The sequence below is a fragment of the Malania oleifera genome, chromosome 4 (assembly GCF_029873635.1).
Source record: "Malania oleifera isolate guangnan ecotype guangnan chromosome 4, ASM2987363v1, whole genome shotgun sequence".
Classification (NCBI taxonomy): Eukaryota; Viridiplantae; Streptophyta; class Magnoliopsida; order Santalales; family Ximeniaceae; genus Malania; species Malania oleifera.
Window position 1 is genome coordinate 122866534 of NC_080420.1, and position 72089 is coordinate 122938622.

Genomic DNA, 72089 nt, shown 5'->3' on the forward strand with positions numbered 1-72089 from the left:
ATCATATCACATATCGCGTCTGTCGTACGACTGGCCGACCTAATACCCTGATTCGGACTCAGGAGGCCCAACAACCCTACACAATGGCACAGTCGACTGTCACGCCACACGCTCCAAGAGTCCATGTGATTGCACTAACACCACTCGCAACGGTACCGTGATGAATATCATAACCATCCAACAGGGTTTACCACCACATACCTGCAATCATTATGCGGTATTAGCATTTCATCAATTATATTCCAGTATATCACAATTCAGTTCAATATAAATATTCTCATCATTTTCTGTGCACATTTCATCATCTCATAATATCATATATCATATTTCATGTATTTTTCACATTTTCCCAAAATACTCATTTCTCATGCAAATAATTTCCATTCACAAATAAATACCACATTTCATTATTTTCCAATATCAATAATTCACAAAATCCCATTTTCCAGGCAAAACATTTCTAGTCATATAATAATACCATATTACATTATTTTTCACTAATCACATAAGTAATTCTCATCTCAATATTTTCTTATAATTTACTTATCGTTATATTTTACACTCCAAAATACCACAATTTAACATCACTCAAATGCCACACAGTTTATCTGATATTTATATCATAATAATTTTCAGACAAAATATCATATGCTCATTTTCATATATTAATTCAAAAATAATTCTAAAAACACTACTATAATTTATTCCCCTTACCTGGCTTATTGAGAGTCTCGCTAGAATCCAAAATTTCACCCCCTTGGCGCCCAAAATTTAACTCCTGTAATTTACATTTTCTCCAAATTAATTAATCTATTTCTCCAAAATAATACCCATCTAGCCTTCCTTAGACTCCATATACCTCAAATTAATATTTAAACTACTATTTAAAACACCCACTTAATTTTCTAAATTTTTCTTTCGAGTCCTAAAATTACACCCGCGGTACTCACCCGGGCCCTAAATTCTAGAAATTCTATGTCAACCCAAAATGCTCAATATTTTAGCATTTCTAAATTAATGCTAATTAATTAAAAATAAGCCCCTTAATAACCCCCGCACCCCAAATTTGGGGTTTTGGCCCGACACCCCCACGAGAATTTCGTCCTATTAGACTTGTAGAGAATCATCCCTAGATTCTCGTGGTGGTGTTCATTCGTCAATTGTGCTTATATTTTGCAAGAAATTAAAGAAAAAGGGGAAAATGGCTTACCCCAGGGAATATACTTACACCGCTCCTACCACCGATCCGCTCCAGTAGAAATGACGGCAGCGGCGAATGGAGTTCAGTGGTATCTTCGGATTTTCGATCAGGCGAAAATCCGCCACGAAATCGAGAAGAGAGGGAGAGAGAACGTGAGGAGAGAGAGAGAGTTTAGAGAGTTGCAGAGAAGAAAAGAAGAAGAAGAATAATAATAATAATAATATAAATATATATATATATATATATATATATATATATATATATATATATATAAGTTTTAATCTCTTGAAGCTTCAACAAGCTTCAGGAGATAATAATAATAATAATAATAATAATAATAATAATAATATTTAATTAATTTTAATTAATTAATTAATTTTTTGAAAATTTGTTTAATTAATATATATTTTTTCATTAAATTTTTTTTTAATTTTAATTTTAATTTTTTTAATATTTATTTTATTTTTATTTTTTATTTTTGGAATCATTCTATTAATCTTTTATATCTCTTTTTGGGGTTTTTACAAAATATGTGATGAAACTAAATTTTCCTAATTACCTTTCAAAAAATATAAGACAATTAAAATATTTATAAATTAAGAAAATTTTATTTTACATAATTATTATTGTTTTCTAATTTTTTACTCTATTAAATTACTCTCTTTTTTTTAATTCAATTTAACAAACATAATTTACAACAAACATAATTTAACAAACATAATTTTCATTAAATTTTTTTTTAATTTTAATTTTAATTTTTTAATATTTATTTTATTTTTATTTTTTATTTTTGGAATCATTCTATTAATCTTTTATATCTCTTTTTGGGGTTTTTACAAAATATGTGATGAAACTAAATTTTCCTAATTACCTTTCAAAAAATATAAGACAATTAAAATATTTATAAATTAAGAAAATTTTATTTTACATAATTATTATTGTTTTCTAATTTTTACTCTATTAAATTACTCTCTCTTTTTTAATTCAATTTAACAAACATAATTTACAACAAATTATAATTAAAAAAAAAACATAATAAAAAGTTTAAGATGTGGGAGATTTCTGATCTTTGAAAAAAAAAAACAAGAGCTGCATCTATGGGCAAGGCATAAGACTAGAAAAGAGTATTTTTTGTACTAATGTTGTATCTTGGAAGTCTGTAACCATAGTACTATTACTAACGGTGTCAGCTTTCAAAAAATGTTAATGCAATACCATATAAATGAAATTGATATTGTATATAAATATAATAATTTACAAGAAAAAAATGTTGTTAGGGGAAATAATTATGCAAAATGTTGTTTTACTCTTACAAATATAGAATAGCATAGAAATAGAACATGAGAAATTGTCCACTCCATATTTTTAGAATGCTATGTCATAGTCATTTATTTTAAAATAATATATATTTTATATGCAATGAAACCAAAAAGAAAGAAAGAATACGTATGCCAATTTGGAAGAATGAATAAAAGTATGTTAATCAAAATTGAATATGACATGCTAAGCTAAAATTGTTTAGGAACCAATTTGCATATTAAATGAATCTGAAATTTTAAAGCTTATCTCATATGCTGAGATTAATTTTTTACTCTATTAAATTACTATTTTTTTTTAATTCAATTTAACAAACATAATTTACAACAAATTTTAATTAAAAAAATACATAATAAAAAGTTTAAGATGTGGCCATGTGAGTGTTGAGTGTTACTGAAATTTTAAAGCTTATCTCATACGCTGAGATGAGCAGAGGTCAAAGAGTCTGAGACTCTAAGTGAGACCGAGAGAGGGGAGGCGACTCGGAGGACTGGAGGAGCCTCGAAGCCTTGAAGCTTTGTGCGACGACTGGCAGAGGGCTGGCTGGTGGTGGCGAGTGCGACGACTAGCGGAGGCTGCCGAAGGGCTATCGATGACTCTAAGCTCCGTGCGACGACTGGCAGAGGGCTGGCTGGTGGCGGTGAGTGCGACGACTAGCGGATGAAGCTGCCTTCGGCCACTCTCAAGCTTCGAAAAACTTAGTTAGGATCAGGATTCAGGAAGACTAGACAAAGGCTGCGAAGATGAGTATATCAACTCAGGCTTCGAAGGAGTGAAGGCGTGAAGCCTTCTTGTAGCTTCGGCGGCTCGGCCAACAAAACTTCAAGGTAAGTTTTGTTGCTCTTTGAATGTTAGATTTAGGTAGATTGAATGGCAGACGGGTGCTTGGGACTCGGGAAAGGGGGAAAGGAACGCTGCACAGCAGAAAGGAGATTCTGCAAGTTGTCAGCATGTAACAGTCTGTAACGGATCATTACGGAGTGTAACGTTGGGCTAACGGCCGTTACGGACCATTACGCAGATGTAGCGGCCGTTACGGCTGTGAATTTTTTCTAAACCGCATTATCGGCCCGTATCGGTTTCGGAGCCCTTGATTTACGTTACGTATCGGCCGTTACGCTACGTAACGGCCGTTATTTAAAACCATGAACTCCACCCTTGGCCAGCTGCCCGAACAGCTCATAACATGCCTTTGCGGCCTTCTCTCTCTCTCTCTCTCTCTCTCTCTCTCTCTCTCTCTCTCTCTCTCTCTCTCTCTTTTATTTTATTTTATTTTATTATTTTTTTTGTTGTTCCCGTTTCTTCCATTCTCTTTCAATGTTTAGTTTTTTTTTTTTTTTATTTCAAGTAAAGTTTAAGTTGAATTGTTATTGTTTAGAGAATTTAAATTCTTTTTTTTATTGAGTACTATGTTTCCATTAAAGTTGTTTTTTTTTGTTGGTTTTTTTTTTAATGTTTGAGTATGTTAAGTTTGCTTTCTTAAGAAAAAGAAAAGAATAAAATACAGAAAGGAAAAAAATTGTCTTTATTTTAGAAATTAATTTAGTTGCCTTCCTTCTTTAAAATTTGATTTTTGATTGAAGCTCGGTTTAGTTCGGGTCGGTTTTGTCAAAGTTCGTTTTTTTTCGTATTTCGTTATCGTTTGAATGTTCCTTTTTCATTGAAGTTCATGGTTGTGTTTAATTTGTGATTGTGGTTCAAGTTCGTGTTAAAGGTTCAGTTTTTAGTCTGTGTTTGAATCTGATTGAGTTTCCATCATTGCGTATTTTAATTCCATGTTCAAAGTTACCATTTTTTAATTAGCGTGCGTTTCGATGTTTCCTTGAGTAGATTAGGGTTTCCCATTTTTGTTCTTTAATTCATTGCATGTTAGTTTTAGGACTTTAAATTATGTGTCATTTAATTCGTAAAAAATGAAATTGAACAATCTTGAAATCCCAAATCTGAACTGAGTTCAGTACCATTTTGTTTCCGATTGGACAAACATAAATTTTGAGATTAAAACGCATTCCCTGAGGAGACGATTTAGCCCTTGGGCTGAATATTACATGACGTAACTCCTATACTTGGGATAACTTCCGAGCTGCTCATTTTTCGAGTGAGTCACATAGATGGTATGTTTTGTGAATAGGTATCTTAGGTACCACTTGAGGTTCGAGACGTTATATTGAAAATCATTATAGGTATCAGAGTAACAAATGTTGTTGCAAAAATAATATATAAATGTAAAAAAAAAAAATTTGGTAGTAATTTGGGGTCGTCACAGACATACTACATAAGGTAGATGAGATCTATCTAAATCCCACAGTTCAGCGTTTAGCGAGTGCTGCATTGGACATTGTCCATGAGGACGGCCGACAGATCCCTACACCTCGACCTGACTCACCTGCACGATGTCGACCAGCTCCAATATGAGGAGGTTGAGTAGCCCCAATAAAAGGACGACATTCTTCCTCTAGTTGTCCATTGAGTCCCACGTTCTCGCCACCGTTTGTACAAGCGGAGTACGTGTTCGGCTTGTCAGTACCATATGCACCTTCGCTAGGAGCTGATATTGCAGGACCATCTAGTAAATAGGTTGACGCCCTTTCTGACTCTGCTGCTCACAAGGAACCCTAAGCGCTACAAGTCACATGAACGTGTATTTTCACCCTCATGAGATACCATGTAAATACAAGAGTTTATATAGTCAGATTAATACGAATGTACTACTAGTCAACCTACATAGAGTTACAATTCCTACATTAGCCATATAAAGAGAAACTACACATAAATAACCCACTATACAGCTTAAATGTGTAACTCCTAGGTTATATGCAAGTATGTAAAGGGTATAAGTTAGTGATAATCATGGCCTAATCATTCATATTCAAATTTTTTTTTCAATGTATTTTCTCATCCCCCCCTCCCCCAACTAAAGTGGAACATTGTACTCCATGTGAAAGAATAGGGGAAATAGAAAAGATGTGCACAGGGAAGCATAGCGTACTTGGGTGGAGAAGGAAAAATAAAAACTGAAACTAAGGAAAAATGTACCTGAAAATTAACAAAAAAATAAAACAAGATAAAACAAAATGAAAAGAAAGGAAAGAGAAACATCACAGTCTATCTGGCGGAGGCTCTGGTGGAATTTCATCTGGTGGGTGCAGTTTTATAAATTGAACCGATGAGTCTCCAAATTTGAGTCGCCACAATGAATCAATCTTATTACCTAAACAAAAGTTAGCCTTAAATAAATCAATACGTTCTAAGGTACCAGACAAAACATGTGCAGACTGCCTTCTTTGTTTTAACAAGAAAAGATCTTTATTCAGTATATTTTACAGGAAATTCACTTCTTTAAGAACCGGTCTTTGAGGCAAAGTTGTTAGAGCAGTTACCTTTAATTCTTTAGAAGCATTAACATTAAAATTTTTACCTAATTCCTTGAAATTTAAACTCTTACCATTCTGCTCAACTTTCTTATCGGGTGTACCAATCACCTTACCACTGCTAGGATTTGCTTCAGCATTGCACTCTTTGACATTTACTCTAGTAGGGAGTGACGGTTCCACAGTTGCCAATCTCTGAGGATAAGGTACCACTGGTTGGTACTCCTTATTAGTCTCGACCTCCTCATTAACTGACTTCTTCACTTCTAGGCTCGCTTCCTCTGATTTTTCTTTGACTTCATCTATCTCAGTCGTAACTTCAAGTGTCGGGACAACTGTTTGTCTGTCGATGAGTATTTCAGGTTGGGAAACTTCTTTTCTACTTCTCGAAGTAATAATGGCCCCCACCATCTCAAGAGAAACATTATATATTTGTTGTTGTTGGTGCTAGTATTCTTGAGGATTGGGCTGAGGTTTTACTAGAAATTTCCTTTTTTCTAAGATATTCAACTACGTGCTCATCTCATTTATGGTGTCCCACAATTTATTCATGGTTTGAGTATTAATCTGCATAAATTTCTGAAGTGTATTAGCCATTTGTGTCATGCTATCCTCAAAAGACGTCTTCAGTGGAACAAGAGCTTCATTAGATTGAAATCCTGGAAGTGCGTAGCTCTGATAGATCTGCTGTGGCGAATACCAATGTGGAGGAGTGTCTGGATAATATGTTGGCTCATATTTACCTCTACCACTGATTGCGGTGAGAGGTTGTACTACCATTGGTGCTTGATCGTATCATGTATTCCATTGTTGGACACTTTCAGTTAAGTAATCAAAGAATGATAGTGCCTAATTTGGTTCCTTGTTGAAGAGTTCTCCATTACACATAGTATAGAAAAATTGTTTGCAATCAGGAGTAAGAGTTGTATAAAAACAATTGACTAACCTCCATTATTCAAACCTGTGATGTGGACAAATATTTATCAGATCTTTGAACCTCTCCCAGCAAGCTTGAAAAGTCTCGTCACCCTTCTACATAAATTGACTGACCTGTTCTAGTAAAAATTGAATTCTCTGTGAGGGACAAAACTTTTGCAGAAATTCACGTTTCATATCAGCCCAATTAGAGACAGAATAATGCATGAAAGAATTAAACCACATCTTTGCTCTATGCTTCAAAGAAGAAGTAAATAAATGAAGTCTAGTAAATTCATCAGTTCTAGCACTAGGAAAAAAGGTATTACAAGTCAACTCAAACTCAGTCAAATGCTGATAAGGACACTCGAATTCCGTCCCGTAGAACTGAGGTATCAATGACATCCTCCCACGCTGAATCATGAAATTAAGTGTGTCATTAGGTAAAACAATGTAAGATGGTGCAGTGGTGCATGTAGGCTACAAAAAATCCATAAGATTGTGTGGTGCAGGTGCAGCCATGTTTTTTTTTTTTTCTTTTTTTTTTTTCATGAAGAAAATAAAAATAAAAGGGAAAAACATTAGTTTGAAATTAAATCTAGCATTCCCCAGCAACAATGCCAAAAACTTGATTCATTCGAAAAATAAGCAGCGTAAAGGCTATCCCAAGTATAGGAGTTCTATTATGTATTAGTCCAAAAGCCAGATCGTCTTCTTAGAGAATGCAGTTTAATTCCAAACTTTGTGTAAATCCAAAATAAAATAAGAAAAGAAATTTTTACTGAACACAGTTTAGATTCGTAATTCTGGATTTTTGAGAGTTTGTGACTAAATTAAAATAACACATAACATAAACTAAGAACCTAACACGCATAAAATAAATGACAAGAAACGAGTAACAGTAAATAGACGATGGAAAAATCAACACAACTAATATTTCTACTCAATGATCCATCCACACAATAAAAAAAACGATAACAAAATTAAATGAGTAAAACAATCTTACGTTTAAACATTGAGACAAAGAAATAAATCCTACGTTTGAAATTTCGGACAAAAGACTAAAGATGAAAACTTTTTTACTCAGATTAAACATTCAACCATAAAATCATCAATTAAACATTAACTCAAAAAAAAAAAAAAAGTTAACCCAATCAATAACTTGAACAAAAATAGTACTTAATCCGAAAATAAATTCAAACGAAAATAAATTAAACTTAAAATTCAACGATGGCTCAAATAAAAATAAACTAAACTTAAACAATAGCCTAAACAAAAATTAAACTTGAACAAAAGCTTGAATAAAAATAAACTTAAACAATGTATTTAAAGAAAAATAAAGTAAATAAAAAAACAAAGAAACAAGAGAGAAAGAGATAGTCGAAAATCTGAGAGAGGCCAAGAGTCCTCTGCTATCTTGCGCACTGTCGCCTCACACTGCTCTCCTCCCCCCAATAAGCCCTCTTCTCCCATAAAATACCCTATTTCTACTCTAATATTTTGTACTAACGGTGTCTCCTCTTGAGATAGGCGCATGTGCCTATTTTTTAGTGGCCTAAGACTCCTTTTTTTTTTTTTCCTTAAGCACTGCACACGACCTAGTGCAGCAACTTCATACCCCATTTTGATCCCATAAATGTTCGGATTAGCAAAAGTCTATTTCATGATAAATTGTAGATATTTTGTAAGCTTTCCAATGCCACTTGAATCACACCAATCCGACATTATATGAGAGAGTTATGATTAAAATACTAAAATATGTCCAGACTGTCCCCTAGCGAATTTCAGACTTGGATTACGACCCACTTTTCATTGCATGACACTAGTTCATGTGCATGAAGCCCACATAGTCTTCTCACACACAAGCACACACGACTTCCAATTTTCATCAACTCCATGAGAAGTGCATGACCTCTTCACGAGCTCAAGTTCACGCATGCATGGCTCGGTTTCTCTCACGCACAACCCATGCACATTTTAATTTCGACTTTAATTTCCAAAAATTATCCTGCAATAATAAAACACAAATGCTCATAAATTTTCAAAAAAAGAAGAAGATAATTATCTAAAAATTATCAAATGAGCTTACTGATTAAAATATGAGACATAATTAAGTATTTAATTAAAATAGTGACATTTAATTAATTTATTTAAATACTTAATTATGCAACTTTGACGCTTAATCACACCCTCAAACTAACGTTTTGTTAGTCTCTAGAAAATAATGTAAATAAAATCCAGGGCGATACCCAAAGATACAAATTCTAACAAACATTAAATGAATGCACATGCGACACAAACATACCATTTCACATACAGGAATTTAACCAGATTACACACAAGCTCATTCATACACAATTCACACAACTCCAAACCAAATCATTCATGCATGTTTCATCATTATATAACCATTAAGAACATTATGCTCACATAAAGTTAACCAACAATTATGATTCAAAGTTAATGTAACCACATAAATTCGAGTATAAAAAGGTGAAATCTTAAGGCACGTGTAATGTGTATGACTCGTTATACTTAAGATATCCATGGACACCTACAAAATGGTCGTTTTGATTCGGTCTCACTGGTATACCCTAAAAAACACTTAAAAATGTTGGGTTCACTCGTCATATGTGAGGAGGAGTGTCATGATCAAACATCCCATATATTACAAGGAACAACGCTAAATGCATAGTGGACTAGTCTGAAAAGGATCCAACCTCTCTGTGAGGTGTCGGGTCCTTCACCTTATCATCTTCTCACCTACTCGCTATATTCAACCAAGGCCACCCTAGATAAACTTATTCACGAACCAAGCATGAATACATTTGAGGCATTAGGCAATTGAAGAATCTTCATATATGGAGAACATGTGTTATGTCTCTGACTTTTGTGGTAGTTGTGTGGAGCAGGTATTAATCTTTCACTTCATTTATGTGCATTTCTATTTCTTTTTTTTTTTTCTTTCTTCTGCTCATTTTTCAATTTCTTCCTTTTCATGGTCAATTAGGACAATCATTACACTTCTTTTGTTGTCTTCATATCACCTATGGAAATTAAGCTTGAACGGAAGTCCATGAACTAAGTCTATTTTTAGGGGTGGCTCAGCCTTCACATCTTGAGTAGGCTACAAGACCTAGGTTTCTATCTCCCTACTAGATGTCACCTCTAGGCTAGCAAGTCAAAAACCGAGACTAGTGTACAAAGAGTATCTATAAAAAAAAAAAGGGAAAAAGTTGAGTTTCATGAACTCTAAGCTGACGTCAAAAACTCAAAAGAATGATAAATGGTTCAACAGTACCTCGCAAGGTGTCAAAGTCGCCACAGACGCTCTCTCAAAGCTCACAAGGAACCCTAAGTGCTACAAGTCACGTGAATGTGTATTTTTAGCTTCACGAGATACCACGTAAATACAAGAGTTTATATAGTTAGATTAACACGAATGAGCTACTGGTCAACCTACATAGAGTTACAATTCCTATATTAGCCATATAAAGAGAAACTACACATAAATAACCTACTATATAACTTAAGTGTGTAACTCCTTGATTATATACAAGTATGTAAAGGGTATAAATCAGTATTAATCATGGCCTAATCATCCATATTCAATTTTTTTTTCAATGCATTTTCTCATCCCCCCCAACTAAAGTGGAACATTGTACTCAATGTGAAAGCATAGGGGAAATAAAAAAGATGTGTATGAGGGAAGTATAGCGTACCTAGGTGGAGAAGTAAGGGAAAAGAAAAACTGAAACTAAGGAAAAATGTACTTGAAACTTAACTAAAAATAAAACAAGGTAAAACAAAATGAAAAGAAATGAAAGAAAAACATCACAGTCTGTCTGGCAAAGGTTCTGGAGGAATTTCATCAGGTGGGTGCAGTTTTATAAATTGAACCAATGAGTCTCAAAATTTGAGTCACCACAATGAATCAGTCTTGTTACCTGTACTATAGAGCGGTTCACCAAAATGAAGCGTCCAACTTTTTCAGGGAGTACAGATCTGATTGCGGTAAAGAACTGGGTGCAGGAAATAAAAAAGATACAGACTATACTGCGCTGCACTGATGAGCAAAGAGTATTATATGGCACCTATAGACTGATAGGGGAGGTTGAACGTTGGTGGTATGCTATGAGACTTATAAAGGAGTAGAGACCGGTACCTATAGCCATGACCTGGAGCTAGTTTAAGGAGTTGTTCTTCGATCGATATTTTCCTGCCACCATTAAATAAGCAAAATTGGAGGAATTCTTGAACCTGACCCAGGGGCATCAGACAGTCCAACAGTACGTAGTAAAATTTATTGGATTGTCCCGCTTTGCCCCATACATCGTTCCTTACGAGGCAAAAAAGGCAAGAAAATTTGAGAGAGGTTTGAGGCTAGAAATTTATTAACAGGTGGCAGTGTTGAAGGTACAGGATTTCACAGAACTCGTAGATAGGATCACCATGGCAAAAACGAGCAAGCAGAGGGGTGCTGAGGTGCAAGGCCAGAGGAAAAGACTCACACCACTTGGATCTCAGGGGCATTCTAGCCAAGGCCCATGGAGGAGAGGTGGATATAGTGGAGGAAAAAAGGCAAGATACGGGGAACTGCGAGATGTAGGGCGAGCAGACTTATCCCAGTTGTCCTAGTTGTGATAAGAGACACATTGTAAAGTGCTGAGCGGGGAGAAATTTCTACTACTGGTGTGGTGGACTGGGTCATTTCGCACGAGACTATCATGCACAGCGGAGTAATGCTCCCGCTCCTAGACCATTTTGAGGAAATATCCAGGCATCCCGAGGAGGCCAGTAGAGGAACATAGCTTCAACGAGGGTTTATGCGCTGACACCAAGAGATGCTGAGGTAATTGACGTGTGGTGACAGGTACATTTAATATGCTTTCAAGTAAATCTATTGCTCTGTTTGATTTAGGGGCCACACACTCATTTGTGTTTATGAGGTACGTTAAATTATGTGGGGTAGAAACTCAGCTATTAGACACCGAGTTATCAGTAGCTACACCAACAGGATCAATAGTAAGGTGTCAAAGGGTGCTCAGAGGCTATCCAGTTGATATTCAGGGAAGAGTATTACCAGCTAATTTAGTAGTGTTAGATATGCATGGGTTTGACATGATTTTTGGAATGGACTGGTTAGCTGCTAATTATGCTAGCATCAACTGTCATCTGAAAGAGGTAATATTCAGACCTTCTGGAGAGCAGGAGTTCAGATTTGTGGGGTCGCGCGTGCGCTCCTCACCATGGTTAGTGTCAGCCATTTAAGCGAAGATGCTACTCCTAGATGGATGTCAGGGATATATAGCTTGTGTAAAGGAAGTAACAGAGAAAGAATTAAAGACTGCCGATATTCTAGTAGTGAATGAATTTTCAAATGTTTTTCCAGAGGTGCTACCTGGATTACCTCCTGACCGTGAGATTGATTTTTCCATTGATTTAGTTCCAGGGATGGCATCGATTTCTAAAGCTCCCTAAAGAATGGCTCTAGCAGAGTTAAGAGAATTAAAAGATCAGTTGCAAGACTTGTTAGATAAAGGATTAATCAGACCCAGTGTATTACCCTAGAGAGCGTCAATTCTGTTCGTAAAGAAGAAAGACGGGATGATAAGTATGTGTATAGACTACAAAGAAATAAATAAAGTAATAGTTAAAAATAAGTATCCTCTTCCCCATATAGATGACTTGTTCGATCAGCTCTAGGGTACACGAGTCTACTCAAAGTTTGATCTACACTCTGGGTACCATCAAGTGAAGGTCAAGGCAGAGGATATCTCCAAGACAGCATTCCAAACCCAGTATGGCCACTATGAGTTTTTGGTCATGCCATTCGGACTGACAAATGCTTCTACAATATTCATGGATATGATAAATAGAGTTTTTCATCAATACTTGGATCAGTTCATAGTGGTTTTCATTGATGATATATTGGTCTATTCGAGGAGTTTCGAGGAGCATGAGACACACTTGAGGCTGGTACTTCAGATGCTCAGAGAAAAGTGACTGTATGCCAAATTCAAGAAGTGTGAATTCTGGTTAGAGAAAGTTGCATTCCTTGGGCATGTGATATTTGAGGATGGAATTTTGTAGATCCCAACAAGATAGATGCAGTAGTGAATTGGGTGAGACCAAAGAATGTTTAGGAGATCAGAAGTTTCATGGGACTGGCGAGATATTATAGTCGGTTCGTAAAGGGATTTTCTTGACTATCAGGGCCTGATATGCCTAATCAGGAAGAATACTAAGTTTGAATAGAATAATGAATGTGAGCAGAGCTTTCAGGAGTTGAAACAGCGATTAGTCACCGCACAAGTTTTGACCATTCCATCAGGGGATGGAGATTCCATGATCTACAATGACACATCCCTGAAAGGACTTGGGTGTGTATTGATGCAGTAAGGAAAAGAGGTGGCATACGCTTCTCGGCAACTCAAGGAATATGAAAATAATTATCCGACGCATGATTTATAGTTGGGCATAGTGGTGTACGCTTTAAAGATCTGGAGACATTATTTGTATAGTGGGAAAATGTAAAATCTTCACTCATAAGAGTTTGAAGTATTTCTTCACACAGATGGAATTGAATATGAGACATAGAAGGTGGCTTGAGCTGATTAAAGACTATGATTGCACCATCAGTTACCACCCATGAAAAGAAAATGTGGTAACTGATGCATTGAGTCGTAAATTAGGGAGCTCATCTGTATCAGTAATAATAACTGCACATCATATAAGAATGGATTTGGAAAGACTCGGGGTGGAGCTTGTAGAGGTTAATCATCAGGCATTTATCGCTAATTTGGTTGTACAACCCACATTACAGGAAAGAATTAAAGCTGCTTAGGTAAAATATATGAAGTTGATGAAGATTATGGATAAGGTGCATAGTGGTCGGGAGGCGGAGTTCAGTATTTTAGATAACGAAGCTCTGAGGTTCCGTACCAGAATTTGTGTGCCAACTGATGCTGAAATTAAGAAAGTTATCCTAGAAGAAGCGCATGGATCCCTATATATTGTACACTTTGGTAGCACTAAAATGTACAGGGATATTTTGGAATCTTGTTGGTGGAGCAATATGAAAAAAGAGATTACTGAATTTGTGAATAAGTGCTTGATGTGCCAGTAGGTGAAAGCTAAGCATAAGAGATCAGCGGGATCATTGTTGCCCCTTCATATTCCCAAATGGAAGTGGGAGCATATTACGATGGATTTTTTCATAGGGTTACCGTCAGCACTACATGGACAGGACGCCATTTGGATAGTTATAGATCAACTGACGAAGACTGCCCACTTCGTGTGTAGAGACCCAAACTTGTATAAGTTGGATTCATCGATGAAGGGTCACATTCGTCGATGAAGTCCTTCAGAGCCTCGTCAACAAAATTCAGAGCCTCGTCGACAAGCAAATACTGAGCGGATCAGAGAAATATCAGGAACTTGAACTCGGCGACGAAGGGATGGCCTCGTCGATGAGCTGTGTGGTGGATTCGTAGACGAAGATGCTGCCTCGTCGACGAATTGGACTTGGTCAAAGGCCCTATAAATATCTAATTTGAGTGTCTTAAGAGCTAAGTTTCTCCCAAAAGCTCTCTCTCTCTCTCTCTCTAACTTGCGAATCTCTCTCTTTCTCTCTCTCTCTCTCTACGATTCTTCGCCGTTCATCGTCTGTTTTCAAAAACGGAGGATACTGCGTGGATTAGAAGAGGAAACTCTACAATTTTAGTGGATCGAATCGTCGTTTTGGTGATTTTTGGGTCTTACCCAAAAATCGAGGTAGGGATCTGATCTTAGTTTTGATTGGATATTTGGATAGTAGTAGAAAATATTGTAAGGTTATGTTCTGTGGTTTTAGGTTTTCAAGATTCCGAGTTGTCGTTTTGGATAGTTTCTGAACGTAGTTTTGTTTCGAGCTTAAGGTAAGGGGAATTTGATTACAACAACATTTTTGGAAAAACCAAATCGCTAAAAAGCTAGTTTATGTTATTATGTATGATTTAACTACTTATTTGCCAAATTCTACCGAGTAGAAATGCCGATTTTATGAGTTTATGATTTTTGGTAAAAATGAGGATTTTGGCATATGTTCTCCAAACTTTACAAAAATCATTTATTTGTATTTATACTATAGTAGGAGATACTCGAATCCTTTACTTATTCATTTAAATGATGTTTACTGAATTTCTATCATTTAGCGGGGTTTGGGATTAAACTTGTGTGATATATGTTGAAATGGAAATGTATGAATTTTCTATACTATTGATATAGATTATAGGAACGGAGTTCCAATTTGTTATACTGAATATGTTGAAATAGAAATGTATAAATTTTCTATACTATTGATATAGATATGGGAACGAAGTTCCAATTTGTTATACTGAGAATGTGAAAAACGGAGGCCGGTGATACACCGAGCTGAATTAGTAAACAAAAAGGGGTAAACTGAATGGAAAGGCGTTGGTTTAAACCCACTGTGATTATTTGAATTTATGAAAAATACTGGAATTGCACAGGTTACTGTTTTGCTGTAAATTGTATATATGATACTGGAAACACAGCTTGTCACCAAAAGAGGTTGAAAGAAACTTCAGTAAAAGGGGTTGAAAAATACTCCAGTTCGAGGGTTGAAATAAAATCCTAGGGCTAGGTACCGATGCTGGCAGTGCAACCAAAATCAGTATGGGTATATTAGATGGTCGACTTGCGAGGAGTTAGTAAGCTGCTGGTAAAAATAAACCAGGGGGCGGTCGGATCATAAAAGATGCTCGACTTTGTCTGCACGAACAAGACACTGTTAGAGGCAATCAATGCACAACCCATGCCATGGGGTAAATAGGAAAATTGTCATACCAAGCTGGAGGTGTTCTAATAATCATATGCATAATTTAATACTTGATGTGCAGATAAATGTTATATGGTATAATATTATAAACAAATGTTTCAAATGTATGAGTTTGTACGAAAATGTGCATATATGCAGTCACACACTGTTGTAATTTTTTCTTCCTTACTGAGAGGCGTCTCACCCTATTATACAACCTTTGTTTTCAGGTCCATCAGTACGTTGGTCCTAGTAGTTAAAGGGACTGGGGAGATTAATTTTGGTTAGCTTACATAAGCATTTGAATCTTGTATTAAACTTCGATGAAGTTCCTTTTTGGAGGGTTGTAATAGCAGGATTTATGTTATGTCTGAATTTATGTAAATGGTGTGGATGTATTAGTAAACTCTGGTATAAAACTGATAGAAATCCCAATTGATGTTTATGTTTTTTCGCGAAATTTACATCGTAATCATGTATGATTTATACCCATATGTCCCTGATTAGGGCGGGTTGTTTACGTATCTTGAACAGGCACAGGTATTTGGTATGAGTAAGTGACACCTGGGTCCGTATAAAGGGCTGGGTCGTTACATCCTACTTATCAGGGTTAACTACTCCATGAGCAGACTGGCAAAGTTGTACATTTAGGAGATAGTTAGACTGCATGGTGTGATAGTGTCCATAGTATCGAACTGAGACCCAAGGTTCACATCTCATTTCTCGAAGAATTTGTAAGGAGCCATGGGTTCTTAGTTATCATTCAACACAACATTTCATCCTCAGACAGAGAGGACGATACAGATACTAAAGGATATGATACGAGCATGCGTGCTGGACTTTGGGGGTAGTTGGATCCAGTTCATACAACTGGTCGAGTTTGCTTATAATAACAGTTATTAAGCCAACATTGGGATGACACCATATGAGACATTATATGGCAAGAGATGCTAATCCCCATTGTACTGGGAAGAGATTGGGGAAAGACAGATTTTGGGGCCAGAGCTGATACAACAAGCTTATGATAAAGTCAGACTCATTAGAGACAGGATCAAAACAACACAGAATCAGCAGAAAAGCTATGCAGACACTCGCTGACAAGAGTTAGAGTTTGACGTAGGGGATCATGTATTTCTGAAGATTGCACCGATGAAAGGGATTATGAGATTTGGGAAGAAGGGTAATGTAATGACCCAGAGAAATTGTGGTATTTTAAATAATGATAAAGAGGGGGAAAATAGAAGTTGGAAGGGAAAAGAAAGGGGCAGCAAGCCTCGTCGATGAGGACGTGTCTTGGCGACGAGAAAATATCGAGAGAGGGTTTTAGGTGATTCTGAATTTCATCGACGAGGAAAGAGTTCGTCAACCAGTCTTCTTATTGGCCTCGTCGACGAGATGACATGCCTCGTCGACGAATCCCAGTGTATAAATAGAGCCAACCTTCATTTTTTGGCCATTTTCGGGGTAAATACCCTCCTCTCTCCTCTACGCCCCTCCTCCCTTCTCTCTAAGATCTCGAGCCGATCTTATGCCGGATCGACAATCCGGAGCCACCACGACACTACTAGGAAAGTTCTCTGCATATCTGCTGAAGTGGATCATTGGTGAGTCGAATTCGAAATTCATCCCAGATCCAGGGTAAGGCTTTCTACTCAATATTTGACTTATTGATAGTTGTAGAAAGTGTAGTGCATGTAGAAATACTGAAGTTTAGTTTTGGGGAATGTCGCTTTCAGGGTATTGAACGGGGAACCCTATGGGTGCAAGACTGTCTTTCTTAGGGGCTTTTCAAGACTCAGGTAAGGGGATAAACTGAGTTAGATGTTTTTATGAAAATTGTAAGTATGATTTTATAGCATTTGATTTCAGAGAAGTATATATATATTTATGCATTATGTTGGAAAATACCGTTAAAAATGATGATATGTTTAAATATACAAAATACCCATTTTGTGTGGCATGAGTAGAATTTGTTATGAATAACTATTTTTTTTTTTTTTGGAATATGATAATGATATAGATATGATATTTCAGCGTACGGGCTATGCTATGGAGATATTTTGCCGGTGTACGGACTATGCTATATGTATGATTTACCGACGTACGGGCCGAGCTATGGTAAAATGTGAAATATCGGTGTACAGGCTGATGATTTTCATGACATACGTAAATATGCAAAATGATACGATGATATTGATTTGGTAATTAATGGTATGAAATATCCATGTATAACATTTTCATTATATGATATATGTTATCAGAACCTGGTGGGCTTGGTCTAAGCTAACACTTATACCATACCGATGCTATGTGTTCATGATTCATCATGATATTTGTGTTAACGCTACTGTACGGAGTGGCGTGAGGTTGGATGGTCAATGTGGTTTTAAGAAGTGTGAGCACCCTTGGTGTATGGACCAGTCTGACAACCCATCGGACTTACAGACTGTACTTTTGACTTAGCAGTGGTCGGCCAACCATTGTCAGGTCTCACCTACAGGCCGCACAACCCAGTCATGTGGGGTTAATACATGACAACAACCAGCTAACCTACCAGGGTTGTTTTTATTATTATTATTATTAAACGAGATGAATTATGTTTATGAAAAATGCAGTATGTTCTGTCATACTATGATGATATATATTTTTCCTAGACATGATATAACAGTTTACTAAATATGTTTATTTATGGTTTACGTATAACACGAAATACTCATGTTGTTACACACTAGTATTAGCTTATTTATCTTACTGAGAGGTGTCTCACCCCAAAATTTCATAAACATTTCAGGAGCCCCTAATAGAAGAGCAGATAAAGCTCCACTGATATAGTACTGTTGATCTACCCCCTCTCTGAAGGGTAAATTTTGGTAGGGACGGTTGGGTTTTTGTGGGAGATGTCCCTAGGTCTTTTCTTTTTGGGATGTATATACCTAAATATAATGGATGTAGAACTCCGGTATTGAGATGGATGGTTTTGTGTTTATGGTATTAATGTTTTATGTTTTCTGCTGCTTAGGCTTCCGTATGTATTTCTGTTATATCCCTGGCACCCATGAGTTCAGGTTGATCATGATCTTTTGGATTTATTATACTGATTTGTATCACTCAAGAGAAAAAAAATGTGGGAATTAAGCAGGACGTTATAGGTAAACTGAGACGTAGGTTCATTGGACCATTTGAGAATCTTGAGAAAGTAGGTCCAGTGGCCTACAGGTTGGCATTACCACCAGTGCTGTCCAGAATTCAAGACATATTTCACGTTTCCATGTTGAGGAAATACGTTCCAAATCCCTCTTATGTGATTAGTCATAAGGTATTGGAGCATAGGGATACTCTGACATATGAAGAAGTGCTAGTGTAGATTTTGGATCGGAAATAGCAGGAATTAAGCACGAAAAAGATTCCACTAGTAAAAGTTCTATGGCGCAATTATGCAGTTAAAGAAGTTTTATGGGAATTAGAGGAACATATGCGCTAGAAATATCCACATTTATTCAGTGGAGCTAAAAAATGAGTTTAGTAAGTAAAAGTAAATAATAACGTATGTATTTTGATTTGTATAGTGTAGTGTAGGATAGATAGTGTTTTGATTTTAGGATATGAATGGTTTTGGGAGAATTTTCTTTGAATGATTGTAATCTCCCAGGACCATAAATGTAACCACAATATTCCTCCTCCATAAGTGAGGGCAATTAATAAAATTGTGATGTTTTTCCTTAAGAATGGAAAGGTGATAAATAGTCAATTTCGAGGATGAAATTTTATAAGGAGGGGAGAATGTAGAGACCCAAAAATAGAAATAATAAAAAAAACAAATGGAAAAGAGGAAAATGGTTTGGTATGGACCAAACCGGCGATGGTTTTCTGGAGTGCCCAAAAAATCGTTGACGATTTTGTATTTATCGTGGTCTGGTTACAAGTGAAACGGTAAAAAGGGGCGAGTTAAAACCCAAACCGTTGACCATTTTGTGAGAGGTGTAGAAAATCATCGATGATTTTCTCGGCAGTGCTGAAATTAAAGAGGTCCCACAAGCCATTTTGTTAAATCAAAACAAATCACACACACTCTCTCTCTCTCTCTCTCTCTCTCTCTCTCTCTCTCTCTCTCTCTCTCTAAACCCTACGGCCCTAACCCCTTCTCTCTTCATTTTCGCTCCTATTATAGCCCGTTTTGACGATCCGAAGCCGTCATGATGATCTAGGGGTGATTCTCTGCAATTTAACCAGAGCGGATCATTGAGTTGGAGTTTTGGGGCACTACTCCAAAACCAAGGTAAGTATGGTATTTAGGGTTTAATTGTTAATTTGGAGTATTTGAGACTTAGGAAATGCTAAATGAGAAATATTCTGGGGGTTGGTTAAGTTGATTAATTTGGGAAAAATGTAATTTCAGGATTTTGAGCTTCGAATGCTGTAGGGCGTGGATTTAGGGTTGTCAGCAGGCTTCTTAGTAAGTCAAGTAAGAGGATAGATTAAGTCAAGTATTATTGAATATACAGTATTTGATTCATAAATTTGTATATGATTTAGTATAATTTGGGAATACTGATGTTAAACCGAGGGAACCTTGAAAACAGATTTAACATTATTTTGTCAGTGAAATATGTTTTCTCATGCTAGATAATTTATTACAGAGTAGTACTCACTTGTGTGTGGCATGAGTATAATTTTACTATAAATAATGGTATGTCCGAATAATTTTTGTATTCACAGTACAAGCATGATTTGACAATAGTTTTTGAGAAAAACTATAAACAGTACAGAAGTTATATTTTCAGTATATTATGATTATTCTGCCGACCCAGATGACGTGATTATTCAACCGGCCTAGATGATGTGATTATTCAGTCGATCCATATGCCGTGAACAGATTTATATATATATATATATATATATATATATAATAGTTTATTCAAAAATTATGATATGATAGATTTTATGCAGAAATATGAAATGAGATATGTTTTAGTTATATATTATATGAAATGTACTATATGATATCAAAATCCCTGATGGACCCAAACAGATTATAGAGTACGGTACCGTAGCTAGATAGTCAGATCATACAGTGTAACCCTAGTGTGCCAACTCGAGAAGTGTTGTGGAGAGTAGGATGGGCGGACTAGGTTGGTAATAGCCGATAGTGCAACCACACTATTCAGAAAGTGTTGGGTCGGTGGTCGATTAGCCCCGAAGTGTTGCGTAGAGTAGGATACCCACTGTGTGCCAACTCGAGAAGTGTTGCGGAGAGTAGGATGGGTGGACCAGGTTGGGTGGGCAATCGTGTGTTGTTATGTCATGTTTGACTTAACCTGGTAGGCCAGCTAGAATTAAGTCCAGCCCACGGGCTGCACAACCAGAATCATGCGGGGTTAATTCATGATATGCAGTTATCCATCCAGGGCATAATTTTAGTAATATACAGATATAGCAGATGTTTTATATGTATATAGAAATTTAGTACGATACAATATGTTTGTCACGCCCCGAACCCGCGGATGGGTCCTAGGTGTGAATATAGTAACCTAATCGTTCTCTGTATCAATTAAAACATACATGATACTACACTGAATGAGGGTCCGAACCCGTGGGATACACGTACACCCTATACACATTCACATACATATCCATACTCAACAAATACGAAGCAAAAATGTTCTTTCTATACATACATTATACGATACCAGAGTCTATACACAAACAAAATCTACGTTTCCAAAATACACATAAGCTGTGAAAGTGAAAACTTGTGATATGCAGTTGGTCTAATTCTAATCAAAGACCCAACATGCACTATAGCATGACCTCAAGTAGATACAGGAAGCTTTGATTGCATAAACATAGGTCTGGCAATAAATTGTAAAAGCTTAATGAAGGATTTTGCTAAATCATTTTGTGTATGAACATGTGCAATAGAATGTTCAACACTTATTCCCATCGACATGCAATATTCATAAAATGCTTTTGAATAAAATTCACCTGCATTATCTAAATGAACAATCTGAATGGAAGCATCAATTAAAACTATGAAATATCGAAATGGTCTGCAAGATGGATGGATTGGGCTGCAAATATCTCTATAGTGACCCGAAAAATAATAGTATTTAAATAATAAGAGAGAGAGAAATAGAAACAGCAACAGAAGGAGGCCGTAGACTTCATCGATGAATACAGGGTTTCGTCGACGAGTGAATAAGGAAATTCGTCGATGAATACAGGGCTTTGTCGACGAGAAAATCCCGAGAGACAGTTTTGGGCTACTCTAAATTTCGTCGACAAATACAGGGTTTCGTCGATGAATTTAATGAAGGACTCGTCGATGAGGTGACGTGTCTTGTTGACGAATCTAGCCCTATAAATAGCTAAAAATCGGATTTTTATCCATTTTTCACGCCCCTCTCTCTCTTCTCTCTCTCTCTCTCTCTCTCTACGAATCTTTCTCCCTTCTTTCTTCGATTCCAGCCCCGCCAGTCGCTGGATCGACTATCCAAAGCAGCCACGACGCTCCTGACAAAGTTCTCTACAAGTCTGCCGAAGCGGATCATTGGGGAAACGAAGTTGGATTTCATCCCAAATTCAGGGTAAGGCCTTTTAGCCCATTTTTGGCCTTATGGTAGTTATAAGAAATGATGTAGACGATAAAATACTGATATTATGTTCTGGTAAATATTGTTTTCAGGGTGTTTTGTAAGAGGCCCTGTGGGTGTTAGGCTAGTATCCTATAGGGGCTTTCCAGTAGTGAGGTAAGGGAAATATGCTATGCTAGGTATTTCTTAAAATATTATACAGTTTATTAAATGATGAAAATTATGTATTACAGTATTGTGTGGCTTGTGAATATGAACATAGTACGAATATATGTTTTACGATATTTCAGTATTATGATTATGCAGTTTCAGTGTTATGATTATACAATTCTCAGCATTACGACGTATGGATTATAGTACAATTATGCAGCATTATGGTTATTATGATTATTTCAGAATCATGGTAATTCAGATAGTTGTATATAGAAATATATTATATAGTATCAGACGCTATTGGACTTGTAGCTACAGAGCACAGTACCGTTGCTACAGATATTATGTTACTTAATGAGTGCAACCACCTATTTAAATAATACGTGGTAAGGTCGATCACCTAGGCCCTTAAGAGAACAGGCTCCCTATCCAGATATGGGTTGAGGAGGGCAGATCGATTGATGGAGTATAGTGATTTATTCCTGGTTGGCCAGTCGGGGTAAATCCCGCCTACGGGCCGCACAACCCTGTCATGAGGGGGTAAGTCATGACACACAGATAGCCACAGGGAACATTTTCAGTTATTATCAAATAAGTATAGATTTGCAGAAAAAGGGCACATACTTACTTATACTAGAAGAATTTTGAATAATAAACTCCAATATTGTCATGTTAAGTGATAGTGATAGGGGTGGTGGATTTTATCACTTATACTTTGTTTATATATTCAGTTATACAAGTTTATTTGAAAATAGATTTCATGATATAGTAACTCATTTGCCACACACTAGTAATAGCATATTTCTTCTTACTGAGCGTTGGCTCATCCCAGTGTTGAAACATTTTTCAAGTGATCCAGGTAGGCAAGCAGACCAGGCTCGCAGTTAGAGGGGCTTCTGTACTGCCCTGCCAGTGGAGAGTGAGTTCATTTTGGGAGTATTTTTGTGTACCCTAGCTAGTTAAGGGTATTTTGGGAACAGATGTATATAAATATTTTGGAAAACATGTAGTACTCTAGTATTGTGTGGTATTGATTTTTTTTATTGTGAATATATTTTCATGGTTATGTCTATGTGATTTATGCTTCTCGCTGCTTAGGTTCATGGTTGGGTTTATCCCAGTATGGTATCAGAGTATGTAGAGTATCATAGTATATATATATATATATATATATATAATCAATCAGTTTATTAAGCAGGTAATTACAGTTTGGTATCAAAGCCTAGGTTTGTTAGGTTCTGTAGACTTTAGAGTGCAGCAGAAGCAATACCAGAGTATAGGAAAAGGATTTGGGGTTTGTTCTATGACTGGGTACAGGATTTCTGTAGTGGTTTCTGTGTTTTTCCTAGGGTGACGATTTCAAGAAAACTATAGTAAACTATTGTCAGGTCGTGTGTCTAGGTGACAGAACTGGATATTGGTTAAGGTCAGGGAAGGTAATTAATTTTGAGTTGGTACAAGATAGGTCCGTATAGGAGATAAAGTGCTTAAGTGTGTTTCTTGTTTCAAGATGGACCTAGGAAGTAGTGGCACGAATGCTGGGAAGGACAGGCCAGGACCTTCCAGCATAGGTGGAGGAGATACAAATGTTGTACTGCACAGTGTTACTCAGCAGGTGATGGCTGAGATGGTAGGAGTTCTGGGGAGCGTGGTTGTTCGATTGAGCAGTTTACGCATATGAAGGCCCCATCCTTCGCTGGAAGAGATGACCAGGTTGTAGCTGAGAATTGGGTCCAGGATATTGAGGAGACGTTGGCAGTGCTTCCATGTACAGATGAGCAGAAGGTAGCATTTGCCACATTCAAGTTGACAGGGGAGGCGAAGCGCTGGTGGAGAGTAGTGCGTCTGATAGAGGAGCAGAAGCTGGTTCCAGTTCCAGTTCCAGTGACGTGGGACCGATTCAAGGTTCTGTTCTTCGAGCAGTATTTCCTGGCTATCGTTCAGAGTATGAAGGCAACAGAGTTTCTGTATTTGGTACAGGGGCAAATGACTGTATCTCAGTACGCGGCTCGTTTTGTCGAGTTTTCACGTTTTTCTCCACATCTAACACCTGATGAAGAGAAGAAGGCGAGGAAGTTTGAAGAGGGACTGGGGCAGAATCTGTTTGAGCAGGTGATTGGTTTTAGAGCTCAAAAATTCACAGAGGTTGTAGATAGAGCTGCGATCATTGAGAGTGGTATTCAAAGGCGTGTAGTAGCTCAGATTCAGAGGAAGAGGCTTGCGCCACAAGGTTTTCAGGTTAGCTCCAGTAGGGGTCCATGGAGAGGTGGTCATGATAGGGGAGACCAAAGGCAAATGGCAGGACCTCGTGGGAACCAGGATGCGCCGACATACCCAGTGTGTCAGACATGCGAGAGACATCATTTAGGAGAATGCCGAGTAGGCAAGGGTGTATGTTATCGTTGTGGGAGACCTGGTCACGTGATGCGTGAGTGCCCAGGTTAGCAGGACTAGGTCCTAGCACCCAGACCCTATCAGGGAGGACATCAGGCAACTTGGGGAGGATATCAGGCGCCTCGGGGTGGCCAACAAAGGAATGTGGCCCTAGCACGAGTATACGCTTTGATGCCAGGAGATGCAAAGGCTACTACGGATGTGGTGACAGGTACATTACTGTTTCATCATATCCAGTTATTGTTCTTTTTGACTCGGGTGCTACTCATTCTTTCATTTCTACATATTATGTTAAACTATCTGAGAGTGAGATCCAGTCATTAGATATATCGCTGTCGGTAGCTACACCATCAGGGTCAGTGATCAGATGTCAGAGGGTACTTAGAGGCTATCCGATAGAAATTCAGGGAAAAATATTACCAGTAGATCTTATTGTGTTTGATATGTGTGGTTTCGATATAATACTGGGTATGGACTGGTTGGCTGCCAATCATGCTAGCATTGATTGTTTCCATAAAGAAGTAATTTTTAGACCTCTTGGAGAGCAGGAATTCAGATTCGTTGGTTCACGGGTGCGTGCTCCAATACAGCTGGTGTCAGCCGTGCAGGAGAGTAGATTAATCCTAGATAGAGGTCAAGGGTTTATAGCATTTGTGAAAGAAGCATCTGAAAATGAGTTGAAGATTGACAGCACTCCAGTAGTACGAGAATTTCCAAATGTTTTCCTAGAGGAGCTACCAGGGTTGCCTCCTGTGCGTGAGGTAGATTTTCTTATAGATTTACCTCCAGGGACTGCGCCAATCTCTAAGGTCCCATATTGTATGGCTCCAGCTGAATTGGGAGAATTAAAGGAGCAGTTGCAGGATTTGTTGAACAAGGGGTTTATACGACCCAGTGTATCGCCATGGGGAGCTCCTGTGTTGTTCGTAAAGAAGAAAGACGGGTCCATGAGGATGTGCAAAGTTACTATCAAGAATAAATATCCTCTACCTCATATAGACGATTTGTTTGATCAGCTCCAGGGTACATGGGTATATTCCAAGATTGACCTCAGATCCGGGTATCATCAAGTAAGAGTGAAAGCAGAGGATGTTGTGAAGATAGCCTTCAGAACTAGATATGGGCACTACGAGTTTCTCGTTATGCCATTTGGTCTGATGAATGCCCCAGCCGTGTTCATGAATTTGATGAACAGAGTTTTTCACTAGTATCTAGATCAGTTTGTAGTAGTTTTTATTGATGATATACTAGTGCACTTGAGGAGTTTTAAGGAGCACGAGATGCATTTGAGGCAGGTGTTGTAGACTCTCAAGGTGGAGAAGCTTTATGCTAAGTTTAGAAAGTGTGAGTTTTGGCTTGAGAAGGTAGCATTTTTAGGCCATGTGATCTCGGGGGATGGTATTTCGATGGATCCCAGCAAGATTGACGTGGTGGTAAATTGGGCTAGGCCGAGAAATGTGTAGGAAGTCAGGAGTTTCTTAGGACTGGTAGGTTATTACTGACGTTTTGTTAAGGGGTTTTCAGCTTTGTCAGGTCCTCTCACGTGGTTGACTAGGAAAAAGGCCAGATTTGTGTGGGATGAAGAATGTGAACAGAGCTTCCAAGAATTAAAGCAGCGGCTCGTCACTGCACTAGTTCTGACGATTCCATTGGGAGGCGATAGTTATGTTATCTACAGTGATGCGTCCTTGAAAGGGCTCGGTTGTGTGCTGATGTAGTAGGGTAGGGTGGTGGTGTATGTGTCCAAACAGCTGAAAGAATATGAAAAGAACTACCCTACTCACGATCTAGAATTGGCTGCGGTTGTACATGCAGTGAAGATCTGGAGGCATTACCTTTATGGTGAGAGGTGTGAGATATTGTCTGATCATAAGAGCCTAAAATACATCTTTACACAGAAAGAGCTGAATATGCGGCAGAGGAGGTGGTTGGAACTCATTAAGGATTACGACTGCACCATCAGTTACCACTCAGGTAAAGCAAATGTGGTGGCTAATGCACTAAACCGTAAATCAGGAGACACAGCACAGTTAGCAGCGATAGTTCAGCATTCGATTCAGATGGACTTAGAAAGACTCGGTGTGGAATTAGTGGAGGATGATCCTCAGGCGCTTATTGCCAGTTTGGTTGTACATCCCACATTGTATGAGAAAATTAAAGCTGCTCAGAGAGATGATCCAGTGTTAGTGGAGGTGTTTGCCAGAGTACAGGATGGCCAGGGGGAGGAGTTCAGTATTTTTAATGATGGTACTTTGAGATTTCGCACCAGATTGTGTGTGCCTGCAGATGATAGCATTAGGAGGACGATTCTGGAGGAGGCACACAGGTCCCTATACACTGTTCATCCTGGCAGTACGAAAATGTATAGGGATTTGAAAGATTCTTTCTGGTGGAGTGGCATGAAGAGGGAGATAGCGGAGTTTGTGTGGCAGTGTTTGACATGCCAGCAGGTTAAAGTTGAGCACTAGAGGCCGGCTGATCAGTTGCAGCCACTTTTCATTCCTGAGTAGAAGTGGGACCACGTATCCATGGATTTTTTTACTAGGCTACCGCCGGCATTGCATGGACAGAATGCTATATGGGTGATAGTTGATAGATTAACGAAGACAATGCATTTTCTGCCTATTAAGGTCAGCTACCCTATGAACAGGTTAGCAGAGATTTACATACAGGAGATTGTTCGATCCCATTGAGTGACGGTATCCATAGTCTCGGACCGTGATCCACGTTTTATATCACGGTTCTAGAGGAGTTTACAGGAGGCACTAGGGACTCAGCTAGCATTCAGTACAGCTTTTCACCCTCAGACTGATGGTCAGACTGAGAGAACCATCCAGGTATTGGAAGATATGCTTTGTGCCTGTGTGCTAGACTTTGGGAGTAGCTGGATTCAATTTTTGCCTCTAGTAGAATTTGCTTATAATAACAGTTATCAGGCTACCATCGGCATGGCACCCTATGAGGCATTGTATGGTAGGAGATGTCGATCTCCTCTTTTCTGGGATGAAGTTGGCGAAAGGCGAGTTTTGGGTCCAGAGATAATTCAGCAAGCATGTGATAAAGTCTAACTTATTCGAGATAGGATCAGTGCAGCACAGAGTCGGCAGAAAAGTTATGCAGATACTCGCCGCCAGGAACTGGAATTTGAAGTGGGTGACCATGTGTTTCTGAGAATAAATCCACTGAAGGGGATTTTGAGATTTGGGAAGAAGGGTAAGTTGAGCCCTAGGTTTATTGGCCCATTTGAAATACTTGAGAAAATTGGGTCAGTAGCCTATCGGCTGGATCTACCGCCATCTTTATTTCGAGTTCATGACATATTTCATGTTTCTATGTTGAGGAAATATGTCCCAGATCCTTCCCATATCATCAGCCATGCAGAATTGGAAGTCAGTAAGACTTTAGCATATGAAGAAGCTCCAATGCAGATACTAGATAGAAACCACGCGATTGAAGAATCCTCATGGGAGCTTGAAGATGAAATCAGACGGAAATATCCCTATTTATTTGATGGAATATAGTATTGATGTATATGCTAAGATGATAATTTTATTTTGTTGAGTCTAGTGTATTTGTAATGTAGAGTATAGGTTAGGTAGTATTTTGGTTTTGGGAGAAATTTTCTTTCATAGTTGTAATCTCCCAGAACTACCCATGTAACCATGGTATTCCTCCGCCATAAGTGAAGGCAGGTAATAAAATGAGTAGACCCTTTTCTTTATGGAATGATGGAAGTATAAATAGAGATTCATATAGTAAATTTCGAGGATAAAATATATAAGGAAGGGAGAATGTAGTGACCTGAAAAATAATAGTATTTAAATAATAAGAAAGAGAGAAATAGAAACAGAAACAGAAGGAAACCGTAAACTTTGTCGACGAACGGGGAGCGTTTGTCGATGACATTGCATTTTGGAGAATATAATAAATTCAAGGAATTGCCAGGAGAAATTCGAGGGTCGGACCCTCATTTAGTGTAGTATCATGTATGTTTTAATTGATACAGAGAAAGATTAGGTTACTATATTCACACTTGAGACCAATCCACGGATTCAGGGCATGACAAACATATTGTATCGTACTAAATTTCTGTATACATATAAAACATCTGCTATATCTGTATATTACTAAAATTATGCTCTGGATGGATAACTGCATAATATGAACTCTTCTAGAGCCCTTTATTACATTTGTAGAACCAAATATTGTATTAACATTAATTTCAGCTAATGTTAATTACAATAAATATTTTTTAACATGAAGAATTGTGTGAGTTGTGCCATTGTCCACCAAACATATGTCATTCTCCATTTTATCAAATTTATTTTGTATGATATAGTACATGAAAAATAAAATTTAAGAATTAAGAAAGATAACAAAATATTACCAAGCACATTATATATAAATTTTTTTAAAATTACATAAATTAATTTTTTTCAAAATAACATAAACATGAAGATAATTCAATAGTAGACATTTCCATCCCCAATCAAATGATCAATTTTGTCATTAGGATCCTAAAAAAAAAAATCAGAAAATATCAAAATCAACATTCAAAGGAGACTCATATTTAGCATCAATGGGTTTAGACAAATTCACTTCAGCATTTTTCCGTTTTCCTTCTAACGATGCCTTGTAAAGATCAACTAGGTGTTTAGGAGTGCGATATATTCGAGACCAATAACCTTTTGTTCCACACCTATAGCAAATATTGTCATTATTTTGTACTTTGTTATTTTGTTCAGGACTTTCTTTATTCTTTACCCATTTCTTTGAGTATTTTCAACACCTTTGCTTTCAAACTTTGAATGATGATCATCACGGGTTCAACAATTTTTTCTACCATGACCCCTTTTACCACCAGGACCTCATCCATGACTTTGAGAAAAAGTTACATTTATTTTAGGGAATGGTGTTGAGCCAATAGGACGAGATTGATGATTTTTTAACAAAAAACTCATTATTTTGTCCAGCCACCAGTATACAAGAAATTAGCTTATAATATTTTGTAAATCTACGCTCTCGATATTGCTGCTGCAGAAGCACATTCGAGACATGAAAAGTCGAATATGTTTTTTCTAACATATCATCATCAGTAATTTTTTCTCCACATAACTTCAATTGAGAACTAATTTCAAACAAAGCAGAATTATATTCATTTACAGTTTTAAAATCTTGCAGTCGCAGTGTATCCAATCATATCGAGTTTTTAGAAGAATTACCGTTTTTAATGTTCATATCTCTCCTTCAAGTTGTTCTAAAGGACTAATGTGTCCTTAATAGTAAGGTACTCAATTTTCAATTCTTCGTGTAAATGGTGTTAAAGGAAAATCATTGTCTTTGCACGATCTTGCAGGGATGCTTGATTTCTTTCTTCAATTGTACTACAAAGATTCATAACATTAAGGTGAATCTCAGCATCAAGTACCTATGGTAGATAATTTTTTCCAGAAATATCAAAGGCAACGAATTCAAGTTTTGTGAGATTTGATATCATAAAGTCACTTTGAAAAACAAATAAAAATTCAAACTTAGGTAAATATTAAAATAAAAATGTTATTCTCATATATATTTCAACATAAAAACATTTAAGGACACATATTTAAGATAAGAGATATAGCTAACACATAAATATAGTTTGACAAAAAAAATTAAAGTTATATAGATAACATATGTTAAAAATAAAAAATAAAAAATAGGATACTTACCTTGAAATAATACTAACGAAACTTAAAAGATTTTATTATACTATTAGAAATTTTATTGTACTGATAAAATATTGTAAATGAAATAAAGAGAAAATTATGAAAAAATTAAAGTAAATAAATTTGAAACTATATAAATTCAGCTAGTTCTTCAGGAATCAAATATTGCTAATCATTTTTTTTATCTGGGTTGTAAAACATATCTTTATATAAGTAAAGATTATATTCTCTAAAGTCAATTCCATAATGAACTAGCACAATACTTATCCACATGCATAACATACACGTTTAGAATAATTTTAAATTTATTTAAAATTTTAAAATTTTAAAATTATCACAATTTTCTAGCATTTTTATTAGTCTTGAGCGAAAGAAAAAGCGACCGCTTCTTATCTCCTAACGGACATTCAACATTTCTCTGCGTTACAATGGCTGAGAGGGAGAATTCTCAGCCGGCAGTGGAGATCAATAGGCTCCGTTTCACCTACCCGGGAATCGACGGCCATCCTCCCCCTGGGTCCACCCCTTTGATCGACGAATTTTCTCTCACCCTCAACTCCGGCGATCGTTGCCTCCTCGTCGGGTCTAATGGCGCCGGTAATGCTTCAATCCAAAACTCTGACCCTTTTACTCTATATCCTAGCCTCCGTTTGGGTGTCGAGAAAATGAATATGAAAGATCAGAAATTAAGTTTGTTTCTATTATCTTCATTTTTTCATTTTCTCATCAACCAAACGGATGTGACTGATACCTACCCAATTTTAATTTGTATGTTTTTTTTTTTGGTTTTGATTGCAATTGAATTGGTAAACCTTAACTTGAGTTGGGAAGATAATGAATCCAAAGAGAGGAAATTCTGTTTCTCTGGTTATCAACATTTTCCCAGCAACCAAACGGGTGGAACTGAAACCTACCCGTATGGTATTTTGATGAGAAAATGCACTTTTAATGGTGTTTTTTTGTTCTTTGATTGCAATTGAATAGGGAAAACCACAATTTTGAAGATATTGGGAGGGAAGCACATGGTCGAACCTCAAATGGTTCGGGTACTTGGAAGATCGGCTTTTCATGACACCGGTTTGACGTCGTCTGGTGACCTCTGCTATCTCGGAGGAGAGGTTTGCCTTTGTTTTCACATTTTATTTTTTTTTGAAAAAATTGTTAATTTTATGAATTGAATTTTATTTTATTTTATCTATGAGTAGTACTAAGATTTGCATCTTATGATCTTAATTTCCTGAATTGGCTATTTATAAATTATAATAATTGTTGAAAAAAAAGTGATTCATTTTCCCCTGGAGCTGGATTTTCTAAATTGCTGAACCCTAAGTTGATTTTGGAACATAAATTTTTTTTTCTTCATTTTCATGACTATTCAACAAATCTCAATAGTGGTAGTCTCTTTGTGAATAATTGCAGCTGAAATTATTCTGGAACTTTTAATGGAATCAATGGCTTTGATCTTAGTAGCCATAAAAAACTGGGCCTTTTTCATTTTCTTATTTTCCTTTCTAATGCCTAAAATGGAAATTCTTTTGCAGTGGAGGCGTGAAGTTGCATTTGCTGGATTTGAGGTTCCAATACAAATGGACATTTCTGCTGAGAAAATGATATTTGGGGTATTTGGTATAGATCCTCAGAGGAGAGCTGAACTAATTAAGGTAAGAATGAATTGTCTGGCAGTATAGCAAGCCAAGCTGGGCTTTACCATGTTCAAGGTTCTTCTTTATATTTTTAACTGACCTCAAGCTGAGTTTGAATAAACTGGTTCAAGCGTGTTCATTAAAGTATTATTCAAGTTTGAGACGAGCCAAAATTTTACCATATTGAAGCTCATTGATCAAGCTAGGCTTTAAACTAAGCTCAACTCAAACTTGGAATAACTTGTTCATCAAAGTATTGATCTGGTTTGCTACTAAGCATTCATTAGTTGTAACTTAAAGACGAGCTTATTTGATAAAAAATTATTATAAAATGGATATATATATATAAACATAACATAAACATAGAGTGGTGTTGTGTTGTTGCTGTATTTACAAGCAATAGCAACTTCTGCAGAATAAGTTTGCACTCTTACCTTTTAGTTCTTGCTAATTGATGTAAAGATTGGGTTAGGTTTGATGAATCGAGAACTTGGGAAATAGGGAAAGAGTGAAAGATTGAAAGGGAGTGAGACCAAGTGGGCTCCAAATTGACATCTTTATTGCCATTCCCATTTGGGCCTTTGAATGATCTCACCAATGAGCTTCCAAAGGGGCCTAAGATGTGCCTACGAACAAGTTCAAAACGAGCTTTAGAATGGACTACTCACAAGCCTAAATGAATGGAGCTCAACCTTTTTAGACTTAAAAACATGCTCGAGAATGGCTCATTTATGCAAATGAGCGAGCCCAAATGAGTTCCTACCAAATATCAAGTCAAATTACCAAGTTGTTCACAAACGGTTGGCTTGTTTTCAGCCGTATATCTCGTCTAGGAAATTTTATTGCTGGAGGATGATTATGTTTTGTTTTCATCTATATTCCTGTATGGTAAATACCCATTTCATATACTGAGGGAAGAGGTAAGATAATTTATTAATAATCATACATATAATACAGTGTTTAACTTTAACTTCTTAAGATGTAATTTGTTTTCTGTTAGTGAAGGTATTAGATATTGATCTATCATGGAGAATGCACAAGGTGTCAGATGGTCAAAGAAGAAGAGTGCAGATATGTATGGGTCTTCTCAAGCCATTCAAGGTATTCGGTCTCTTCCATCAAATCTACTATGTTGGGGCTTTTTGATTGTGGGCTTGCTATATACGGACAAGCACCAATTTGGTCCAAAAGCTTAATTTTATGTGTTGTGAGACCCAGCCATTTATGCAAGCTTCTTTTATTTTTTCATTTCCTTCAAATAAGGGATTACTCTTCTGCATCTCCTGACTACTCATATCAGATACTCCCAATGAAATCTGGGTTTTTTCTTGCTACAATTTGTCCCTTTTGAAATGCATTCTGTTATTTCAGTTGTTGAGTTCATTCCTGAGATATATGTTTCATAAGCTGCTAATGGGGCTCGTTGGTCTTTTAGGTTCTTCTTCTTGACGAGATAACAGTTGACCTCGATGTGCTTGCTAGATCAGATCTTCTGAGGTTTCTTAGGAAGGAATGTGAAGAACGAGGGGCCACTATTATCTATGCAACACATATATTTGATGGCCTTGAGGATTGGCCTTCACATATTGTAGGTCTTGAATCCCTTCCCATGTTAACTTATTTATCGAAATTTCAGATGGTTTTCCTAATGCCGGTATTAACACGGCTGATATGTTATTTTCAGGTTTATGTGGCTCAGGGAAAGTTGCAATTGGCAATGCCAATGGATAAAGTTAAGAAGATCAGTAATTTGTCACTTATGGTTAGTTCCCCCTGCCCATTCCCTTGTAGCCCTAACTCCGAGTATAGATCCTCTGCTGTTCACATCAAGTGTTCTATGCAATTGACATGGACCTAATTAGATGATAAACCAATATGAATACAAGATCTGGGTATCTCACAACTTGATTTTTACAACCCTTGTTGCTTTTTATTTTATGAAATTTATGTCAAAATAATTTTATGATATGCTTATTACTACTTCATGTATTGTTTATGTTTCGTTGGGATTTTTTAATGTAGAGAACAGTAGAGAGTTGGCTGAGGAAAGAAAGAGATGAAGAAAGGAAACGAAGAAAAGAAAGAAAGGCAAGTGGTCTTCCAGAATTTGATGAAACCATTGATGGCAGCCGCGTGATTGGTGATCCGGCCCGTGCTGCTGTTCGTGCAATGAACAACGGGTGGGCGGCAGGAAGACTGCACTCCACTGTTGCAGGCGAAGAGAATTTTTCCTTCAGCTCAAACAGAGTTTTGCGGCAGTAGATAGATTCAATTCAATTAAAAAGTATCTACAATATCTTGAGATTCAACATGATACAAAATCTGCGTTGTTCTCGGTAATAAGAACATGGCCAATTTGATGAGCATTGTTCTCTTACGTTGCTTGGCCTTGTGACTAGAATGGCCAAAACAAGACTAAAATGCACTTTGGTCACTGAATTTTCAAGATTTCTCATCTTGGTCACTATATTTTTTCCCCGTAAATGATTGCTGTACATTTTAAAGTGTTTCAGTCCAATAACCGTATGAGGTTTGCTATGAGTAGCAGCAATTTAAAATGCACAAAGCTACATCAGGAGAAAATAAATCTGTGACAAAGAAAGAAATTTTGAAAAATTGTGGCCAAAAATGCCTCTCAATCAATTTAGTCAAATGAGATAATCTTCCCACCAGTTTCTGGCTTTGTGTATCATAATTGTTGTATGGTTTTATTGTGTTGCTACCTTGATCCTAGAAGAATGTATTTTTAACCCGAAACCTCAGAACTCATATATTATTTATCATTATTGCCCCTTTAGATAATAATCATATGCATTTGCTGCTTTGGTACCTCAAAACTTTGAAAGTTGTAATATTTCCCTTGGGGTGAATTATATTTGCTCCTTATTTTCTTTTGGCTTTACAAATTTTGTACCGAAAGATGTGGGTAAATTTTAGGTATCTGGTACAATGACCAAAACTTATATATGACATCTATCATCTCTCCCTGTTTTCAATTCAACAAGAAGTTAGAGCAGATTGTCCTTCCATCGAACAATGAATGTGGGAGAGAGCTGAAGTTGCAGAGAAGAGTAGATGGCTCGAAGGAAGGAAAGGTTGCTAGGCAGCTAACAGCGTCAGTGATTTTTGTGTGGACAAAACGATTGTGTTTTGTTACTAGGATGGATATCTTGTATCCGCCCTGTTAATCTTCCAAGGCCCATTTAAGAGGATAACTATTTTATTTGAATCACAACCATTTATTTGCTAGATGACGAACAGCTAACAGCTAAGAGTGCGAAGGATGATGGTCCTCTGCTTCCTATAGAGGAGAGGGTCCGCGTGGTCGAGTTTGAGAATAATCATTCTTTATTTATTTCATTTTGTGGGTTAATAAAAAGATTTATATTGTTATTTGTTGTATGTTAATAATCCATTTTCTTTGGAAAATATACTCACTCTCGACTATTATGAATGTTTTGAACTTTTAAAAGTAACATTTTGAACCCTTTTTTGGTACAAAGCAATTGTTTCTTTGAAAAATATATACGATTTAGAACTAATAGGCTTGTTCTAATTACCCTTTATTAGTATTAAATATCGATTAGTTAAAGTTCAATTTGATTGTTTATATAAAAAATGAGTTATTACTTAAAAAAAAATTAATAATGCGAAAATTTTATAAATCCCCAATAGTGAATAACAAGTGATTATTATTTTTAAATTTGATTATATTAATAAATCTTCCTGTCCTATTCTACTACAAACGAAATAATACAAACTTTTGCAGCAATGACTTTGTTTTAAATTATTGGTTTACTACACCTTGATATAAATTTCATTATATTTTTATTGTATTTAAAGAATACGTACTTGTTGCTCCATGTATTTGTTTTTTTTTTTGAATTTAGAACATGTGATAGTGATTTCTACATTTATTAGCATTGAATATATAAGCAACAAGATCTACTTGCCACATGTTTTACATTTAAAAGACAAACACAATTGGTGTTTGAATAATTTTTGGTATATTGTATAATTTCTTCTCACTTGTGTAGATTTTGCAATTGGTGTTTTTTTTTTTTATCTTATGAAAAGAAATCGTTTCTTACTAGTTAACATTTTTCTCGTGTCTTTTGCAATCAAAATGATTTTTGGTTAGATGCTCAATTTTGAATACTTCTAATAAATTTCTTTTATCAAATTATATGTATTTTTTTTGACTTAAATTGGTTTGGTGCCCTAATAAGCTAGAAGGAACGTGACTCTCTCTTTAGACTACCTTAGAGCTTGATCTAGAGAATCCTAAAAAATCCCTTCAAAGCATCTCCTATCTTTAATAGCCATATAGTTAAATGTCATTCTTTATTTAGGGATTATAACCTTAATATGGAGGCTACAAGGTACAACCTGTTCTTACTCTCCATAACTCTCATTTAGCCTACTGATAGGGGTGACATAATGGGTTCACAGACTAGGTTTAGGTGAGTCATAAACATGTGAGGATTAAATGAGTTTAGATTTTGGTTGATTCGTTTCTTAATGGATAAATAACCTATAAATCCAAATTTGTCTGTTTATTAAACGGATCATAAATGAATATTAGTTAATTCACTTGGCGTAGACAATTACTTAATCGATTTACCTACATCATTAGAAATGATATTAAAGATCCCAAATACAAATCTTACCAAATACAAATCTTACTTATGTGAGTTAAAGTTTTTTTTCACTTTTTCTTTTAAACTTAAAATATACAAAATGAAAGTTCTAGCATGTAACTCTTTACGTTAATTCACTTAGCCTAGACAAAATAATATAGGTTAGATTCGACCGATGAATTTGAATATTTATTTTTGTATTTAATTAAATTTCATGTATTTAAAGCAAAATTTTAATACAAAAATTACACAGTTAACTAATAATAGACCTGGATTTTTATTAAAAAAATAATAAAAAATAAAATTCGAAAAAGCAAAGAAATTGTGTGGATGTTGATTGTGCAGCTCGGCCAAAACGTCTAAACGACGACGTTTGAACGTCCTCCGCGCTCTATAAATACTCTTCGGGTTGGCTCCGTTCATTTCCTCCTGGTTTCGAAAGGGCAGCTTCTGAAGATCTGCCCTCGAGGTTCGCCCAATTTACGCATATACCCTCCGCTTCCCCATCGCGTAAGATCCTCCTCTTCTTTCGATCGTTCTTCCTTCGATCTATTTTTGCCCTAGATCTGGTTCTGGATTAGCTGCGGTTAAATTATTATTCTTCTTGATTATGTTTGTTCCTCTTTTAGTTTTTCTGAATCTCTTTCTGTCTTTGGAAAATGAAATCTCAGCTCAAATTATTGAGAACATGCATGCGAAGGTTTCAATTTTGATTTTTGATTTTCCGTTTTATTGTGATCGCCCTGATCTGCTTATCCGTTGTTTGATTTGTTGATTTGCATGAACAAATAAGAAAGGAAATTGTTTCTCGGGAAAAAAAATAGATGAAACCCAAATTGTGTAAGGACCTTGCGTTTAAAGCTCCGATTTCGTCCTTTTTGTGAACATTTTTTTTTTCTATTTTATTCGTAGCAAATAAACTTGCGTTAGGGTCGGTGTTCATGTTAATTGTCACGCTGATCTGCAATTTCAAGAAATTTCAACTCTATGTTATGCGGATATGGTAGATTTATGTTTTGTTGGAAACTAGGTTAAAATTTTCCTTATATTTCTTTCGCCTATCATGTTTGATGGCAAACATCCATCTCCCGCATGTTGGTGGCCGTGAGCTGTGTAATTGTTTGAATGAGAAAAAAAAAATTGATAATGATTATTCGAGTTCCTGGGGGGTGGGGGAAGGTTTATATCTTAGATCATCTATGATTTGGTATGTGAGAAAGCACAAAAGCCCCTTACCAGAATCTGATATTTCTAAGTAAATGACTTATGTGAAGTTCCCTATATTTAGTTCGTCTTAGTTAATACATCATGTGAATTGATGGGGAAAGCACAGTTTTATGTGGGGACTTACCATTTTCATAGACATGGTGTGTTTTTATTACAAGAATACAGTGAAAAGGATGTAGCAAACTTTACCTAAATTGTTCCTAACATCTACTTGGCTTAATAAAGGTGGGCTTTTGTAGCTTATAATATAAGAGTTCAAAAAATTTTCCTTTCATTTTCTTTGGTTCTCTTGGCAAAAGAATGGAAGGTTGGTTTAGTATTAATTTGTTCTATCAGATTTTTTTTTTTTTTTTGGCATTTAAAATTGTTTTCTTTCGAGTATTTTCTAGATAAAAAATTCAGTTATTTGTGTGGAACTTCTCTTTTTCCATATCATGTATCAATCAATGATCACAGTCATATGTTATCTTTCTTTGCAAATGGATTTTAAAATTGCGTTATTGCTTAATAAATCTTATGCTTCCTGGATGCTTCATTGACAAATACCACTAGAAAAACTAATGTGGTTTGTTGGTATGATCATGATTGAAAAAGTATTGGAAACCAACATCGTTGTAATGGTGATCAAAATTGGTGGAGAGCATGCATCCATTTTTTTTGGGTGCATTTGTTTCTTGTTTGGTTCAACAAATTTTCTCCATGCTAAATTTTTGAGAAATGTCATGTTACTTAAATTTGATTCAACTCAACTTCGCTAGAAATCGTTAAGAACCATATATCAAGCCGAACTGTAATAAAATATTTGCATCTGCCCAATTGATTTAAATAGGGTATGATCAAGATTGGATGCAAGACTGTTAGATTTTAAAAATAGCTGGCCTGAAGTCCAATAAATCTAAACATAATTGAAGTTTTAGGTTGTTGAGCCGTATGTAAATCTATTTTACCAGCTTTTTGCCTTTTTGGGAAGACAGCTAGATTAAAAATGATATAGTATTTTTCATGGATTTAAACTAAGAATATACCTTGCCTGTTAAAAAAATCATATCCCTTAAGTCCATTACTATAACTAGTGTTTGGTGCTCCCGTTTTAACATTCTAACGTATTTCCGTATAAATTTTAAACTTCAATTTAAAAATTTAGTATACCGTACATATTTTTTCTACATCTTCCACTAATTTGAGCTGCTTTTTACACTAAATGTTAGAAGCATGTAAACATCCACTTTGTTTTGTTGGCTATAGATACTGGTGGAGTTTTCCACCCTCACTGCCTTCTGGTTTTAAAAGGGCAGCTTTGGAATCAAGATGCTCCAAATTTATGGAGCTGACTTTCATTCCCATTGCCTAACCTAAGATCCTGTTATTGTTTTGACTGCTCTTGCGTCTGATTTGCCCTAGATCTGGATTCATGTTAATTTGCGGTTTTGTCTCTTTTTTTTTATTATGTTCAGTCCTTTGTCTCTGTTCTGTTGCCCTCGGAAAATAAAATGAAAAATTCAAATATCTTTTCCTTTTTTATTTATTTATATATATTTGAAAACATTTCCTTTTTTTTTCTTTCCCTAAAAAATGAAAATCCCAGAGGTCAAATTATGAAGAATTTTCATACTACAGTCTCAACATTAACACATGATCATGGCGATTTCTTTGTCAGTTATTTAATTTAGGGGAAAATACACTTGCACTCCTCCTAAACTATACCATCCATTACAAATACACCCTTAAACTTTTAAGGGCGACACTTACACCCCTAGACCATCAAAGGAGTAATGGAGTTGATATTCATTGACTAAAATGATAAAAATGTTTAAATACCATTTTATTTTAATTTCATTCAATCTAGTTTGGTAGCTTCTCGACAGCAATAAACCAGCAACCACAACACTGTCTGAATTTTTGTGAAGTTTCATATATTATTTTATGTTTACTATGTATTAAATGCATTAAATTTTATAAACAAAGAAAAACTTATTTACTTTATCAAGTTTAGATTATTTATTTTATTAAATATCATAATATGTTTGTTATGTGAATAGGTAAAATTGTAATATATAGTATATGCAATTTTATTAATATATATTGTACCCCCAATGCAATGCAGATATAGTATGCTTTTATTTTATAGAATTAATTTTTTAGTTCCTCAAAATTTTCTCTTTTTTATTCTTATAATTCAATTACATTTTTGTCTTTTTAATGTGTTTTTTTTTGGGGTCATCCAAGACCAAAATATTTTGTTTTTTTTCCCCTTATGGATTTTTGTGTTTTTTTTTATTAGTAATGAGTAAATTGTATTGATCAAAAGATATGTACAATATACACTGGGCATACCCAGGCAGAGGGGAAGGCAAGCCCCCACAACAATTGCAAAGCAATAATAAAAAAACAAGCTACAAAATATGAGCCCTTTGGACCCCTGAGGTGACGCCAGACCGGGAGAGGGTGTGACACTGTGACCGGCATAACAACTCCCTTATGGGCACTTTTGCCTGACTTATATAGTAAAATTTTTAATGACAATATTCCTTTGGCTTATAAGGGTAATTTTGTCTACAAAAATTATTGATCATTCATGTGCCATACACATTACAATAATCCGTTAGATTTAACTATTGTTTGTTTTTTGTGGGGTGTAATTGTCACTTTTAGAAGTTCAAGGATGCATTTGTAGTTAGATGGTATAGTTTAGGGCATATAGGTGTATTTTCCCCATTTATTTATTAATTTGTAGAAATAAGAAAGGAAATTGTTTTTGGATAAAAAAAGAAATTAACTGCAGTGAGGTTTATTAACTTATCAATGCATTATTACACGTAACTGTTGTCTGCTGGGAAGTTGACTAGTTTATAGAAGAAATTTCAACCATATGTCCTGCTTATATTTGGTTCATATGCCAGTTGTTGTTTGTTAATTTTTGTGTGTGTGTGGCCTTTTTTTTTTTTTTTTTTTTTTTTTTTTTTTTTTATTTTGATTTTTTGATCAAGGGTTTTGCCTGGGTTATGCTGGGTTTCGTATCCCCTAGGAACTAATGAATTCTATAAAATTTGTTGAATTCATTCGTGAAACCACAATTTTCTTTGGTTGGAAATACATTGAATCATGGAGCTGAAATCCTAGTTAACATCTCTTAGAGGACAATTCAGTGGTTAAAATTTAGGGCTTTCTTATTATAGGTCTCAGTTTTGAAGCTTGGAAGGTATGGAAAAGGATATGAGATAAAAAATCCAAACTGACAAATCATGGGAGGATTAAGTTCGTGATTGCAAATCTGATCAAAATTGATAGGATTTGCTATTGAATTCCACTAAATGGAAAAGAGAAGATATTTTGCTAGTCAATCATGTTCCAAACATATGAACTTAATTGAATTCCTCAATTTAAGGTATAGCATATCATGCAGATGAATTCATTTATCAGTGAATTCTGCTTAGGAATTTGTTCGCAAAATACTCAATCAAATTTTGGGTGCTTGAGATTGGGGTTTTGTTTTTTTTTTTTGGGGGTGGGGGGGGGGGGGGTTATGATATATGTAGCCTTGCCTCCACAATTGAAGAGGCTGTTTTCTTTACTCGAATATGTGACCTACTAGTTTTGAGTGTGGCATTTCTACATTAATTTAAAAAATTTTCCAGAGAACTTGTTGGTTCAAAGTTTGAATGGTACATTGAAAACACAAAAGCCCCTTATGGGAGCCTAATATGTTGAACGGATTGACTTGGGTGAAGTTTCCTACATTTACTTTGTCTTGTTTCACAATAGAATTGTGCCATGCGGATTGCGGGAAAAAGACAATTTCATGGGGTGTTATTGCTAATGGAGCAAGATGAAAAGGATTTAGTGAACTTTGCTTAAGTTGTTCCCCATGTCTAATTGGGTTAATAAAGAGGGCTTTTGTAACTTACAATTTAAAAATTGGCCTTTAGTTTGAGAAACAAATATAAATTATAAGGATTCAAAAATTATTTTTTTCTTTTCCTCCCCCCCTTTCTGCATTGTTTCTTCTTGGTTCTTTTGAGAACTTGTGAACTTATCAAGGAATCCTTCCTTGTGGCGTTCAAATTTTATACCCCCCTTTCTGCATTAGTATTTTCTCTTTTCATCCCTTCTGCACTTGTATTTTTTATTTTTTCGCTTCCTACATTAGTATTAATGGAAACAGAGTGTGGAAGGTCAGAATTTTTTCATGTATGTTCTATTAGATTTTATGATTTTGTTTAGGACGGAAAAAGACAATGACCTCCTCTAAAGTTCTAAAAATTCAAAAAACCTTTCCTAAGATTTTAAAAATTCTAGGGACCTACCTTCCCTAAGGTTTGTAAAAAAAACACAAACCTCCCTTTATATTTTCCAAAACGATAAGTTTTTTGAGGGGAGGTTTGTGCCTTTTTGGTAAACCTGAGGGGAGATTTGTGGCATTTTTGAAATCTCAGGGGAGGTTTCTGTCTTTTTGCCAAACCTCAGAGGAGGTGATTGTCTATTGCACATTTTTTTTGTGGTACTTAAACTACAAGTCTTTCCTAAATAAAATTGATTTATTTATGCATAAAATAGAGAAATAACGAAGTTTCTTTGTTTCCCCAAATCATGTTGTAATCAGTAATGACAAATGTATTGTTTTTTGTAAATGGGTCTTAATATTTCTTAATAGATCTTATGCATCATGCATGCCTAGCCTCAGAGAGAGCTAATTTAATTGCAGTCAGATGTACCGTTGAGTGGTGTTCTCACTTCCATTTTTGTATGCAGCATAAAAATGGGGCTATCTTTCACTAAGCTTTTCAGCCGGCTATTTGCCAAGAAAGAGATGCGGATTCTTATGGTGGGTCTTGATGCTGCGGGTAAGACCACCATTTTGTACAAGCTCAAGCTGGGAGAGATTGTTACAACCATTCCCACAATTGGTATGTTCCCTATCTTTTACCAAATGAACAAGATGCAAATTGGTTGGACCTGTTTAAAGTTGGAGGAAAATGCATATTGTTGATTTTGTGGAGTATCTATTTTCTTGGATTTGGCTGGCCTCCCTGATCTCCATTTTATCCAGGATTTAATGTGGAGACAGTTGAATATAAGAACATCAGCTTTACCGTATGGGATGTTGGTGGTCAGGACAAGGTATGTAATATATGATGCCAATTTTTGATATTTTACTTCTAAAAAGCAATAAATGAAATTTTGTAGGACAACCAGATTAATATGTCAAAGTGGTGGAAATTCATTTTTTTGTTTTTTTGTTTTTAACATGTTGACAACATTTCAAGTTGCTTCAATTTAGCCCGTGGCTTTTCATACATTGTGTATTTGTTTGTTCTTGTGGGGATCGGGCAGATTCGGCCATTGTGGAGACACTACTTCCAAAACACGCAAGGACTCATTTTTGTGGTTGACAGCAATGATCGGGACCGTGTGGTTGAGGCGAGGGATGAGCTGCACAGGATGTTGAATGAGGTAACAAAGTTCCAAATTGATATTTTACTTCAACAGCTGACAAAAATTGTTCCCGAGTATAACTCTAAATTATTCTTTTTAAAATTTAACCATATTAAGTTGTGGGATCAAAATTGTTCCTTCTGTGAAATGATTGTTGCTTTTTGTACCTGAAGGATGAGTTGAGGGATGCAGTGCTGCTTGTATTTGCTAACAAGCAAGATCTTCCAAATGCAATGAATGCTGCCGAGATCACTGATAAGCTCGGTCTCCACTCTCTTCGTCAACGTCACTGGTAAATTTATTACACAACTTCTTTCACTTTCTGTGCATGTGTGAATTTCTGCATGTAAAAGAATTTCAAATGCACTGATGCAATGCAATGTGGGCATTTTCGTGTTCTTGCAGGTATATCCAAAGCACGTGTGCCACTTCTGGGGAGGGGCTGTATGAGGGGCTGGACTGGCTCTCCAACAACATTGCAAACAAGGTAGCTTTTTCCAACATGGCACCAAAGTTATACTTTGATGTAATAATCACTATCTGTTTTAGGTTTAGGGTTGTAGGCCTGGTTTAGGGTTTAGTATGATCCTTCAACATCTCTCTATCCTGGAACAATGAATGAATCATGAGGGTTTAGTATGATCCTTCAACATCCCCCTATAAGGGTTTAGGGTTTAGTATGATCCTTCAACATCTCTCTATCCTGGAACAATGAATGAATTATAAGGGTTTAGTATGATCCTTCAACGTCTCCCTATCCTGGAACAATGAATGAATTATCTTCTCGTTCAAGTGTAAATAGAAATGAAATTTCTATTGGAAAATAACATCATTAAGCCCTTTGTGCTGATTATTAGGAATTTAAACAGAAAATAAGTAATACAGTTGATAAGAAAGAGCATTTGTCAACCATTTGGTAATTTCTTGAGTGAATTTGCTGAAGAATCAATGCCAAGTTTAATTTTGTTTATCTTCCTGTTGTGGCAGGCTTAGAAGATGGGTTGATCTTCAAAACGAACTTCTGTGCTTGCAATGCGCATGTCAAGATGGAGATGTCACTGCGTTTGGGGATCCTTGCTTTCTTATAATTTTGAGAAACAATATGTTTGTCATGACCCATTTTTATTGGTATTATAAAATAGTAGTATCGACTCTTGTTCTTGTAGATTTTGGGGCTATTCATGTAAGTTGCTGCATGTTTGACACATTTGATGGGTACTACTAGTTCAACATAATATATTGGTTGAATGATAATGAGTTTCTTTGATTCAATAGAACCAAAATTGAGCCACAGAGTATTTGGTGCACTCCATGGAAATATGAAAGGTAGGGATGAGAAAGGAAACGTGTGTTTGTTCTTAGTTCTCCATTACCTTAAAAAAAGTTGCATAAAAAGAAAAACAAGCATTAAAATCTTTCATGTGCTAGGAGGTTGCTGTGGGTGAATGGGTTTGGGTGGGAAGAGGATCATTCAAGGTGGAGAGTGGAGAGTGGAGAGTGGAGTGCTGGTAGAGAGGTGAAGAGCCCAACTCTATGATTTGTGAAGTTCTTCAATATATGTTGTAACTAAGTTGAGTTTTCTGCTCAATGAATTGTTAGTCCAATTTTATTTTTGAAATTTGAGTTTTTGGCCTAATTTTTGTGCAACCTGAGTGGTTTAGATGTTCGAATAATTCATTTAATGTGTCTGTGAACTTTAGTAGTTTCTTTTAAGAAAAGAGAGTGGATGGTAACTCTTGTATGTGCACAGATTAAGCTCTTGAATCAATTCATGCCCACACATGCTCACAAGGGCTCTCGCTGTGACAATCATTTTGGTAAATTTGGGTACATGAGAGGCTACAGTTTATAACTGAGCAATGGCCAGAGTTGAAGTGTAAGAAGAGTTGTCTTGACGAGACACTATTAGAACCTAAATCAACTCAATGATGATAGTCATCAAACAAGAATATGAGAGAAAAAAATAAAGATGACGCATATTAATGTTCTTGAGATTTGGCTTTAATCTTGTACGCTATGTCCCAAGAAAATTCATAAGACACCTTTTATAGGGGAAAACTATGATTTCAATATGCCAAAGCAAATAATATTTCTTTAGAATTGGGTTAAGATTATTATGTTTGATATCTGAGTTATCCTGTGAAAATTGGCATGTGGGTGGATCTTACACAAATGTGTAAATTAGATATAAATGTGTAGACTACTCAGATGAAGACATTAGAAATTAAATGATAACTTGATTTTTTCTAGAAAGTATACTCTAATAAATTTTTTTTGTTTGTTCAACTTCCAGAAATTTTGAATTTGCCATTGGGCACAGGTAGTTCATTTTTTTTATATGGTTTTGGTCTTAGTGAAAAAATCTCACAATTATGAAAAAATTAAATCATGCTTTGAGGAACTAGGGTTTCTTGATAAGAATAAAAGAAGTGCTTTCCAACTTCATGGTGACTTTGATACACATAAGTGAATATTAACTTGACCCAAAAAATTTAAGTCTATTAAATTTTGGGTCCAACCATGTATACAAACACTCAACTTTTACTCTATTTTTTCAATGTGGGATAAACTGGCAAGTGAAATTCTAAATAATCTTCCCACTTATGAGTTCCAACCACTTTCCATCTTGATCATTCTATGCATTTGATTTGACCTCTCCTCCTTGAATAGAAACTGTCTTCCTTGTGCGAGTAAGCCCAAATTTCCAACATTTGCTCAAGTGAGTCTTATTCCTGTGCCTTAGGTGTTTCAAATTGCATTTCACGTGCCTTCAAACCAATCCTACCTCTCATATCTTGATAATATTCGGATCCATCTTCTAGACCTAGATGATCTTTATTAGCTTCAGTCATACACTTGATCTTCCAATTATTAGCACACCAGGAGAATTAGTTTCACACCTAGACTTTACGATATTGCTCACTTAGTCTTACAATCCATCAGCTCTGATACCACTTGTTGGTGAGTCTTGATATACATAGGTGAACACTAATTTGATCTAAAAGTTTAAACATATTGGATCTTTAGGCGTAATCATGTATATAAGCACCCACTTTCACCCTTTTTTTTAAAATATGGGACAAACTAACAAGTAGAATTCTTTACGGTTTCTTCTTCTTATGTGGGAATGTAATGATGATCATGATGGTGATGGTGCTTGTTTCAAAAATCTTAATTCGTTTTGATTTTGGTTGAAGAGCTCTTAAAAATGATTTGTTAAAACTTTCTCTCTATAAAAAAATAATGCTGATTATTAATATATATAATTTTAAATTATAATCATTTATTTAATCTCATTAATTTTCCAAAATGGCTCAAGTGCTCTTAAAGGCAGCAATGAAAGAGCTAGCAAGTGGATTCAATAGTTAAAATTTAAAACTTTAATGTCAAAGATTTTAGATTCTCAAATATTATGAGAACATAAAAGGAAATATGAGATTGAAAATAGACTTAAAAAGAAAGACAAAATTGAAAATGAACTTAAAAGAAATATGAAATTGAAAATGAAAAATGAGATTGAAAATAGACTACTTCCTATAACCCAAACTTTCTTTTCTTTTTTTAGAAAGGACGATGACTCCAATTATTTATTGATATACTCTCACTTTTGACGGAGAAATATCATGATTACAAGACAAGTATTGAGAGATTACAAATAAAATAGACATTAAAGGCCTCTCGAAAACAACACCAACAAACAACCAAAATAGGATTACAAATCCAAACCAAGTTATATAAGAAACAAATCTAAACAGTCTTAGCAAAAAACAAACATAAAAAAATAAACTAAAATAAAAAAATCTAAACCAACCAAACAAAAATCAAAAGGATGATTTAATGACGAAAGGAAGTGAGACTTAAACTTAGCGAACCTCCATCTCCGGAAAAAAAGATTCATTTCAGATTTCATAAGAGCATCAAAATGAGTCGGAAACATGGGAATTCTTATATATATTTCAGAATTTTACAGCAGCATCAATATATATTTTTAAATTAATCTTCTTTCTCTTTGGAAACCCCTTTGCATAGGTCAAACAACATTAGGAAAAAATAAAATAAATAAAAACATAAATTTAGAATGAACTCTCTCTCTCTTTCTCTCTATTTTTTTTTAAACCCTTTCAGTCAAGCTGAGAATAAAGAAACCCAAACAAAACTTGGGTTTATGTAACAAGCTGAGAGGCAATGAGGGCAGAGCATAGCATGGCATATATATATATATATATTCAACAAACACATTGAATTTGATTTTGATTGACCATTCACTAGCCTTAACTTCACTTCTTAATATATTTTCCCTAATTTAATTTAACTTGCAGCATGTGCTTTCTCATTTAAACCCATACTCACTTGCCTCTCCAAGTCCTCTAGCTTCTTCCCTCCCTTGCCTTCTTCCATCTGTTGATCATCACCCTCTGGTGAAGCTATCTCCTTCTCCTTTCCCCATAGAACAGCATAGAGCCCACCCACAATCAGAAGAGACCCTACAACACTGATCATTCAACCACACAATGCACCATTTCAGTAGAGCACATATGATGAAATGACACACTCCTTTTGCTACAGAAGACACTAACCTCGCCAGGATTCAAAAAATTTACATATTTACATACCTTCCTAAGATTCCGAAAATCTTACTTACAATCTTTCCTCGTTTGATTTTTGAGACACTTATAAAATTTAAGATTTTTAAGATTTAGGGTTTCTGCCTCGAGATTTTGGCCTGAATTGTACAAAATATGTCCTCAAATTTTTTTTCTTTTTGCCAAGTATAAGAAAATGTTTTTATCTTTCTAATAAACCTAAGGGGGGCTTATAGAATTTTTGAAAACTAGTAGAAGGTTTTTGAAACCTTAGAGATAAAGTCTCTATCTGGGGAGGTCAATGTTTTATATCCTTGTTTCTATTTTTTGGCTGTTGGGTTATGATATGAGTGTTTTCTTCCTTGTAAGATGAAATAAGTTAGGGGATAAGCAAATACGAAAAGGGGAAGGAGCGATTTCGGTACGCACGTTCCAACGTATAACTTTTCTTGGAGAAGAGCCCAGCTGAGAATGGCCACAATCACAAGCAACAAGGGGCTGAACACAGAGACAAAGAGGGGGCCTTTCCTTTGTATGCACCAGCTCATGAGGCAAAATGCTAGAGCAGAACCCACAAGTGCCTGAAATCATTTAGTAAATGTGATTAATTCTTCTACAAGTGAGACCTACTACATTGATTCCCAGCGGGAAAAATGGAAATCCTCTTTGCATTTTTGTATTTGTGATGCTTACCGCATAAAGAGAAGCAACGAGTCTTATGCCGGAGCTCAGTGACCAAGCAGACAGGTCGCGTTCCGCGCAGGCGCCGATGACCAAGCACTGTATGCTGGCCATGAAACACATAATTGCTGAGCTAGTGTAAGGAGCTGCAAACTTCTCACTCACCCTTGCCTGGAATTACCATTCCCATTCATCAGTAGAAAACTATGAATGCAACAACACATTTAGTAAGTAAGAATGAAATTAAATTTATCACTTGATTTTGTCTCCCCCAGTTCAAATTTTCGTTGGATTACATTTTGCAAATCAAACGCGATGCAAATGGGTATCTCAAGATCTTTTCAGATGAGACTTCTTTTAAGCAAAAGTGAAGAAAAGTTATTATGTAGATAGAATGCACTTTACCTGGATTATGAACCAAGCTGCCCAAGCTACACAGCTAGTGATCACAAGAAATGGACCCAAGATGAAATTTCCTTGACTGCTGGCACTCGTTTTACTAATTCCATCAGCTAGTTTCCAGTGAATGTGGGATTCACCTATGCCAATGGTTCCTCCATGGTAAAATGACAGCAGCATTGCACCGCCTACGCAAACTATTGTCCCAAACACCTTAGCTTGCCCTGCCCTGCTCCTTAGTCTTGCAGTTTCCAGCCTGTTTGCCAAACATGGGCATTTGCAGAGAAAATTCAAGAGTTGGAAATGAAAACAAACAAAGAGAGAGAGAAGGAAACAGAACACGAATTCGCGCAGTGCCTGAAAGGGACGGCGAGGATGAAAGTTACTGCAGGGAGTGTGTTGCTCAGTGCACAAGCAATCGTCGGGGTGGAATTTTTTAGCCCAATGAAGTAAAATATCTGGTTCGAGGTTGCCCTGCACATAGAAAAGTACCGGAAAGCATTAAAATCTGTTTGCGACACAAAAATAGATAGACAGAATGTGGAGAATTAAGCACTTGCCCCAAAATGGAACATAAGAAAATTTGGAACAGAATAGACTTGGTGATCTTCGGTCTCGTTTTTCTGCAAACAGAGAGGGAGAATTATATCAGACTTGGCTTGGAGAAACTATGCCGCAGATAAAAAAAATATAAGCAAATCCGAAATGAAATTTTACTAAAAAATGATAGTATATTCACACACACACACACACACACATTTATATATATACATAAATTTTTTTCTATTTTCTGACAATTCAGAGTATTAATTTCATCTGAGAAGGTCCAAAAAATGAGATGGTGTGCATACATTCTATGCTTCCAGCTCATCTGATTTAAATAGAACATTTAATAACACACAGAGTTGAGTTAATTTGTCCTGACATAATTTTTTCCAAGAACTCTAGAAGCAACCTCTGCCTTGGCCCTTGTAGATTGAGTGTGTGAACAAAAGTGGAAAATCCCAAATCAAGTCAAGCAAGTTTTCCTAGAATAGATTTTCCCAGAAATATCTCTCAAGTTACAGAAAAACAGGATTCTCTTCTGAGAAAAAAACAAAGGCGAGTTTGTGCTAAATCTGTTCTGTTCACTAGGCCCAAACAGTTCTATGATTTGAGGGCTTCAGGATTTACCTATGATTAAAAAACATAAGGGTTATCATCATTTGATTCGATTCAATTTGCTGATTTTTTTGTCCTCCGGATCGGTTAAATGAATCCTTTTTTTCATCATTTAACTCATATTAGCTTCAGGTCATTAGTTCAAACTTCAAAACCCAGAGTAGAAAATCAAAAAATGGAAAAAGAAGGTTCAAGATTCTCATTTCTTGGTGAAAAATGAAACTTAACCAACGGAGATATTTTTGGGAACTTGGGTTTATAATTTCTTTCCGGTTAAAGAATTCCAAGAACTTGAAATGAATCAACCCCTGCATATTAATTACAGTATGAAGAACATTAGTCACATTTTCTGCCATCATTTGATTCAAAACATACTTATAAATTATATTAACTTGAAAAAATTACACTGAATTTAAAATTTTTTCTTTGGGAGTTGGGATTTTCATCAGCAGAGAGAGCCTTCTGCATACCCAATAGAGTTATTTCCTCGTTATGTGCAGAAAAAAATGACAGAATTAACTTTCTCTGGAAACTAACAAGCCGCCTGGACTTACCCATTTCCCCATATGAAAAGAAATCAATGCTGCCGGGGAGAGGTCAAAAGACTCAAAACATTAAACATTAAACATTAAACATTAAAACAAAAATGAAATTCAACTGAAAAAACAATGCAGAAGTTCTGTAACAAGATTTGATGAACAGTCACACACACATACATACATCCCACATACGTACATGGTCACATGCCATGCATGCATGCATACATACATAATGTATGTATGTTTGTATGGATGGATGGATGGATGGTATTTGAATCTGTTACCTTTCCAAGAAATAAGCCAAGGGAACGATGGCAACAGTGGCGAACAGCTGGCGGTAAGCGACGAGGACAAAAGGGTTCATGCCGGAATCCATGGCCAGCTTGGAGATTATGTTCATTCCGGCGAACCCCACCTGCACAAGAACCATGGCCAAGAACGGCAAGAAATCTCCACCTCCACCTCCGCCGCCACCGCCGCCGGCCATAGTTCTTGCGTCTAATTACTATGTAAGTAGTGCTAATACTACTGCTCTACTACTGAACTTGAAATCCGAGAGAGAGAGAGAGAGAGAGAGAGAGAGAGAGAGAGAGAGAGAGAGAGAGATGAAGAGAGAATGAGAGTGATGGCCGTATTTATAGGCGAGAGAGCCAGAACGCCTTAAAAAAATTTCGTAAAGGAATAACTATATAATTAATTAGTATTATATATATTATAAGAACAAAAATATAAATAAAAACTGAACAATTAATTAGCCATTTTTTTTATTTTAAACATTTTAAAATGGTAGACCCAGTGTGAAGCTCTAATAAACCCAAAAAAAATCAAGAATACCTAATTAGTTTACATGAGTATTAATTTTAGTGATAAGGTAACTAATAAAGTCGGAGAATTGTTGTAAACAAATTTGTAACAAACGACAAAGTCGAAGAAATTTTTTTACAAATTTTATACATGTGTGGATTTACTCACTCTTATGAGAAAGCATGCGTTTATATACATTCACCTTTAGCAGATAACAAGGTAAACGATAAAGTCGGAGAATTCCTATACAGTGTATATGAGTGTGCAAAACAACAAAGTCGGAGAATTTCTTTAAACGAATGTGTACTAAATTGTCGTTTTGTAAATAGATATTTATAAGACTTATTCTAGTTTGAACTGAATGTTTAAATTATGTTTTTTCTACTCCTCAAATTTAAATCCTTTTATCATAAGCACTATATAGAATTCTTTTTCCAAAAATGCTACACATACCTCCTAAATATCACATTCTTATTTATCAATTATTTTGTACCTTTTTTTGATGACCCAAAACTCTTACATAGGCAAGCTCTTCCCACACACTCTTATTTATCTATTTTTTTGTACATTTTATTTTCATTACTTAGAACTCTTACTTGGGCGAGCTCCACGGATCCACTAAACTCGAACCAAACTGAAGGGATGAAAATATTGTCGTCCGCCCGTTGACGCATCCCGGTAATTCTTAACATATTCAAACTCGAAACCTTTAAACTTTATCAAATAAAACATCCCTTAATTTTTAATTTATGCATAAAAATAATTAAGGGCACATCCATATATATATATATATATATATATATATATATAAGAAAAAGAATAATAAAAAAATGAGGAGTGTATTGAGATAGAAGTCCCATATGAATTCAAAGAAAAGGCAGAGAAACCGTAAGGTTGCTTGCTTGCTTGCAATACTTGGACGTCTGCATGCAGAGACTCATAAATTAAAGTGCCCTTAAAAGCTGGGACTCCCCCATCGTCCATTTTCTTCTTTTCAGCTTTAGGGCTTTTCTCAAGCAAACAAACACGCCCTTCCTTCTATGGGCACTCCACCCTACATAACGGATCGGGCCCCACGCGGATCCTGCCGTTGCTAGGATCTGACCGTTCACATCTCACCCTTCCATCTCATCCCCCTGCATGCCTCATCTGGGCTCTCGCCACGTGGCGACCCGCGATCCAGTCCAGGGGCTGTTTGTGGGCACTGTGCCATTTTAAGACGAGAGGGAGTGGAGAGGCGGTGGTCTGGGGAGGAGTGAGGGCGGTGCTCCGCCGCCGGCGCTTGCATTTGCTTCCCTCTGCAGCCGCAGTGGTGGTGCTTTAATGATGGGAGATTTTGGAACCTAGCAATATTGATCAGATGAAAGTTGTAACCCAAAAAATCTTAATCTTACGCTAGAAGATCTTGTAATATATACAAAATCGGAGTTAAAGTAGATCTCACCTCGCACATAATGTGATGCGTGCAAAATAATATTTATATTTTTTTAACTACTTTTTAATTTTATAATTACATCACTAACATAACAAAACTATAATAAATTTTTTTTTTTTATAAATTTTATGTGATGGTTGTGCTACGATTAAAACATTTACATCATGCATTCTGTTGGTGTATTTTAATATTATTATATTATTTTATTGTTATCTTGGAAAAGAATCATATACTTTGGATTGAGTGATGCATCCACATTTAATTATGGTCATTGATTCATGTATTTGATAAATGCATAATTAATTATAAGAATTTACCTTGGATCTATAAGTATGTATTTACTTAATATATGCATATCATATTTATTAAGTACATAGAGAATAAAGGGTCATTTTGTGCTTATAAATAGACTCTTGAAGTATTAGCACAATACATCAATTTCTTCTCTTCATTCTCATTATATAATTTTTATCTTGAATCTAGAGAGTATGACAAGTAAAGAAATGTGTTTTTAGTGGAGCTTTGGACTCCTTAGTTAGTGCAGAATTAGAGTGAGTCGCACGATTCAAATCGGCTTATTGTATTCTGGGGGAGATAAGTCATGAAGAGTTCTGTTACACCGGTTTGTTGGATCCGTGCCTCAGTCTATTAATGAATTTTATTTAACATTCGTATTTTTTATTTGTATCTAAATTTGTATCATTTTATATGATTAGTTTTCTAACACAGTCTAATTTTATGAATTAACATAGAGAATTTTTTTTTCCCCATTCAATGATGGCTAATATATATGTTCAATTATTTGATAATATAAATTATTAGTACCTTAATTAAATAGGGGAAAGAATCATCTAACATTTTCGAAACTTTGAGCAATCTAATCTCTTCTATCCTCCGAACTCAATCGTGGACTACTCGATTTATTTTAAGACTACGTATAGATACAAAAGAAATTCCTTTAACTTGTTATAGCATGTTCGAAATTAACAAAACAATATTCCTTATAACTATCTTCAATTTCTATAGATGCTGATGCATGTTTGCTTTTTGTGCAGTGTTAGCTTCGATAATAACCTAAAAAAATCTTATTGCATATGCTACTATTAAAATATGTGTATATAGAATTTGAGCTAATATATAGGCCACGCTTGTGCATTACAACATACAAAGGATCATTTTTTCATAATGTTCATGCCGCCAAAATTTCGTTAAGGATTTTTCCATTTTCATCTTTATTGGACATTATTAATTTGTAGCTCGAATTATTTACTATAGCCTGATATTTTTATGCTAACACAAATCTTTGAAATTTTTATAATAATTCCATGTAGGATTTCTACATTCTTTAATCATGCAATAAGTCTCGTGTTATAATTCTATCTTACTACAATCAATAGTTGGGCCAAGATTTGAAGTAGACTATATATGTACATAAAAGTATATATGTTCATTGACAAATTCTCCTTTATGCAGAGAACTTACTTTTAGGTAATCAACTTGCAAGTTTTATTCTATCCGATTTGCAAATAAATAAAGTAGATTTTAACTTTTGAATTGGCTTAGGTATATAACCACCAAACTTGCCAACATTTATTAACAAATTAAACTTGCCAACATTTTTTTATCAAGCAATAATAAGACCCGTGTTATAATTCTGCCTACTATAATTGAAGTTAGACCAAAATTTGAAGTAGGACTACGTTCATACATAAAAACATCATAAAGATTACACTTATCTTTTAAATGTCACTCTTTTATGTTAGATTACCACTTTACCTAAAAGTTTAAACTGTTAGTTTGTAAATCAACAATGTATATATATCAAGTTTTAACACTCCCCTACACGTGTAGTCTGACAATATGTCAAGAGATAAACAAATGATAAATAATATCACAAAATAAAAGCGAGCGATAAGATTTGAATCCATGACCTTCTGATAACCATAATTTTGATGTCATGTTAGATTATCACTTTACCTAAAAATTTAAACTGTTAAGTTGCGAGTCAACATTGTATATCAAGTTTAACATTTTATTTATCTACTCCTTTGTATAGTTGATAATGGAAGAGTGATTAAAATATTTCCACCCTTGTGATGGATGCATGTGCATATGCATATATGGGTGTTTGGTGGCTTATGAGCGTGAGCATGAATGTGTGAAAGAGTTTGAGGGAAATGCACAAAGTGTTTTCGTGCAGGAGCCGCGTCGTGGGGTAGTGCATGTGTGAGTGGGTGTGGTTTGGGCAAGTGGGTGGTGAGATCTTTAAGTGTTAATGGGCGTGAGAGGGATATGGATCGAAGTGCAAGCAATATGCAAAGTGTAAGTCGGCAAGTGTTTACTAGTGTATTTGCATGGATGAAATGGTTTGTGTGTTGGTGTAAGTGTAAGTCGGCAAGTGTTTACTAGTGTATTTGCATGGATGAAATGGTTTGTGTGTTGGTGTGTGTGATTGGCCAAGTGTGGGAGGGGAAGGTGTTGGATGTGTTAATCACTTAAAGGTGTGTGGATGGGAAGTGAGAGTTTGTGAGAGGGGAACATTGAGAGTACGAAGTTTCAATCTAAATTTTTTATTATATTTTATTTGAATTTAGATAAGTTTAAATTTTAAGTTTGAATTTTATATTCCTAAATACACAGTATAAGTGTTTGTTTATTTGTTTAAAGTTTAATGCGTAAGCATGCGCGTGAGCATGAGTATATATATATATAAATGAATAAAAGAAAGTCTCCAAAATCCCTAATTTTTTGTGTGTGCAGTTTTGGAGATTTGTTAGCTACTTTTGCTTGTCGTACTAAATGTTTGCTAGCTAGCTGTTTTATTAACACGAGTATACGTACATGAGTGTGCATTCCTAATGGTGAGAATTAGGAATAAGATATTTAGACTTAACAGTCTTATTTTGAGGAATAGATCATTGTCTAATTTAAATATTTTAAGTTATTTCGATAGTTGTATTAGATATTAATCGACTGTAACATTATTAACATGTTATCTATATTCTTTCTTTTGGAACTCAAAAGCAATAAGGTGACCCTTTTGCATGCATGTTGTGAGGTACAAGATGTGAGTATGAAGTGGCACGACTAATGTTTATCAGGAATGCGTTGATAGGCGTGTGAAAATGTTTTCATCCCGTGATTTGGTACCACCTAGGTGGGTATGAAGGGCTTGCTTAGACAGAAGTTAAGATTATCCAAAAAACAAAAATAATGTATGCGCATGCATGAAATGATTTGAGCATACATGGGTCAGTGTATGTTGGAGATGTGACTCATATTCAAGTGGAACACATGTACTGGGGAAGCATAGTGATGCAAAGAACAATGAAGGAGGCTGCAGGAGGAAAACCGTCGATGGTTGTATAGATAGTTTCCTCTAGGTGGTTAACCGTCAACGGTTTTAGTCTTCTGTAGGATTCAGCTCTCAGTATCTTTCCATCGATGATTTTGTTCGGCACAGGTCACGAAATTTGAATCAGAAGATTGGGGAATTTGGAGGATTTTCCTCTGGGATTTGCTATAGGAGTATTTTAGATAGTATTTAAGTCTCATGTACGCATATGATTGATATATAATCTATATTTGTAACCCTTGATGTAAGCTTGATGTTTTGATAGTGAAAAATCAGTCGCCGCTCCCGTGGATGTGTAGACACATTGCCGAACCACTTAAATTCATGTGTCATTGATTTTATTGTTTTCCTTTATTCATTGTGATTGATTGTTTGTTCCATATATTCATCATTGAGTGCTTGCATTATTTATTTTGGATTTATTCGAGTTTGTGAGTTTCTGTTGCACATTCGTATCAACAGTGTAAGTAGCCAATTAAGCGTGGAGGTGGAGAAATGTGTTGTGTTAATTTATGGTGTGCATGGTAAGTGAGTGTTTGGGAGGGGGAGATTGCATGGATTGTGAGTGGATAGTGTTTGAGGGGATGAATTTCAAATTTGGATTTATATAAATTTAGACGACATTACTATAAATTTGTATTGTATTCTATTCAAATCTGTATAGATTCAAGTTTAGAGCTTAAATCCAAAGTTTTTACATGCACGATTAGTTGATTTGTAAACTGTTTTGTTTTTCAATCTTCATCATTGTGTGTAAATAAGAAAGAAAAAATCTCAAACCCATGATCATTGTTTGGATCGTCACTGTCTGCTTCTACTAATTTATCTCACATTTAAAATACAATGACATACACCTAATACCTTCATTTTTGTCATGTTGATATTTGTTTGCCTTTATTTATTTAATAGAAGACTTGTTTTTTTTTTTAAATAAAAAAAATAATATAAACTTTCATTAAATAGAGAAACCTCAAGCTAGTGGCTTGAGAAAATGACTTCAATAACAACGGGACAGAAAACGAATCAGCTCAAGATGGAAAAACAGGATTGAAGGTGTGTTAGTTATGTTGAATATGGAAAATACATGGATCATGTTGTACATGAAAGTGGTAGAGAGAGAGAGAGAGAGAGAGAGAGAGGATACAAAGAATAAAGATATACAAGACATACAAGAAAAGAAAATTTTGTTCATTTAAGAAATAGTGGCAAAAGAATAAAGATGAGCAAGGAAGAGGTCCTTTATTAATTAATGGGGTGTGTTAGTTATGTCGAATATGGAAAATACATGGATCATGCTGTACGTGAAAGTGATAGAGATGACAGTATTATTTTTTCATAAAAATAAAATATTTATGAAATATATTGCTAAAATTTTACTTGAATTCATATTATGTTAAAAATACTACAAGTTTGATTTTATTAACCAATAATCACATTATTGGGACTCAAATTCGATTAGTGACCCAAATACGAGAATGACTTTCAATTCAATCCAATGACGAGGATTATTTATTGTGGCTACTTTTTAGTCGGACACTCAACTTATCAACCTCATTCTTACGTGTCCACTTAAATAAATATTTAATCCTTCAAAAAATCAAACGCAACACGTTTGATAAACTGACCTTTGTTTTTGAGTGGAGGATTTTATCATATCATCATGATGCGCGAGAGTGTGCGTGTGTTTGCAAGAGAGAGAGAGAGAGAGAGAGGATACAAAGAATAAAGATATACAAGACGTATAAGAAAGGAAAATTTTGTTCATTTAAGAAATAATGACAAAAGAATAAAGATGAGCAAGGAAAAGTTTCTTATTAATTAATGGGGTTAGTTTCTATATGTGTTGGCAAAGCTTAAAATTGCAAGAGAAAAGGACATGTTATACCAAAATTTGGAAAAAAGTAAAACCCTCTTGCCAAATTGTTTAGGAGGTGTGAGTTTTGAGATTAACATGAGCTGAGGCTTGGGCTTGGGCTTGAACTTATAAGAATCTTGGGCTAGCCCAATCTCAGTGTGATGCTCCGATTTTCGTACAAATTTTTTTTATAACAATAATAAATAATTTGCACGTCATCGACAACATCCATAAATCGATCACGTCAACAATCCTACTATCATTCATACGACCCGACCCGCACTGGGTACTGAATAAAAAGTTATTTTATTTATATAACCTAACAGCGGAAGACAGTATATTTATATCATCCAAAATACAATACTTAGAGTATCAACATACACATGTACACAATACTATCTCATACCCAAAAACAATACAACCCTAGGGAATCACACCTCCCTAGTCCACCAAAACCTCACCCTGTGTGTGTCAGGGTCCTAACTCCCTATGATCACGGAATTCTATCACCCGATCTATCCTTATTCCCTAAAAAATTTAGATAATTTGGGTAAGACACATCTCAGTAAGAACAAATAAATTATTTACAGTGTGTGACCATATGAGTTCAGTTATAACATGCTTTACTTTTCAAAATAACATTTCATCTGAGAAAATACACTGACAAATATATTCTCATAGTCATATAAATATACAACACAAGCTTTTATAAGCTTTAAATGTAACGTCCTCAAAATTCTTGCCATTATATATATATATATATATATATATATACATACATATATATATATATATGTATATCTGTGTATCTACATCCATACCTAAGCAGCGGAGACACATATCATATAACCATTTACATATATATACTATACAATACCAGAATCCAGTATATACAGACCATAGCCATACAAAAATATCCCTTCCAACATCATCTACCCAAAAAGAAACATACACAACTCTGTCAAAACTCACCCTCTAACCAGGGTACTCAAACTATCCTCTATCTGCGAGCCTGATCTGCTCACCTAACTGGCTCACCTGAAAAATGTTAAAGTAATAGGGTGAGTCGACACTCAGTAAGTGGAAATATGCTATTACTAGTGTGTGGCGACCGAGTCATAAAATTATAATAATAATATTTAAAATTGCATGATTTGGAAAATCAATAAAACACATGTATAAAAGCTTAAAACATATGTATCATCTGAGCTTTCTATTATTCATACTGCTATAACATACTATACACAATGAAAACTATAAATCTGTATACGCGTATATAACTGTGTTCTTTCCCTAGGACTCTGTATGTCATGATTTGACCCCTCATGACAGGGTTGTGCGGCCTGTAGGTGGGACTTAACCTGGTCGACCCTCTAGATAAGTCATCACACTCTACTCTACCTCAGTTCGGCCAAACTGTATCCTCTCCTAAGCGTAGGACTAGCTGCTACCTCGTATAACCGGCCCCCTCTACCTAGTGTACTGGGGAGCTGCATTCTCTCTGAGTATGGTTAGACAGTACCCACATACTATCTGAGATATGTTGTTGCACTCTATCTGTATATAGCAACGGTACCGTGCTATGTAAACTGTGTCTATCTATAGTATTTCCACAGGGATCTGATACTATATAAGTACATTTGTATATATATATATATATATATACCTCTGCTGTTATTATTATGTTTCCAAAATAACCATAATGCTATAATTTTGTACTGTAAATACTTAAAAATCTAAATAACTGTAGCATCTCGATGCTATAACTGTATAATTTGTCTTTATAAACTGTGTGTTATGGTATTCAGGAAAACATAATATTATGTGAAATTATGATATGCTAAACTGAATAAAATCTATATACATCTGTCTATTAATCATATGTGAATAATCATATATACATTCTATATAACATATCATACTGATATACTATACAAATTTTACATCAGATAAATATCTACTCAGGCCACACAACGTTAAAACGTTCGTTCTATAAATTGCATAATGACTTGTATATATGTATCTATGAAAATTCTGTTAATATTCTTAAAATCCTAGCATAGCATATTTCCCTTACCTTAACTTTGAAAAGCCCCTATAAAACTTTAGCTCTATACCTGCAGGATTCCTAACCCAACATCCTGAAACAGAATCCCCCAGAACAAAACATCAGTATTTTTTTACCTACAACATTTCTTATAACTGGGGAAAAGGTAAATACTGAATAAAATGCCTTACCCTGAGATTAGGACGAAATCCAACCCAACTTTTCCAGCGATCAGCTCCGGCAGACTTGTAGAGAATCTTGTCAGGAACGTTGTGGTAGCCATAGATCTTCGATCCGGCGAGAAACGGGCCTGGATATGAAGAGAGAAATGAGAGAGAGTCGTAGAGAGAGAGAGAGAGAGAGGAGAGAGAGAAAGGCGCTAAAAAGACAAAATATCCCGGTTTTCCACTATTTATACTGCCAAATTCGTCGACCAGTGCATAAGGAAACTCATTGACAAATACAGGGCTTCGTCGATGAATACATAAGGAAATTCATCGACGAAATTCAGTTTGCTCCATAACCCCTTTCGGTATTTTCTCGTCTATGATGCCTTGTATTCGTCGATGAATTTCCTTATGTACTCATCGACGAAGCCCTGTATTTGTCGACGAGTTTCCTTATGCACTCGTCGACGAAGCCCTGTATTCATCGACGAGTTCTGACAATTCCTTGAAATTATTATTATCTCTCTCTCTTAACTATTTAAATATTAGTATTTTTCGGGTCGTTACATTAAACCATTTCTCAAAATCAATCAGTCCAACACATTTTTACTTGCAAAGTTCTTGAGAATAGGGAAGATTACCCACCCATACAGGTAGCTTCCCTCTGCCCTAACACGTTATGCAGTCAGGTATGGCTACATCTGATACCTATCAGGGCACTCACCTTACTCAGTAAGCCCTTAGGCTGAGAGTTTCACTTCGTCTCAGTTATTTATGTCATTAACTCTCACGATTCATTTCTCATATTTAACATTCTTTATTTCTCAATTTCCATTCTTTCTTTCATTTCTCATTTTAGCCAATCTTATCATTCTTTCACTTTCCATTTTCATTTTACTTTTCGACTTATGAGTCTCCTTGATATCAAATACCAACATCGCGTCTGTAACTCATAGCCACCCTGAAGATTTTTCTATCCACGCCATGCTTCCCCCTATGGTCAAGGTTGTGCAGCTCGAAGGCTGGATCTAACCGCGGTTGGCCGACCCAGTTAGATCAAAGTATCATATCACATATCGCGTTTGTAGTACGACTGGCCGACTTATAACCCTAATCCGAACTCAGGGGGCCCAACAACCCTACAAAATGGCTCAGTCGACTGTCACGCTGCATGCTCTAAGAGTCCGTGTGGTTGCACTAACACCACTAGCAACGGTATCGTACTCAATATCATAACCATCTATCAGGGTTCACTACCACATACCCACAATCATTATGCGATATTGGCATTTTATCAATCATGTTTCAATATATCACAATTCAGTTCAATATAAATATTCTCATCATTTTCTGTGCGCATTTCATTATCTCATAATAATATATATCATATTTAACGTATTTCCACATTTCCCACAATACTCATATCAGTAATTTGTACAAACTCATTTTTCATGCAAATAATTTTCACTCACATATAAATACCACATTTTATTATTTTCCACTAATCACATCTAGGGGTGAGCAAACGGTTGGTTCGGTGAAATTCGGTTAATTAACAGAATTAACCAAAAATTTCGGTTAATCATTTCCATTAACCGAACCGACCGAATAAGGAGTATTAACCGAACCTCACCTGACCGAATTACTCGACCGAATTACCTATTCGAGTAATTCGGTTAACTGAATTTAACCGAAATTATTTAAAACTAATTATTAAAAATAGAATTTTGGTGAAACTTAATTATTTAACATATATTAATTTATATTTTAAATTCGCAAAAACCCTAATTCATTGTCTGTGTTTTGCCTGCAGGCCATAATGTTGAAGCGAGGTCATGGAGGGTCGGCTGGAAACAAGTTCAGAATGTCGCTAGGTCTGCTAGTCGCAACGACTATGAGCTGTGCGGACAACACTCGCGCTAAAAATCTCTACATTATTTCAGTGAAGGGGATCAAGGGCCGATTGAATCGGTTGCCTTCGGCGTGTGTTTGGGACATGGTGATGGCTACTGTGAAGAAAGGGAAGCCTGATCTCCGCAAGAAGGTCATGCCCACAGTCATTGTTCGCCAGCGCAAGCCATGGCGCCAGAAGGATGGCATCTACATGTACTTTGAGGATAATGCGGGTGTTATCGTGAATCCTAAAGAAGAAATGAAAGGTTCTGCCATCACTGGTCCAATTGGTAAGGAGTGTGCTGATTTATGGCCAATGATTGCTGGTGCCACCAATGCAATTGTCTAAGGTTAGTAGGTACGGTATGCACATATAAATTATAGGTCACCATTGATGAGAATTTCAGGGTAACATGTTCAGGCATTTGGATATGGCAGGCTTCAGCTTCTGTTTGAGTGTGTTGGTCTTGATTTTATTTTCTTTGATCATGGCTGCGATTAGACTTTTCGAACCATTTGAAATATTTAAAAATTGTTGTAAACAAAAAAATCAGTTAATCAGTTAACCGAATTTATATTTCCTGTTCACCGAACCGAAAATCGATTCACCGAATTTTGGGGAAGCTTAACCGAATCGACCGAACCCGTTTTTTTACCCGAACCGAACTGACCAATTTCAGTCGGTTAAATCGGTTAATTTAGGTTTCCCCGAATTATGCTCACCCCTAATCACATCAATCATTCTCATTCCAATATTTTCTTAGAAAATACCCATCGTTATATTTCACTTTTTTCAACACATGTAATGTGCCACACAATTTTCATCTAATATTCATAATATATTAATTTTAGACTCCAAAGCATCACAAATTAATATTACTCAAATGCCATACAATCTATCTGATAATTATATCATAATAATTTTCAAGCACAATACAATATGCTCATTTTGTGATGATCTGCTTAATTTCCACATTTTTTTTCCATATTATAAAATCAATATCACAAATCTTAGTTCAGCAGATCATAATCCACCTAGACCCGTGGGTACTAGGGATACATCAGAACACAAACCGGAAGCCTAAGCAGCAAGAAACAAACAATCATATACATCTTGTAACGACCTAGAAAAATATTGATATTCAAATATTAAAGAGAGAGGAAAATATATACAGAAACAGAAGGAGGTTGTAGACTTCATTGACGAACGCTCCACGTTCGTCGACGACATTGCATTTTGGAGATAATATTAAATAAAAATAATTTCAGAAAAAAATTGCCAAGCTTCGTTGACGAACACAGGGTCTCGTCGACGAAGGTCATCAGAATTTCGTCGACAAACACAGGGTTTCGTCAACGAGAAAATACCGAGAGGGGTTCTGAGGCAGCCTGAATTTCGTCGACGAATACAGGGCCTCGTCGACGAAATTTTTGAAAGACTTATCGACGGACACAGGGTCTCATCGACGAAATCCCCTGTTTATATATATATGGAACCCGGGGAAAATTTTCATTTTTAGGAAATCTCTCTCTCTCCCTACGACTTTCTCTCCCTTCTCTCTTTGTTTCTGGCCCCACCAGTCGTTGGATCGACCATCCGAGGCTCCAACGACGCTCTTGGTGAAATTCCCTACAAGTTTGCCGGAGCGGATCGTCGAGAAAACGAAGTTGGATTTCATCCCAAATTCTGGGTAAGGTCTTTTGTTGAGTTTTTGGTTTTATGGTAGTTATAAGAAATGACGTAGGCGGAAAAATAATAATATTTTGTTTTGGGATATTGTGTTTTCAGGAGGTTGGTTTAGGATTCCTGCGGGTATAGAGCCAGATTTTTATAGGGGTTTTTCAAGGTTGAGGTAAGGGAAATATGCTATATTAGGAGTTTTAATAGAGTTAATAGAGATTTCTTAAGCATATTTTTATGTCACTCTATTATATAGTTTTTATAGAAAATGAGCATAAATGTTTGTGTGGCCTAAGTAGACTTTTCATGTGAAGAATGAATTTATACAGTTGTTATGAAACATCATACTATACATTTGATATGGTTTTCCAGCATATGAAATGATACAGAGATGGATTTATATTCGCAAAGAAATGTACATGCATATACAGTTTTATATGAATAGTTCATGAAACGGTTATGTACATATATCCAAATACATGTATACAGATGCTCAGATCAGTATTTTATATTACAGAACGGTATATACATATATACAGTGTTATAACATGCCATGTTTTTCCTATTACCATAACATACAGAACACAGACAGAGTATATATATAGAATACACAGATAGATATACAGAGGTAGTATCAAGATGCTACATATACAGTGTTTACAGTACAGAAAGACAGAGTTATGGTAATTTTGGAAACATGATGAAAACAGTAAAAGAGTATATATATGTATATATGTATATAGTATCAGATCCCTGAGGAAAGTTACACAGACAGATACAGATTACAGAGCACGGTACTGTTGCTAGATATAGATAGAGTGCAACCACATATCTCAGATAGTATGTGGGTACTGTCAGCCGTGCTCGGAGAGTATGCAGCTCCCCAGTACATTGGGTTGAGGGGGCCGATTTGACAAGGTAGTAGCCAGTCCCCAGCTTAGGAGAGGATGCAATTTGGCCGGGCTGAGGTAGTGTAGAGTATGATGACCTATCTGGAGGGCCGACCAGATAGAGTCCTGCCTACGGGCCGCACAACCCTGTCATAAGGGGTCAAATTATGACGTACAGGGTCCCAGGGAAAAAGTACAAATATTTATATGTTTACAGTTTTATAGTATAATATGATATTACCAGTATAGAAAGTAGAAAACAGATGATACAATATGTTTTAAATAAAGAAAGAAAGATATGTTTGAAAGATATGATTTATAGATGATTTATTGCATTATAGTTCAGTCATTATTTTAAAAGTATTCTTAACTTAGTTGTCACGCACTAGTAATGGCATGTTTCTACTTACTGAGTGTCGACTCACCCCTTTATTTTAACATTTTTCAGGTGAACCAGATAGGCGAGCAGATCAGACTCGCGGATAGAGAGAGTGTTTGGTCACCTTGGTTATAGGGTGAGTTTTTGGCAGAATTGTGTATGTTTTTGGGATAGATGATACTGGAGTGGCATTTTTGTATGGTCTATATATTCTAGAATTTGGTATTGTACAGTTTATGTAGAAATGGTTTCATGATATATGTTTCCGCTGCGTAGGATTGTCTATGGTGTATATATATAAAAGTATGAATTTTGATGTCATCACACATCTTATTATACCATACATCACAATACCAGAGTTACTACAATCATTGTATACATATATACACAACACTCAACCCAAAAATATGTCGTAGGGTTTTACCCGCTCTCCTATCAGGGGCTCCTACAAAATTTATAAAATTTTGGGGTGAGACACCTCTCAGTAAGGGAAATAAACTAATACCAGTGTGTGACAACATGAGTATTCCATGTTATACATATACCATACATAACATATTCAGTAACTATTTTGTCAAAATATGGGAAAACATATATATATATATATATATATATATATCATCAAAACATGACAAAATATACTGCATTTTCATAAACATATTTCATCTCATATAATAGTAATACAAAAACATTCTTGGTAGGTTAGTTGGCTGTTATGTATTACCCCCACATGACTGGGTTGTGTGGCCCTAAGGTAGAACCTGACAATGGTTGGTCGACCACTGCCAAGTCAAAAGTACAGTCTGTAAGTCTGATGGGTCTGCCTGACCTGGTCCATACACCAGGGGCGCTCACACACTTCTTAAAAACCACATTGACCATTTAATCTCACACCACTCCGTACAGCGGCGTTAACACAGATATCATGATCATGATAACCATGGACACATAGCAACGGTATCGTGCAAGTGCTAGCCTAGACCAAGCCAACCAAGTTCTGATATCATATAACATATACTGAAACTGTGATACATGGATATTTCATATCATTAATTATCAAAATCAATCATGTCATTTTGCATATATATGTATATCATGAAAATCATCGGCCCGTACGCCGGTATTACACATTTTACCATAGCTCAGCCCGTACGCCAGCAAATCATATCATAGCACAGCTCGTACGCTAGCAAATCGCATCCATAGCACAGCCCGTACGCCAACAAAATATATCCATAACTCAATTCGTACACTGGAAAATCATACACATAGCACAGTTCGTACACTGGAAAAACATATAAAAATCTCGGTCCGTACGCCGATTTTCCATTATAAAAATCCATATCATAATCACATTCCTAGAAAACAGTATTTCATAACAATTTTTACTCATGCCACACTAACAAGTTTTTCATATATTCAACATACTATCATTTTTAACAGTGTTTTCTCAAATATAAATCATATATATGAACATATTTACTTCCCTGAAATCAAATGCTATAACAATATACATATTTTTCATAAAATACTATCTTAGTTTATCTCCTTACTTGATTTTTGAAAAGCCTCTAAGAAAATCTATCCCGCACCCGTAGGGTTCCTCATTCAACACCTTGAAAACGGAATTTCCCATAACTAAAGTTCAGTATTTCCAAGCGTATAACACTTTCTACAACTGTCAAAAAGTCAAATATTGAGTAGAAACCCTTACCCCGAATTTGGGATGGTTTCCACCTCAGCCCTACCGACGATCCGCTTAGGTAGATTTGCAGAGAACTTTCTCAGGAGCATCATGGTGGCTTCAGATCCTCGAACTAGAAAAATTCGGCCCGAAATCGAAGAGAGAAGGAAGAGGAACCGAAGGGTAAGGGAGAGAGAAATTCTGCGCAAGAAATTTCGGCCAAAAATGAATTTTAGGCCTATTTAAACTATGGCCTTCGTCGACGAGGTCAAAAGAAAATTCGTTGACGAACTCTCCCCTTTGTCGATGAAATTCAGAAACCCCAAAGTCATCCCATCGGTATTTCCTCGTCGACGAGGAGCTGAAAAATTCCTCGAGATTTATCCTTTCCAAAATGCAATGTCATCGACCAATGCAAAGCGTTCGTCGACGAAGTCAACTGCCTTATCTGTTTCCAGTTTCCATTTCTCTTTCTTTTATTATTTAAATACCATTATTCTTTGGGTCGTTACACATTTTCATATATTAATTCAAAAGGTAATTCTAAAAATACTACTATAGTTTATTCCACTTACCTGACTTACTGAGAGTCACGTTAGAACCCCAAATCCTACGCCCTTGGCACCCGAAACTCAAATCCTGCAATTTGTATTTTCCCAGATTAATTAATTCATTTCCTCAAAATAATACCCATCTTGCCTTCCCTAGGCCCTATGTACTCCAAATTAACATTTAAACCAATATTTGACACTCCTACTTAATTTTCTGAATTTTTCTCGCGGGTCCCAAAATTACACTCGCGGCTCTCATCCGGGCCCTAAATTCTAAAAATTCTACTTCAACTCCAGATGCTCAACATTTTAGCATTTCTGAATTAATCCTAATAAATTAAAAATAAACCCCTTAATATTCCCCGTACTCCAAATTTGGGATTTTGCCCACGATGACCCCACGAGAATTCTATCCCTCTAGACTTGTAGAGAATCATCCCTAGATTCTTGTGGTGGTGTCCGTTCGTCAATCAGACTTATAATTTGCAAGAAATTAAAGAAAAAGGAGAAATTGGCTTACCCCCAGGAGATATGCCTACGCCGCTTCTACCACCGATCCACTCCGATAGAAATGACGACAGCGGAGAATGGAGTCCAGCGGTATCTTCTGACTCTTGATCGGGCAAGAATCTGCCACGTAATTGAGTAGAGAGGGAGAGAGAATGAGAGGAGAGAGAATTAATATATTTAATTAATATTAATAATAATATATTTTATTAATAAAAACAAAAATAAATTTATTTTTTTTTTCTTTTTTTATAAATTCGATTAATTAATTATTATTTATTTTTTTGGGAATCACTCCACTAATCTTCTATATCCCTTTTTGGGGTTATTATATTCTCCCTTCCTTATAAAAAATTCGACCTCGAAATTTGCCATTCCCTTGTTTCCCATCCTTAGCGAAAATACTTCCAATTTTATTAATTACCCTCATTTATGGCGGAGGAACACCGTGGTTACAAAGAGGGTTTCGGAAAATTGCAACTATTCCAAAATTCTCCCAAAGCCATTCATATTTCAAAACTAAAAACCCTATCCAACCTACGTTACACTATACAATTAAAAATATACAATATTATTTCATTCACTTGACTAGCTCAACTTTAAGCTTCACTGAATAAGTGTGGATATCTCTGGCGCATCTGATCTTCTAGTTCCTATGAAGCCTCCTCAATAGCATGATTGCGCCACAAAACTTTCACCAGTGGAATCTTCTTCGTGCGTAGGTCTTGTTCCTTCCAGTCAAGAATCTGCACTGGAACTTCCTCATAAGCTAGGGTATTACCCAACTCCAATAGTTCATAGTGGATCACATGGGAGGGGTTTGAGACGTATTTTCTCAGCATAGAAACGTGGAATACGTCGTGGATCCTAGATAGGACCGGTGATAATGCCAACCGATAGGCAACTAGACCCACTCTTTCAAGAATCTTGAATGGTCCAATATACATAGGGCTCAGCTTACCTTTCCTCCCAAACCTTATAACTCCCTTCATCAGTGCCACCTTCAGGAACACGTGATCTCCTGCGTCAAACTCCAATTCTTGCCGGTGAGTATCTGCATAACTCTTCTGCTGGCTCTGCGCTGTTCTGATCCTATCTTTGATGAGTCTGACTTTATCCTAAGTCTGCTGTATTAGCTCTAGCTCCAATATCTGTCTCTCCCCAATCTCATCCTAGTACAACGGAGATCGGCACCTCCTGCCATACAGCGCCTCGTACAGTGTCATTCCAATGCTGGCCTGGTAGCTGTTGTTATACGCAAACTCGACCAGTGGCAAATACTGTATCCAATGACCTCCAAAGTCCTACACACATGCTCGCAGCATATCCTCCTGAATCTGTATCGTCCTCTCCATCTGCCCATATGTCTGAGGATGAAAAGTTATGCTGAACAAAAATTGAGAACCCATGGCCCCTTGCAGACTTTTCCAAAAATGAGATGTGAACCATGGGTCTCTGTCTGAATTTATGGACACTGGGACGCCATGGAGTTTGACCATCTCTTGGATGTATAACTTAGTCAATCTGTCCATGGAGTAGCTAACTCTGATCGGCAAAAAGTGGGCAGTCTTTGTCAGTTGATCCACCACTACCCAGATAGCGTCCTGTCCATGCAATGCCGACGGTAATCCTGTGACAAAATCCATCACTATATGCTCCCACTTCCACTTAGGAATGTGGAGTGGCTGCAGTGATCCAGCTGGTCTCTGATGCTCAGTCTTCATTTACTGGCACGCCAAACGCTGATCCACAAACTGTGCTACCTCCCTCTTCATGTTGCTCCACCAGAAGGACTCTCGAAAATCCCTGTACTGTAACGTCCTAAAAATTTTCATCATTTTTTTTATATATATAATAATAAATTACTCCAATACCTACATATAATAGGCACCCCAATGTAGCGAAAAAACATAAATCACATAACCACATATACATGTATATACAATACCAGAATTCAGTATTTTCAACCATTGCTACATAATACATCTCTCTCTCCAGTGTCAACTACCCAAAAATACAAAACCCTACGCAAAACTTACCCTATAACTAGGGTGACCAAGTGATCTCTATTCGTGAGCCTGATCTGCTTGTCTAGCTGGCTTACCTGAAAAATGTTAAAGTAATGGGGTGAGTTGACACTCAGTAGGTGGAAATATGCTATTACTAGTGTGTGGCGACCGAGTCATAAAATTATAATAATAATATTTAAAACTGCATGTTTTGTCAGATCTATAAAACACATGTATAAAAGCTTAAAACATTTGTATCATCTGAGTTTTCTATCATTCATACTGCTATAACATACTACATACAATAAAAACTATAAATCTATATACATATATATATAACTATGTTCTTTCCCTAGGACTCTGTATGTCATGATTTGACCCTTCATGAAAAGGTTGTGTGCCCCGTAGGTGGGATTCAATCTGGTTGGCCCTCTAAGTAAGTCATCATACTCTACACTAACTCAGCCCGGCCAAACTGCATTTACTCCTAAGCGCGGGACTGGCCGTTACCTCGTCTAACCGGCCCTCTCTACCCAGTGTACTGGGGAGCTGCATCCTTTCCAAGCATAGTTAGACGGTACCCACACACTATCTGAGATATGTGGCTGCACTCTATCTGTATATAGCAACAATATCGTGCTCTGTAAAATGTATCTGTCTGTAATGTCTCCACAAGGATCTGATACTATATAAGTACATCTATATATATACCTTTGCTATTTTCATTATGTTTCCAAAATAACCATAACGCTATAATTCTGTATATATATACCTTTGCTGTTTTCATTATGTTTTCAAAATAACCATACCGCTATAATTCTGTACTGTAAATATTGTAAAATATGAGTAACTGTAGCATCTCGATGCTATAACTGTATAATCTATCTTTATAAACTGTGTTATGGTATTCGGGAAAACATAGCATTCTGTAAAAATTATGATATACTGAACTGAATAAAGTCTATATAAATCTATCTGTTAATCATTTGTGAATAACTGTATGTACATGCTATATAACATAATATGCTGAAGTACTGTATAGATTTTATATCAGGTAAATATCTACTCAGGCCACACAACATTAAAACATTCATTCTGTAAAAAAACTGCATAATAACAGGTATATATGTATCTATGTAAACTCTGTTAATATTCTTAAAACCCTAGCATAGCATATTTCCCTTACTTGATTTTTGCTAATATCCCCTTTCTATAACAGGTCCTACACCCCTAGGGTTCTCCACTCAACACCCTAAAAATCACATTTGTCAGAACAAAATATCAATATTTCTTGGCCTACATCATTTCCTACAACTGTCAGAAGGCCAAAAACTGAATAAAAGACCGTACCCTGGATTTGGGATGAATTCCAATTTCGTTTCACCAACGATCCGCTCCGGCAGACTTGTAGAGAACTTTGCCAGGAGCGTCGTGCTGGCCTCAGATCGTCGATTCGGCGACTGACGGGGCCGAAATCGAAGAGAGATGAGGGAGGAGCCGTAGAGGTAGAGAAAAAGAGAGAGAGCGACGCTGATTTTCTGTGATTAAAATGAATTTAGGGCTATTTATACTACGAGATTCGTCAACGAGCCACGTCATCTCGTCGATGAGTTCTTAAGTAATTTCGTTGATGAATCTTACCCTTCTTCGACGAAATTCAGAGTAGCCCAAATTTGTTTCTTGGTATTTTCTCGTCGACGAGTCGTAGCTTTGTTGACGAGATCCCTTTATGCACTCGTCGACAAACTCCCTGTGTTCGTCGACGAGGCCCTATGGAAAATCTTTCGGGTTATTCCATCCAAAATGCAATGTCGTCGACAAAGTCGGCTGCCTCCTTCTGATACTGTTTCCATTTTTCTCCCTCGTTATTATTTAAATACTATTATTCTTCGGGTCATTACATTCTCCCCTCCTTATAAAATTTCGTCCTTGAAATTTATTGTTCATATAATTTATCATCCCTTAAAATAAAATGGTCTACTTATTTTATTACCTGCCCTCACTTATGGCGGAGGAATATCGTGGTTACATGGATAGTTTTGGGAGATTACAACTATAA

At 36.0% G+C, this 72089-nt stretch overlaps 4 protein-coding genes across 5 annotated transcripts; 3 read left to right on the forward strand and 1 right to left on the reverse strand.

Moving 5' to 3' along the window:
- Window positions 1–30809: 30809 nt before the first annotated feature.
- On the forward strand, window positions 30810–34782 carry LOC131154375 (ABC transporter I family member 20). Its single transcript, XM_058107092.1, has 7 exons — window positions 30810–31064; window positions 31452–31585; window positions 32009–32128; window positions 33116–33211; window positions 33546–33698; window positions 33795–33872; window positions 34133–34782. Exons 1-7 carry the CDS (start codon window positions 30896–30898, stop codon window positions 34370–34372), a joined length of 990 nt encoding a protein of 329 aa, XP_057963075.1. The 5' UTR covers window positions 30810–30895; the 3' UTR covers window positions 34373–34782.
- A 2322-nt stretch (window positions 34783–37104) lies between these two features.
- LOC131154376 (ADP-ribosylation factor-like) lies at window positions 37105–44682 on the forward strand. Of its 2 annotated transcripts, XM_058107094.1 has the most exons (7): window positions 37105–37260; window positions 42727–42881; window positions 43025–43095; window positions 43309–43428; window positions 43584–43702; window positions 43816–43897; window positions 44398–44682. In XM_058107094.1, exons 2-7 carry the CDS (start codon window positions 42734–42736, stop codon window positions 44401–44403), a joined length of 546 nt encoding a protein of 181 aa, XP_057963077.1. In that variant the 5' UTR covers window positions 37105–37260; window positions 42727–42733; the 3' UTR covers window positions 44404–44682. The 2 variants fall into 2 exon arrangements, with proteins under 2 accessions (XP_057963077.1, XP_057963076.1); XM_058107093.1 differs by having other exon boundaries at window positions 37172–37260; window positions 43816–44682.
- A 2652-nt stretch (window positions 44683–47334) lies between these two features.
- LOC131154377 (WAT1-related protein At1g09380) lies at window positions 47335–51379 on the reverse strand. Its single transcript, XM_058107095.1, has 7 exons — window positions 51058–51379; window positions 49634–49696; window positions 49431–49547; window positions 49080–49329; window positions 48687–48845; window positions 48423–48574; window positions 47335–47902 (listed from the first exon to the last, which is right to left on the reverse strand). Exons 1-7 carry the CDS (start codon window positions 51258–51260, stop codon window positions 47719–47721), a joined length of 1128 nt encoding a protein of 375 aa, XP_057963078.1. The 5' UTR covers window positions 51261–51379; the 3' UTR covers window positions 47335–47718.
- Window positions 51380–62255: 10876 nt separating this feature from the next.
- LOC131154378 (large ribosomal subunit protein uL14-like) lies at window positions 62256–62678 on the forward strand. The gene has a single exon (XM_058107097.1). The coding sequence runs from the start codon at window positions 62256–62258 to the stop codon at window positions 62676–62678; it is 423 nt and encodes a 140-aa protein (XP_057963080.1).
- Window positions 62679–72089: the final 9411 nt, after the last annotated feature.

Bases quoted from the DNA above. Each gene is read 5' to 3' on its own strand.
- LOC131154375 (XM_058107092.1), top strand. From the start codon at position 30,896: ATGGCTGAGAGGGAGAATTCTCAGCCGGCAGTGGAGATCAATAGGCTC. The intron at 32,129-33,115 runs GTAAGAATGAAT...CTGTTAGTGAAG, and splicing joins GGAGAGCTGAACTAATTAAG to GTATTAGATATTGATCTATC. The intron at 33,699-33,794 runs GTAGGTCTTGAA...TGTTATTTTCAG, and splicing joins AGGATTGGCCTTCACATATT to GTTTATGTGGCTCAGGGAAA.
- LOC131154376 (XM_058107093.1), top strand. From the start codon at position 42,734: ATGGGGCTATCTTTCACTAAGCTTTTCAGCCGGCTATTTGCCAAGAAA. The intron at 43,096-43,308 runs GTATGTAATATA...GGGATCGGGCAG, and splicing joins ATGTTGGTGGTCAGGACAAG to ATTCGGCCATTGTGGAGACA. The intron at 43,429-43,583 runs GTAACAAAGTTC...TTGTACCTGAAG, and splicing joins TGCACAGGATGTTGAATGAG to GATGAGTTGAGGGATGCAGT.
- LOC131154377 (XM_058107095.1), bottom strand. From the start codon at position 51,260: ATGGCCGGCGGCGGTGGCGGCGGAGGTGGAGGTGGAGATTTCTTGCCG. The intron at 49,697-51,057 runs GTAACAGATTCA...CTCTGTTTGCAG, and splicing joins TTGGCTTATTTCTTGGAAAG to AAAAACGAGACCGAAGATCA. The intron at 48,846-49,079 runs GTAAAGTGCATT...TGGTAATTCCAG, and splicing joins CAGCTTGGTTCATAATCCAG to GCAAGGGTGAGTGAGAAGTT.
- LOC131154378 (XM_058107097.1), top strand. From the start codon at position 62,256: ATGTTGAAGCGAGGTCATGGAGGGTCGGCTGGAAACAAGTTCAGAATG.